Here is a 69355-nt window from a genome sequence, read left to right on the forward strand (position 1 = left end):
TATCTGTTCAGATGTATGTATGTGTGGTGGTCCACTCTGGTTGTCTTTACTGTGTGTATGTGTGTATGTGTGTCTGTGTCTATGCATGTGTGTACTTGCACATGCATGGGTGTATGCATGTCTGCATGCATGCATGAGGCTGCATGAATCTTTTTGCCTCTGACATGCTGCCCAGAGAATCCCACCCCCACAAACCTCCACTTAGGGAGCATGGGTACTTGCTTGTTTTATTATAAGCCTGACTCCTGCCAGAGTCAGGGTTGGTCCCTGTATGGAGGTGGGAAAGGGCAAGGTCTCTCATCCAGGGCCCCTTACCATAAGCCTAAGCTGAATGCATACAGGGAGGGAGAAATGGTTTCTCCAGGTGCTCACATTCCCTCTGCTACATGACTGCTCTAAATAGCCCTGGGGAAGAGGAAAATGTTCCCCTGGGCTAAGCCCAAAGGAAAAGAAAAAATTCTACTCCTTTTCCCTTCATAATTTATGTCTCCTTTTCAAAAAACAATCTGTATAATTGGAAAACTCATAACCCACCATTGCTTGAGAATTTTAGAAAAACAACCCCTGAAACAGAGAGGGGGATTGCTGCCAGAAATCACAGCCTGTACAGAACGTATTTGCCCTTCTATTTATTCAACACTGACCAAGGAGACTTTAAACAATTCTTGCTAGGTATTTTTAAAAAGGATTAAAGGAGTCTTCTAAAAAGATTTCATTTGTCACTCAGTTGGCCACAGATATTAGAAAAAAAGAAAAAATAAATGTATAAGTAGGTTTCAATTGTTGGTGGTAGCTCAAAAGGTGTTTAAAAGCAGAGAACTGATTGGGAAACAAAAGCTTTTGCATAAACCAAAACCATCACCTTCTCTGATGATGACACAGATTTATAGACACCGATGAAAATTTTGGTATATTACTCTCTGTCAGAAACCTATCTCCTAGCTGAAAGTTCTAAGATCCAATATCTCTCAGGTTGGCTGCAACGATTCCCCAGAGGTATAAGCAGAAGCCAACCCCCAAGACTGGCCCAATACTGATTTCCTATAATTAGTCAATTAATCAGTTCAGCTACATCCATCAGGTTAAACAATACCTAATGATCCTGGAGACAAAAAAGGAAATTGCAGACCATAATGCCTGCTATGTGCAGACAGGCATCCCGGTGCCATGGCAGTCACCCTGGAATCTCCTACCTGTAAGGAAACCTGGGACTCTTGATTCTCATTAGTCTGATTGACCTGTCTTGGACCTGAAAGATGTGAGCTGAGTACATTGGTGGAGGTGAGTCAACAGAGTTTGACTTTTAAATGAACAGACCAGAGAGAGGTTATAGTGGAGAACTTACATAGACCACCCCCCCCCCATTTTTTTTAATTCTCCAACACTGTTTGATAGGATACTAAATGCTGACCTCCTAACTTCTATTGGAGCCCTCCTCCCCCCCACAAAAAAAAACTGATTGTAAAAGGGACTGCTGCAAGAAAGAGTAGTAGACTTGGGCTACAGAAATTAAGAAAGCCCAACTGTTTATGAGAGAGGCGTCTATGTTGGCTACCAGCTGAGGGGAGGCAAAAGGAACCTGACTTAGCATATGATTGCTGCCATAATCCTTCAGATTCCAACTCCAAAGACTAAGAGGCAGGTTCAGAAGTTCCTAGATGTAGCTAAGTATTGCTGCCTTTGGATACCAGAGTTTGTGGAAATAGCAAGGTCTCTAAACACCAGTACAAAGGGGACACTGAACCCCTAATCTGGACTGAGAGACTAAACAAAAGGCATTTGTGTTGTTATTCTGTCTAAGCTCCACCCCCACCGCTACCTGACAACAGCCAGCTGTGCCTGACACTATATAAGGGGCTGCTTGGCCCCTCCGTGCTCTCTTTGCTCTTCTTCTTCTCTTCTCTGCTCCCTTTCCCTCTTCCCCCTTTGTCCCTTCTCTCCCTATTCCCCTCCCCCTTCCCTCCACGTGCTCGTGGCCAGCCTTTCCTCTCCTCTTCTACTCTTCTTCTCTCATTAAAGCTCTCCCTGTGGTATCATGTTGGTTTGGTGTGGTCTGTCTGGATGCGAGCCAAGATTTAAAACCCAACATTGGTGACTTTACGGGGATTTGATCACCCCATGACTACCTGGCCAGGCGCCCTGGAGCACTGTGCACCGGCCACAGCTTGCGCTGAGCTGTGGTAGGGGGGACAGACACTTGCACTGATGCTACTTGATTGCTGCAGTGTGTCCCAGTCCGCCTTGTCCCAGTCTGCCATGTCTTCTAAGCCTTAGCTGTGCCATTTGACACCACCACCTGGACCTCTGTGGGACGCAGGACTTCCACCACACTGGGATTTAGAAACTCTGCAGGTTTGCCCCGCACTGCTATCATATGGAGATCCAATGCTTGATAGCCTAAACTTCAGAGAACTGGTAAGCACCCTTCCCACAATGTTCAGAGTAAAAGTATGCATGGTCTCAGGGGAGCGTTCTTGAGCTTGGAGCTACCCTTGGGGATGGATCCTTTCACTGACCCTCATTCTAGGACCTTTTCTCTTGGGTAAGACTTTTCCTCCCCCCCCCCCTTTTTTTTTTGAGACAGTTCCTCTCTGATGAAAATGCCAGGCCGGGCCTGGATAAACTGCTCTCTGGCTCAGGAGCACCGGATCTAAGTGTAGCCCTAGCACTGGTAAGGGCAATTAATAATCCTTATTCTCACCCACAGGTCTGTCCGTCTTCACAGCTTGTCCCTATTTCCTGGGATGTTTTGGTCTAATTTACACTAAGCAGAAAACATTATCTCTATGTGGCCAATAAACTGGCACTCTCTTGCTAGCGATCCGTAGCATAGGCTTCCCCCTCCTCCCTTCCTCATTGCTGCTGCACTGCTGCAGCTTCTGGTTTGCTGCCCCATGGAAAGCAGGTCTGGCCCTGTCCCTTGCGTGTGCCAGGGACTGTCTGTGAGACCAGCTTTCCCAAGCGCATGTGACCCCTACACTTGGCACATTTTCTCATGTTCCCTGGCGGAAGACTTCTGTGTTCTGCCTGCTGCTATGTGGGTACTACAGCCCCCTGATATGCAGCAGCAAGAAAAGCGAGTCTGACCCCATCCCTTGTGTCCTGCCAGGGATTCTGCTTGCTAAGACCCACATGCAAGTGAGCTCTCTCTTTCTGTCCTGAACTTTGCTCCAGTGCTTCCGGTGCCACAGCCTCCAGAAAAACAGCTTTCACACTGTCTTTTCCAGCGTGCTCATACCACCAGCACACTCGTTACTAGGATACAGGATGGTACTTAGGGCTCACCCCACCAACACCACCATGGGCAGGTTGTGCCGTCCTGAAGCTGGAATCACTGGTCCTGGGCTTTCAGCTGCCAAAAGGAAGGTCCTTCCTACCTGACTGGGTCCCAGCGGTGCGCACCGCAGAACCACCAGCGTGCCAGTGCCTCAGCTGTGCACATGCTCGCACCTCTTCCTTGCTCTGCAGATTAGCCATTCACAAACCTTGCTGTGCTGAGTGTCACATCACAGGCTTAAATCTGCCTGGTCACAGTCTCACATGGCACAGTTGCCTCACTCCTTTTCTCTATTTACAAAACCTGTCAAAGCTATTTAAGATTTTTCATTCCTACCCTGTCTTGACATATGATCCTTACTAATAATTTACTTCCTAAGGAACACCGGTAGTTTGGGAGCAGGTGAGAATCCATGCAGACAAACATACCCAATTGGATTTGAGGCAGTGCCTGAACAAGATCCCCGATGGAATTATAATTCCACAGGTAGTATTTTAGCCAGAGATAAATTCATGATCTGTCTCCTGGCAATCTTAAAACCAGTGAATTTTGAAAAAACTACAAGAGTTCATCCAGGAAAAACAGGAAAATCTATCCCAATTTTTAAAATATCTCACCAAAGCTTTATCGCAATACACTAATTTGAACCCTGAAAACTCAGAAGGTAAGCAACTTCTGATGACCTATTTCTATTCCCAGAACTACCCCTACATAAAAGACAACTTTAAAAGCTAGAGAGGGGGCCCCTAACTCCACAGGCAGAAGTTTTGGCACTGGCCTTTAAAGTGTAGCATGGGAGAGATGAGAAGGCTTGCAGACTAAAGTGCCTTATGCTGGCAAAGGCTATCCTACAAGCCTCAGCCACTGTCCCAGACTCCTGGTCTTCTTCCTTTTTTTTTAATGCTATTTTTTCCATCTTTATTAACTTGAGTATTTCTTATTTACATTTCTTTTTTATTTATTTATTTTTTTATTTTATTTTTTTTAACTTGAGTATTTCTTATTTACATTTCGAGTGTTATTCCCTTTCCCGGTTTACGGGCCAACATCCCCCTAATCCCTCCCCCTCCCCTTCTTGATGGGTGTTCCCCTCCCCATCCTCCCCCCAATGCCGCCCTCCCCCCAACAAATCACGTTCAGTCTTAGAGGACCCAGGGCTTCCCCTTACACTGGTGCTCTTACTAGGATATTCATTGCTACCTATGAGGTCAGAGTCCAGGGTCAGTCCATGTATATTTAGGTAGTGGCTTAGTCCCTGGAAGCTCTGGTTGCTTGGCATTGTTGTTCATATGGGGTCTTGAGCCCCTTCAAGCTCTTCCAGTTCTTTCTCTGATTCCTTCAACGGGAGTCCTGTTCTCAGTTCAGTGGTTTGCTGCTGGCATTCGCCTCTGTATTTGTTGTATTCTTGCTGTGTCTCTCAGGAGACTCCTGGTCTTCTAAGGCTAAGAGATTACCAAGCTCCTGCTACAAATGTGGTCAGCAAGGTCATTGGGCAAGGGCTTGCCCTAACTTCTGCAAGCCAAGGGGCTATGTTCTAGGTGCCATCAAGAGGGACATTGGAATGTCGATTGCCCTCATGTTGTGCAGGACAGAGGGACATCACATCCAGATAACCGTCCAGTGGATCTCCTAGGTTTGGCTATGGACGACTGAAGGGGCCTGAGTTCCTTGGACCTGACCACTACCATCATCATCAGGGAGCCTGGGGTAACTATTGTGGTATGTGGGCAGCCCATCTCTATCCTTTTGGACACTGAGGCCACTTACTCAGTCCTAACGGAGTTTTGGGGACCCATTTTTCTCTCCTGTTTCCCTATTGTCAGGGTAGGTGGTAATTTTATCTTCCTCACCAAACCCCACCACTTAGTTACATTTTTAGAGATGTGTACCTCTTACTCATTCCGTTTTGGTAGTGCCAATATGCCCTGTCCTCTTATCGGGAAGGGATCTTCTAGCAACGTTGTGAGCCTCTATTTTGCTCCACCCATTTGCCTAAACCCAAGTTCGCCAGCAGTCCTTCTGCTCCTAGCCAGCCAACCTACTAACACAGACATGTTGCTTCCTTTACCAGCTTCTCAGGTAGACCTCCAGGTCTGGGAGATCCAGAAGTGCTCTGTTGCTAAACAGTCTTTTCCAAATATGATCTGGAAACTGCTTTCTCTGTCTTTTTGGCATGGCAAACTGTTTTAAGACCTCTGGTCTTACATTCATTCTGTAGGAATGCTAGGTTCCCTAGACTACAATAGAACCATAAAACTTGATACCTCATCTCTGCCTTATGGCACTCAGGTATACGTTGCTACTCCTTTTTCTTGAACTAGGAGTAGACTTTGACCCTTGGGTGAGTATTCCCTCGAAAGTGACTCACAATTCCCTCCCCCTTCTGGGCTCTTGCAGCTGTAGAAACTCCCAGGCCTGGTAGAGATGCTTTCTGGTGAGTCTGGGACTCACCATATGGCCTCTAGAGGGTCTGAGTGATGACTTAGACATCTAGCCTGGCAGAAATTTTTGGTGTTGAGATTATTCTCGGATGCTGGTAAGAATAATTCAATACCTCTCCCCATGGGTAACTCATTGTCTTCTAACTCAAATTCTCTTAGTTATGAGGTACACACCAGATTACAGTACAACCTTCGATCTAGCTAATGAACTTTCTCAGATAGTAAGCAGACTGGGTTCCTATACCTCTAACTCCTCCACCTTTAACTATAATCACAAATTCTTGTTCCTTCTACTCTACAAAAAGCTTATCCTAAAGAATGTTCATGTTGTTAACTCCTGTTGTTATCTTTTTTATAAACTTATAAGCTACAGGAAACCCATTCAAACCTACATCTCCTGGACCAAATAGACTCCACCCAGATAAGTACATCTGCCTAAAGTTCCTACTTACTACCTCTTCCAAAGGGTGGGATTCCTCTGGGTTTCAAATGTACATCTAAGAAAACAAATTTCTTTTCTTCCAAATACACTTAATCTTATTCTCTACCTATAATAAATATATATGTGTGTTCCAGCATCTTGTCAAGTCCAAGTGCTTACTACATCCGGGACAGCTCCAGAGAAGCCATCTCCAGATGTTCAATCTCCTCTCGCAGATACAGACGCTTCTATTGGACCTGTTCCTTCTGACCTATCCTCAGATGGTTCCACAGACCCTGAACAATAAGGAAACAGGCAACTCTAAGACTGGACAAACATCCCATACACATTTTTCTAGGCTCCCTAGAGACACGTTGAACCATCGCCCCAAAGCAAGCAGGAAGTAGTCAGAGATCACGAGGACCCTATTGCTGCTCCACCACTGCCTCTCATTTTTCTTTTTTAATTAAACCAAAACGGGGGAATGTTGGTATTCTGTCTAAGCTCCACCCCCCAGCTACCTGGCAACAGCCAGGTATGCTCCGCCCCACAGTTACCTGGCAACAGTCAGCTGTGCCTGACACTATATAAGGGGCTGCTTGGCCCCTCCTATCTCCTTGTTCTTTGCTCTTCTCTTCCCTGCTCTCTTGCCCTCTTCCCCTTTGTCCCTTCTCTCCCCATTCCCCTTCCCCCCTTCCCTCCAAATGCTCATGGGCCATTCTGCTCCTCTTTTACTCTTCTCTCATTAAACCTCTCCACATGGAACCATGTTGGCTTGGTGTTATCTGTCTGGACGCAAGCTGAGATTTAAACCCCAACAATTTGAGGCTTTAAAAACAGCTCTGACTCCAGCCCTAGCACTTCAGATGTCTCAAAACCTTTTCGTCCATTTATCCGTTTATCCACAATTCAAAAGACAGTACAAAGGGATTTTAACCCAAACTTTGGGGCCATGGATAGGAACTGTGACATACTTGTCCAAATAATTTGACCCTGTAGCCACGGTATGGCTCACCTGCCTAAGAGCTATGGTAGCTGCTGCTTGTCTAATAAAAATAAAAAGCAAGTTAGCACTGTGTTAGGATCTTATACTCACAGCACCCCACAACATGGCTAAGGCCCTCCTCTGAGGAATAACAGAACATTTGCTTTCTAACACCTCTGTGATCCAGTAATAGGGCCTACTCCTGGACTACCTTAGAGTCCCACTTGAGAAACCTGCCACCATCAATGCTGCTACCCTTTTGCTTGATGACAAGCAGCATGTGCTCACCCGTGACAGTCACAGGTTGAAAGATGAAACCAGGTAGGTGTGTGGGAACTGCAGTAGCTAGCTACCTTAACTGAGAGGATTTGAACCAAAGCAAGCTAATTCAGCCCAGAGAGCAGAGCTGAGCAATCTAACCCAGGCTCTAGGATGAGGAACAGGAAATTATCCACTATATATACAAAACGTTATGCATGTCCACGGTATGAACTGTAGAGGAAAAAGAGTTTCCCACCACTGGAGGAAAGGACATTAAAGCCAAAGAGAAAATCTTGGCCCTCCTCGAGGCTATTTGGCTTCTCCTATTAATCAAGTCCCCTGAGGCAGGAGGTAACTGGGCTGCTGACCTAGATGCCAGACACATAGTCCCAAGACCAATGGGGCCTATTGATATTCTGATGACATGCCCTGACTAGGTGTTGCCTGAGAAGCTGATAATAGCCAAGGGGAACCATGCTTCACTCCTTCTTTAAAAGGGGAACAAGAATACCCTTGGCAGGGAATAGGGAGGCAAAGTTTAAAACAGAGGCAGAAGGAACACCCATTCAGAGCCTGCCCCACATGTGGCCCATACATATACAGCCACCCAATTAGATAAGATGGATGAAGCAAAGAAGTGCAGGCCGACAGGAGCCGGATGTAGATCTCTCCTGAGAGACACAGCCAGATTACAGCAAATACAGAGGCGAATGCCAGCAGCAAACCACTGAACTGAGAACGGGACCCCCATTGAAGGAATCTTAGAAAGGACTAAAAGAGCTTGCAGGGGCTTGAGACCCTATATGAACAACAATGCCAACCAACCAGAGCTTCCAGGGACTAAGCCACTACCCAAAGACTATACATGGACTGACCCTGGGCTCCAACCTCATAGGTAGCAATGAATACCCTAGTAAGATCACCAGTGGAAGGGGAAGCCCTTGGTCCTGCCAAGACTGAACCCCCAGTGAATGTGATTGTTGGGGGGCAGGGTGGTAATTGGAGGAGGATGGGGAGAACACCCATACAGAAGGGGAGGGGGAGGGATTAGGGGAATGTTGGCCTGTAAACCTGGAAAGGGAATAACACTCGAAATGTAAATAAGAAATACTCAAGTTAATAAAGATGGGGGAAAAAAGAAAAAACTTGTTTCTATGTTAATTGATCAAGAGTAATTTAAAAAAAAATCTTGCCATGGTTGGGGAAAAAAACCTCAAAAAGACAGAGAGATAAAGACATTAATCAGATAATTGGTACCAGCCTCTCTTATATTGGTTCCCATGGTTAACCACTTTGCTATCAGCACTGGCTTGACCTTTAATTCTCATAATTATTACAATAACAGTCAGGCTCTGTATCTTAAACTATATGGACAATTATGTATCAATTCAGTAAAATTAATGGTCCTTACAACTAACCATTCCTCTTTAGAGTAGGATAAGTCCACAATTTGAATCATTCACTAAGACCAGTGTGGAATGTAACAGGGCCAGAGACCTGAGCACAACTGAATCCATTATGAAAGTACTATTCAGGCCATAAACAGCAAGTACATAGTGCCACCTACGTTCAAAAATGAAGACAAAGACCTAATAATCCATTAAAGCCCATAGTTCTGAGAAAGCCTCTGAATGTATTAAATTGCTTTTTGACCTCTGTAGTTCCACTTCTGGCTAACTGTTCTTGTTAACTGAAATATGTCAACCCAGAACGTAGTTTCTTGTGCTTAAAAGCCCCAAGAAAAATGCTCAGGGCTACACTGGGATTCTGAGCAGCCAACTGATAACTCTCCATTGTCTTAAACCTATGCCCAACAATATCTCACAACAATATAGGTTCAAATAGACTTAACTGGAACTAAAACAGTGGCTCTGTTTGCTCTTCCAGAGTACCTGGGTTTGATTCCCAGCACCCAAGTGGCTATATATAATCTTCTATAACCCCAGTTACAGATGCATGACGCAGGCACCAGGCAGGTACAAGATGCATACATATATATTCAGGCAAAATATCAATCAATACATATAAAATAAATTTTAAAAGTTTTTAAAGTAAAAGATGTTGCCTACATGAAAGATAATGCTCCTCATAGGATTTTACTTCTTACAATATGTAACAGGATCGAGAGTGCACAGGTTTAAACCAAGGATGGTGGTACTGGCATGAAATCTGAGCACTCAGGAAGTGGAGGCAGGAGGATCACGACTTAAGGCCAGCCTGGAAAGGAGAGGCCAAGACAGATGTTCTGAAACAAGAAATATGCCTTCCATATTTCCATATGCAAGAGAGGGAACACAATCAGAAGATATTAATCCTCACCCCAGATTCAGAGCTAGATAACTGAGAAGCAGAGGAAGCCTCACTGTCGTAAACATTTAGACTAGCACCCTTTCCCACATTTCATACCAGCTGCCTATAGTGTCTGTTTTTAGTTCCAAGGACCCCCCAAATTTACCTCAAATTTATTCCTTCAGATCAAAATCCTATGGTACAACAGCACCACCTGGAAGCAAAGCAATTAGTCAAAGATCCTTTGTTGTGAGAATTTTCCTTGGGGGTGGGTACACTAGGCAAAATGTATCTATTCATAAGTTTCAATGGCAAGCTAAGGTTTGATTCCATCTATGTTCGTGCAAGGAACCAATGAGTTTATTTAAGCTTAGTTACCCAGTACTGGTGAGGAGTTATTAACAGAGTCACTGAGCTAAAAGCATAATGGCTTCCCCTGTTGAAGCCCCTCTTAATTCACCTCCTCCATTCTCTATACTATGGCCCCTCCCCCTGACCCTGGATCTACCTGTAGTTACTTCCAGCAGAATTGTGTACACCTGTCTGGGAGTTATGGCTGGATTTAGAGGTGATGGTCCAATAACCTCCCAAGCCTATTTCCATGAAGAAATGTCAACAGTCAGCAAGCCTGGCTGTACTGAACTGTGTCAAGGAGGCACAGCTGGTCTTATGAAGATGCTTTGCTTGGAAAATAGTGATGTACAAGACCCTTAAACCCACCTTTTAGCTTACCAAATCTCCACTGTTTATTTGTTTACTTGCTTTTGAGAGTTTTCCTATGGAGCCCAGACAGGTTGTTAACCTGAAATCCTCCTGTTTCAGCTTCCCAAGTGCTGGGATCATACATGTATACCTCCACATTCTGTTTAAATCCCAATTGAGAGAGAGAGAGAGAGAGAGAGAGAGAGAGAGAGATCCTGCATAGATGCACATGAATCTAGTTCATGCATGTGGATGAAGATGTGTTCAAGAAGGACAGAGGTCAATATCCAAGTGTTTTCTTCTACCATTTTATTTTATTTTTTGAGACAGAGACTCTTCAAAGAACCTGGGGGCTTACTGATTAGGGAAACTGTCTGACCAGCAAGCTCCAGGGCTCATCCTGTGACTGTCTATTAAAGACAAATACTACCATCCTCACATTTTCATATGAGGGTACTGGGGATTAAATTCAGATTCTCATCCTTGCAAGCAAGCACTTTAGCACTTTACTAACTGAAACACCTGCTCAGCCCCTAGATCCCTACTTTTAAAAGGACTTTTGTGTGTATGTGTATTTATGTATTAAGCACATATGTACAAGTGTCCTCTGAAATCAGAAGAGGGCATCAAATCCCCTTGATTTGGAATTACAGGTGGCCATGAGCCAAACCCAGGTCCTCTGGAAGAGCAGTCAGTGATCTTAAATGACAAGCCATCTCTCCAGCCTCATGATGGAATAACATTTTGTTATTAGCAAAATAATTGACAAATATTAAAAATCTAATATCTATTAGTCACATATAAAATTTATTTTATTATTATCATATGATTTTTGTGAAAATTGTGCCACATTTTGGTAACATACAAGTTACTGTGAGGGTCTGTAAACCAAATGTTAAGTTTTCAATTCCTTACAAACATTTTCATGCTAAAGTAGAAAGCATCATTAAATTTTAGCCCATTGTTAAAGGTACTTGCTGCCTGAAGATGCGATCTGGACAAACTTAGTTAAGTCCTTGGAACCCACATAAAGGTGGAAGGAGAACTAACTTGATCCACAAAGCCCTCTGCCCTTCATCCACATGCCATGATACATTCACAGATACAATGGTATTAAGATTTTAATAAAAAACAAAAAGCTTAATTTTTAATTTAAATTAGCTTTTAATTTTAATGTGTGGTCTTGCACAACTTTAATTTCAGTACTTGTGGAGGAGACACAGGTCAATCTCTGTGAGTTCAAGACCATCCTGGTCTACACAGTGAGTACCAAGATAGCCAGAACTACAAAATGAGGCCCTGTTTCAAAAAAGTAGATTTAATCTATTGGCCTGAAACAAAAATAGTAACAAACTTAAATTATCAAAAGAGAAAAATGGGCCAGCAAGATGGCTCATTAGGTAAAGGTACTACCTATCAAGCCTGATGATCTGAGTTTAATCCCAAGATTCATGATTCATATGGTGCAAAGTAAGAGCTTTCTTACTTTTCCACAATTGTCTGTCCTCTCCATATGCAGACTGTGGTACAGACAGACAGACAGACAGACAGACACACACACACACACACACACACATAAAACAAAAATTTTAAATGTGATAAATACATTTTAAATATGAAAGAAAATTAATTATAAACTAACCATTATTGAACGCTAGATATATTTATTTGTACCTTTCTCTTTTTATATACAAGATGAGCGAATGACTGAATTAAAGTGCTAAAAGATTATTATTCAGATTTTCTGTAAAGTAATTCCATGTTAATGTTTTATAAAATAACAGCATTAACAGCAAGCAATTGTACTCTCCTTTTTATACGTCCTTAAAAGATGGGAAGGTCAGGAAACTGGCATTCTAAATTTGGGTTAATAGTTAAAATAGAAAGTACTAAAGCCTTTATAGAAATATTGAAGTTCCTCAAAACCAAAGAAATAAATCTGTCATATAATCAAGCAACCCCACCACTAGGTATATACCCAAAGGAAATGAAAGCAGAAACTGAAAGACATATGCTTATAAATATTTTTTACAGAATTATTCACAACAGCCAAATAAATGGATGAGGAAAATATGATGTATACTGGAATATTATCTGGTCATAAAAAGAACAAAATTATATTATTTGCACATGGATACAACCAGGGGACATTATGTTAAGAAAAATCAATCAGGGGCATGGCAAAAACTATTGTGTATTTTCATTTATTCGTGGAAGCTTTAATGTTGATCTCATTCAGGTAATGTGTAGTGGTTTGTAGAGCTTTAGAAAAGGAGATGGCAGGAAGGATGGTCAGTGGGATAGGAAGAATAACTGTCATGTCCCTTAGCTGTTAAGGACACATACATTTTAAAATAACTACAAAAGTAGAATTTAGAATGTTCCAACACAGAGAGAATAACTTTTTGAGGAGGTTGATATGTCAATTGTCCACTGCACACTGTATGTATGTATGTATGTATGTATGTATGTATGTATGTATGTATGTATGTATGTATATGTGTATATACATATATAGAGAGAAATATTAATTTTTACCTACAGTTATGTACATAGTGTGTCAACTAAAAGAGAATATAAAATAGTAATAGTAAAAGAAGATACCAACTTCTTTCTTGACTGGATTTCTTGCAACAAAACAGAATATGGTCTCAAGCTTCCTAAAAATTACAGAAATTTCTAGTTTGCTTAATGTGCTTACAAGTAAAAATTTAAATTTAAGATTTAAAATAAGATTTTAAAAATGTGTTTGTGATAAAATAGGTTTCAAACGAGCTATTAGAAAGTGAAAGAGGGTTTTTAAAAAATTATTATTTTACATGAATGTTTTGCATAAATATCTATGCAACATGAACATAGAGTGCCCGTGGAGACCATAAGGGGGCACTGAATCTCCTGGAACTGGAATTATAACAGCCACATGGGTGCTGGAGATCAAACCCTAGTCCTCTGAAAAGGTAGCCAGCGCTCTTTTTTTTTTTTTTAATTTTTTTTTCCGGTCCCCAGCCCCAGGGGACCAAACCCAGGACCTTGCGCTTCCTAGGTAAGCGCTCTACCACTGAGCCAAATCCCCAACCCCGGTAGCCAGCGCTCTTAAACCCTCAGCTATAGCTCAAAAGCAGTGAAGCAGGGTTTTATAGACACCACTTTCAATATTTTGTAAGCTAATATGCAATGTAATATGCTCAGGGAGGGCGCTATTATGTCGGGGTCAGGCAGTGTTTCTCAATGTGACTTGTGAATAAAGTTCAGCTAGTTGGAATTAACTTAGGAAAACGACAGATTTTTAAAATGAACACAATCCCTTGCCATCTAGCTCCAGATATCAGAACTTTTGAAAAAAACAATAATGCACCATCCTCAGAGAGTGCATACTAAAGAAAGACCTAAACAAACTAAGAATTTAGTGCCTTGGTGTGGTGGCAGCATGTCTATTATCCCAGCAGTTGAGAGGTTGAAATATGAAAATCACAAGCTCAAGCCTGGTCTGGACTACAGAGTCAGATTCTGACTCATTCAATACAAAACAATTTTCAAGTCTCCCCAAAAGGGTCCATCCTTAAGTAGTAGGAAGACTGGTCACAAGTTTTCATGGCTGAAAGAAGCGAAGAGAGTTCTAGAATGTTCTCAGGAAGCAGGAGCAGTCCCTCGGCTACCGTAACCGGATATCAATATCACAGAACGGAAGTATCAAACTCTCTGCGACCGTTATTTTTGCCTCCATTACCGTTGCCGCTAACAAAGGAGAGTCTTGTCTCCAGCGTCACGCCATGGTACTGGTGTTTCTTGGACCTTCTTAATAAGGTACTGGTGTTATTTGAACCTTGTAAATTTGTTAAAATGGCCTTATCGAAAGCAAAGCCCTTGTCTTTAGAAGACTGCCAGTGTCTCCTTTGTATGGAATTCCTCATTGAGCCCATAACTATGCCTTGCAACCATACAATGTGCAAATCATGCTTTAAAGCGCTTCTCCGAAAAACAAATTTATTCTGCCCCTTCTGCCGCTCCTGGATCTCTTCATGGGCTCGGTACCATACTCATGTGAACAGTCTTATCAATAAGGAACTGTGGGAGAGAATTCAAACTCAGTACCCAGAGGAATGCAGACGTAGGACCCCTGGGGAAGAACGGTCTTCACTGGTCTTCAGTGATCATTCACCAATTCGAGTGCTAAGTAATCCTGGAGAACTGAGGAAAGAATATGAAGAGCAGCTGATTAAGATGGAGGCCGAGCGCCAGGCCACAAAGGAAAGACAAAACAGAGCCACTGAGGAATACATAAAGCAATTACTGGCAAAGGAATTGGAGGAGGAAAAAATGTGGGCAGAAAAGCGCAGACTGGAAGAACGGGAGCAAAGAGAGGAGGAAGAGGCTAAAAAGAGCAGCACGAGTGATCCAGTCACATCGCCAAGAAAAAAAAAGAGCAAACGAAAACACTGTGACGATGTTCCGAAGTTTTCCCCTCATCAGCCTCAGCTTGAGTCAGCATTGCTGTATGAAACTGTGCAGGACAGCAAGAAAACGTCTGGCAGGAAACAAGAAGCGAAAACTGAAGAAAATATGTCAGCAGCTACTTTGTCAACAGGTCCGGAGAATCCTCAACAAGGTACTTCAAATTCACGTTATGAGGTTTTTTCTAACTATGATGCAAAAGTGGGCAGTTCAGAAGATGAGGCACCAAAAGCAAGCTGCTCCAATATCGACTGTTATGTCCCATCTAAGAACATTAAACCTGAAGCTAACATTCATACTTCTGCCCAGAGAGAGACTATGAGCAAAACAGAGGAAACTGGAAACAGCACAATTGAGGCAAAAGAAAAAATGTCCCATCCTTCGAGTGGTAAACATACTTCTAAAAGAAAGCATCAGGAATATCCATCTGAAGCTGCCGGTGAGCCTGGCATTTCTGATGAAGTATCTCCTAAATCTTCCTCGGACAAGGAATCACAAGACCTCATTACCAAAAAGCTGATAGATTTGGAGAAACTGTATTATGAGAAGCATCTACAAGAAGAACAAGATAGATTATTTGCATTGGAGCTTCAAAGAGCACTGGATGAAGAGGAAATGAGGGAATCGTGGAGTAAGAAGTCCCCACGGATCTATCCATTCCGTTATGATACCTTCAATCCAGACACCTCAGCAAAAGAGGATTCCAAAGATAAGAACATCTGAAAGGTAAAGAAATACAAAGTTTTTAAGATTTAAATTAACCATCTTTAAAAAAGATTCAGTTGAAGTATTTAGCTAATGTTAGTGGGAGAAAGATGCCAGATTTTACTACATAGATTTACAGACATAAATTTTTCATTGCTCATTGCCAAATAATTTACACAAAAGTATTTTCAAATGTTTTAAGAGGTAAAGAAAATGATACAGGTGTAGAACGGTTTAAACTCCTAATACTGCACTGTAAAATGATCTTTTCTATAATATAATTTATAAATGTATAATTATTTACTTTTTGACAATTTGTATCATTTAATAACATATTGAATATGATTATAAAATATAAATATTTAATACCATATAAGTATTTAATATTTGACATTTGATACTTAATATTTGATATTAGATTTACATATTTGAAATTATGTTATATATTAGAAATATATTATACTATTTTTATATACATTTATATGTGCATATTTTATATTTTTATTTTATATACAAATTCTAATATATAAAATATCGTATATGATATAACATTGTATATAATACATAATATATCATTATATATTACATTATATATTATATATATTAATATATGACAATATACTTTTATATATTATATTACTATGTTAATATATAACATATATGACATATAATATCTATATAGTATATATGTAAATATATTTATATAACATATATAAAATTATATGTAAATATATGTATATAGTATATAATAGAAAAGTATATATAAATATATACTATAATCTATAATATAGATATAATAAAATATAGATTATATCACATATATTTTATGTTATATAATTATATGATATATAATATTATAATTATATATTATACATCTGAATATATATTTGTATACAAATACATTGTACAATATGTTATAGTAAATATATCTAATATATTTTAATTGTGTATATTGTTTTATATTATGTAGTATACCTGAATATACTATATATGTATATAAAATAAAATATATTGTATTATATATTTAATGTTATATACATGATATATACTTCATGTTATATGTTTAATATTATGTTAATTATATATCTAATATTATTTTTATATTTAATTATTTTAAATTGTTATTTGGTATACGCTCACTGTCTTTTTTGACTTGCTGTTTTTTGAAACAGGGTCTTTTTAGAGCCTCCTGACAGCCGTCTGAGCACTGTATTTACAGGTGTACATCCCTAAGTCGGGCTTCATTTATCATTAATTTTTTTTTCTTTTTTTCTTTTTTTTTCGGAGCTGGGGACCAAACCCAGGGCCTTGCGCTTGCTAGGCAAACGCTCTACCACTGAGCTAAATCCCCAACCCCATCATTAATGTTCTTTATGACAACAGAGAATAGGAATGTGGTTCTGTAAAACTTAAATGATAAGCAAGGGTGCCTAGCCTTCATGCTATCAATAGCTGTTCTGATAGTTCTTGTATACCCAACCAATGAATTACTTGCTAGACAAACAAGCCTGTTAAAAGGTTTCTTGTTTGCTTTGTTTTGAATGGAATAAAGAGCCAGATAGATCTCTGTTGAGTTGGAGGGCAGTCTGGTCTAGAATAGTAAGTTTCAGAGGGCTATATAATGAGATCCTGTCTCAGTCAAAGCAGACAAAATAATACAACAAACTTAAAATGGAATAAAGGGCTAGAGGTATAACTTAGTAGTAAAGTGCCCTTAGTACCAATTTCCTGGTCTGGAAAACAAAACAAAGAAACAAACAAAAAAAAGCAAGAAAAAAATAGAATAGGAAGATAGGAATTTAATCCAAGAGAGTAACAGCAAAATATTTTATGGTAAGGAACCTGAAATAATTATATTATTTCCACATAGTATTCCTTATGTAGATACTAACTTTATATGTACTGAGACAAATAGTAAAATATTTAGGGGCTGTGTTTAGAGGCACATGCCTGGTAATCCCAGCACTTTGGCAATTGAGACAACAGAATCACAAGTTCAAGGCCAACCTGGGATCCATGGCAAGACCGTGTCTCAAAAAGATTTTTAAAAAGGAGTTGGGGATTTAGTTTAGAAGTAGCATACTTGACTGGGAAGCATAAGACCCTGGGGTTGGTTCCCAGTGCCAAAACATAGAATAAAATATAATGATAAAATATATATGATAATCTTGAGCTGGTGAAGTACACCTCTCAGTGTTGCCAGAGCGGGTTGCTATGTGGGACAGAGACTGAAGGAAATGGAATTCCAGATGAAAGAAAGCTGAAGAAGCCAGCAGACATTAGATTCCAGCATCCGCCTGTCAACATGAACCTGATGGCAGCAACTCTCCAGAGAACATCTAGATCTTCAGCACCTGATAGGGACTACCAGAAGCTTCCAGAAGACATCTGTCTATTGGTTTGATTTAATTAATATGAACTTTTAGCAGATAGTTCTAACATTTCTAAGAGTCAGTTATCCTTTTTGCCTTTCATCTAACATTTTAATAGATTTTAATTAGCTTATAACATTGTAGGTTTCCCTATGATATTTACATACATAGTTTTGGCTAACTGCACTCCTACCCTCTCTTCTCCCATCTCCTCAACCCCTACTCCATCCCCTCCTTTCTCCCATCTCCCTGGCATTTACTCACTGGCACACTTGCACCCTCAATCATGCCCCTTCCTCTTTCATAGCAGCTGTTCTAGTGCTCTCCCCACCTTAAAGCTTCATTTTCCTGCCTTTAATGGGCCTCTTGATAGTTTCCAGGCCTCTACATATGCAAACACTTAAATAAATTAACATACATAAAACTTAGAAGCTAGGATTCATTTATGTAATGTTTGTCAATTGTTACTGCTTATCTTAATGTGTTATTTTCCAAAATTTGTACTGTTTTTTTTTTTAATTTTTTTAAAGATTTATTTATTTGTAAGTACATTGTAGCTGTCTTCAGACCAGAAGAGGGCATCAGATCTCACTACAGATGGTTGTGAGCCACCATGTGGTTGCTGGGATTTGAACTCAGGACCTCTGGAAGAGCAGTCAGTGCTCTTAACCACTGAGCCATCTCTCCAGCCCTGTACTGTTTTTGTTTCATATAATTTACATCAGTTTTACTGTGCATACCATGCATGCGTGCGCGCGCGCGCGCGCGCGCGCACGCACACACACACACACACACACACACACACACACACACACACACACACACAAAACTTTCATTTTTTGTGTAACTGGGGATCTCACCCAGAATCCTTCAGACTACTGGGTAAGGTCTCTACCACTAAACTACCAATCTTCTAGTGCTGATTTCAATTTTGCTTTGCCTTTTCTCATTAAAAATTTTCTTATTTGAGCAATGATTGTGATGGTAATATAGAATAATTTAGAATTAGACAAACCAAATTTGTCCAAAATAAACATATCTTATCAACATCAATGTTTTTTCTAAGAGAAATATTTCAGGGTAGACACTTTTTAGAGCTCCTCAAAATAAAACATATGTAATTAAACCTTAGACTAGATTATAAGTAAAATTTTAAAAGGCTATATGTGATAAATTTATATGTTTATCTGTGAAGATGTCTCTCTCCCTAACTAAAGTTCATTTTAAGATATATTTTTCTCTATTAGTCTTTGTTCTACTATATTTGAATTTGTTAGGCTAATAAAAAGATCAGTGCCTTTTATTAGAATGCACTGCTAACTTTTCACTGTGGTAAAATACAAAAATGTCAAATTTCTTAGTGAATACTAGAGTGTCCAAATGTTAAAAATATGAATATTAAAGGAATAAAAATAAAATTAATAAAAATAAAAATGTTCTGACTTATTTTTGAGACACGGTTTCAGCCCGAACTGTATTCCAACTTAGTATGTAGTTGAGGATAACATTATTGTTATCATTATATTATTATTATTATTATTATTATTATTATTATTATTATTATTTATTTATTTATTTATTATTGAGACAAGGTTTTACTATGTATTCACAGCTGTCCTGGAATTCACTGTTTAGAACAGACTGACCTAAAGCTCAGTGATCCACCTGCCTCTGCTTCCTGAGTACTGGGATTAAAGGCATGTGCCACCGTGCTGAGGTTGACTTTAAACTGCTTCTATCTGCAGATTGGGGATACATGGGTGTTCATCTCTACACCCAGTTTATATGGTGGTGGGAATGAACGTGGGGCTCAGGCATGCTAGACAATAGCTCTACCTACTGAGCTATATCCTCAGCCCTCTCAATTCTTAAGAGAGACAAACATTAATAATCTAGAAACAACCTTATTTTTTAACATATGCTTTAATATCACCTGCTTAAAAACCTGTATTAAAAACTTTACTTTCTGTGCTTGAGGTTGAACTGGTAAATGCTAACAAATTTTATATTAAGCTGCTAATATCCAAAATTACTTGAAGAGTTAAATGAAAAAGAAAATAAGCTATTTATTTGTTTGATCTCAGCAGGATTCAAAGAAAATTAACAAATGTCATTTTACCTATGAAGTGCCAAAGAGATTTTTAAAAGACAAAAATCTGGTTAAATCTGGAGAAACTGTGGACATATAACTGAATGTGCTTGACTATTCTGTATTTCTCTATCTTCACTGTTTGCATACTGTTTTGCCAAGTGTTTCTTCATAGTTTCCCTGAGAAAGAATTTTAGAAGCCAAATGTTTTAGGTGTTTAGGATATTTCTTACAACACTGTGTTTAGAATAGAAAAAAAATTACAGAAAAAGCTTCAGTGTACACAAATGGCTAGTCATGTATACAAAGATATGTAGTCAATTTCTTAAATGAACTTCACTTAATGGAGATTGTCTCCATTTAGCCAATTAGCTAAGTCATAGGTTCCCATGTCATATGTAGATCTAGGAAACACAGGAATAAATGGACAGAAATCACCAGATGGTAATACAACTTGATCCCATTCAATTAAACTGCATGCCTCAGAGTGAACTGCTGTTCCCATAACTATTTCCCTTTTATCTTCTATGTAGCCTCTATTTTGCTCTCTCCTCTAAATTTAATCACGTTCCCCTCCTATCATGGAATAAACTGTCTTGGGTGCAAATCAATAGCACTGCCAGCTAAAGTGTAACACAATGGTACAAAACAGACAAGTCCCTGGGTTTAATCTGTGAAATCAAAAAGAAAGAAAAAAGGAATGTGTAAGGGGAGGGAGAAAAGCTTAGGAGATGAGAAGAGGGGAGGCAAGAAAAAAGAAATGTGATGTTTCCTTTTGAGTTCCCAGTGGGTGTTGACACCTCCTGCTATACTCCTGAAATGCAGTATGCTACACTTCTAAGGAAGTACCCTGCACTCAAACTGCTATCAGTCTACTTCTGAGCTGCTGAGGTTAAGCAAGGCACTTAACCTCCATGCGTTTCAATTTTCTAAGTGGCTAACCCCCCTGGGGAGTTAGCTATAGATTCTGCCTCACTGTGATTTTTTAAAGAAATAGGATCTTATACAGGTCAAATGTCTGCCTAGCATCTAGATGCTCCAGAAACATAAGTAGTTACTGTTATTCAATTAAGATGTATCCTGCCCAGTCCATAGCATGGTGTAGCTAATAAGTCCAAGGATGAACAAATGGTTCTGAGTTTCCTCATCAAGCTCATCCCTGAATACTTCTTTGGTGATATTTTCAAATTTAAACCTTCTCATAAATGTTTACAGATGCCATAGACTTTCATGAATTTCTTTATCCACTTTCCATCTACCCTCCAGCAACAATAAAACCTTAGGGAGGGAAGCAAAAAATGATCATATAGAATTCACTGGACTTTCGACAGTATAAAGGAACCAGTCAGGCTTAAAAAGAATGTACCCAACTATATGAGAAGACATTTGGCAGAAATCTATAGCAGACAGGGGTAAGAAGTAAACATGGGAAGCTCACAATCACATTACTATAAAAGGTTTTATTGTTTAATCATTCTTTCACCCCTTAGCCCCATTCAGTCACTTGTTCTGCTTTTCTGATCATTCTAAAAGTTGAATATAGTCCCCTCTATGGAAGATAAAAAAGCAATGTGAACATCAATATTTCTCAGCATGCCTTTATTAGGCACTATGTCACTGTGCCTGAAGTGCTGATTTGCAACAAGTGAGATTTTTCCTAGGGCTCCACAGTGTAGTTCTTTTTCAAGATCACTGGGGTACTCATGGACTTGAAATGCCGCTGTCCATCTAAATACAACATGGACTCTGAAACACAAGAAAGACTCTTCTGAAGAAATTTGCAGCACTTTACACAACCATACAGATAAATGACTATTTGGGAATAATAGGAAGACCAACACTGTATATGCAAAACCAGCTACAGGGGTGCATTTTAGGGCTGGAGCTTTACAAATAACCTGAGAGAAGAGCCTGACTCCATCTCATTTTGCTGGCTGACCTAGTATTTCATTATCAGTGGCTGCTTACAGTTTGCAACAGTTCTGCATACACAGCTTTGCAAAGCAATAACAGCCATTCCTGGGGGCCAAAAGGCATATTTGGCCTTCAGGGCTACAGAACTTCAAAACAACAATCTCCCGAAGACATGCTCTTGGACTAACAGGCTTGGACACGCTGGTAAGAATAATTTAAAAGAAGAGGGTAAGAGGGCTAGGAATATAAATCAGTGGTGGTGCACATGTCTAGCTCATGTGAATCCCTGGGTTTAAGGATCATTTAAAGGCAGAGAGCTGAGACAGAGAGCTCAATGACAGAGTACTTGACTAAGATATGCAATTCCCTGGGCGAAGTCCCATACCATAGGGGAGTGCTGGGGGTGGTATTGAAAATTTCTTCTTCTCATTAGAAGGAAGCAATCATCACAGCTTACCTCCATATGTTTTGGGGAAAATCAAGGGTACTTCTTTTTCTGACATGAATGTAAAATGAAAGACATTGGTGGTCATATGCTCACGACTGTCAAGAGAGGCCACTTCACTATGGACTCTGACTTGAATGTAATTGTCCTGGGTGAAGCATACCTAAAAGATTATAGATACAAGATTTTGTCAGTTGCTTTAAGAATGGGGGAAGGAAACCAGTTATAAGAGAAACACAGAAGGTAAAACCTTCTTTTCTAGACCAAAGTAACAAAAAATACGTTTACCCCTCATGACACACCTACCTGTGAAGAAAGAAAGAGCAATGAGCCAACTTCAACAGGTTTCTGAAACATGATATCATCTACTGTTACCACATATGGCCGGGAACCACTATTGAGGAAAGTACAAAATTGGAGTGAATTGCAAAACTCAGGTCTCATAATGCCAACCAACCAGAGTTTCCAGGGACTAAACCACTACCCAAAGACTATACATGGATTGACCCAGGGCTCCAACTGCATAGGTAGCAGAAAATAGCCTTGTTGGGGCACTAGTGGAAGGGAAAGCCCTTGGTCTTGCCAAGGATGGACCCCCTAGTGCAGGGGAATATGGGTGAGTAAGGGGGTTTGGATGGGGGGGGGGAACCTGTATGGAGGAGGAGGGGATAAGAAAAAAAGAATCCAATATAGTCTTACTATTTATAATTTAATAAAATGGAATTTACAAATAGGGGAAAAATCAGGTCTCAGTGTTTCCCTTAACAATTCCCTGATGTAAAATAACAATGATCAAAAAAAAATCAATGTAAAGAAAGGGGAAATTATCAATTCTAGCTACTGGGATATTCATTAAAGCAAAATTGTGGAGCTGGATATGCACTAAATACAATGTATTGATTCATAATATTATCTAGGAATATATAATGAAAGTTTTACATTAAAAAACATTATCAGAGGCATCTGGCTTTGATTTCAGAAGGTGGTTTTCCTGATTTAGCCCATTAATTAAAGGCCTACTGAAAAAAAATGTGGCATATGTAAAATGGAAAAGAAAGTGATTTTAGACCTGTAAGGTCACAGTGTCATCTCTTACATTTGTCACTAGTATGATAATCTTTCCACCCCCAAGCCCACACAGATCTTATAAAAATTAAAATCCTATAGTGTAGTTCATACACAACTGGTTTAAAATGTTTCCTTTTAGGGAAATGGAGGAAGTCACTTCTCAGAAGGTAACTTAAGTCGAACTTACCCAAAACTACAAGCTGTAGCCCATGCAAGTTCATATGCTTTTCTCATAAGAAAACCACCAAAAATCCTATTGAAAATGTTTCGCTCCTATAAAACATAAATGACTATTAATAAATGTTTGTGGTTATCCTTATATAGAAAACAAAGAAATTAACAATACTACAGAAACTGTCCATTTAAATGTGCGTCAAAGTTTAGACAATTATCATGAATGCAATTCAGGAAATTCAGAAGACTGCTCACAAAGTTCTAGTACCTGAGGGTGACAAATATCCAAGCTCTTGAGTTTTGTATCCTCCATCCACACTGCCTTAGGAGGCAAAATTCGACTCTGAAAACTTATAGTCCTGTATAAGTGGAGATGATTTAAATAAACCCTGTTACTGCCATGTTTTCACTGTCAAGAGGAAATAGGTTATAAACAAAAAGGTCAAAAAGACCTTGGACTTTTTCAACTTGGGAGTCTCATAATCTTAACTTACTTTGGATCCAGAGTGTTAAGAAACAGTTCATGTATGACATTCCTCTCCTCAGAATTAGGAGCTACTTTCAGTAATGAAGTGGTGCTAAAAGCAATCCTTCGGCTCTTGTTCACTGAAGTATAAGAAAATGAAGACATATGATCAGAAAGGTCACCCCACAGCATCTAGAGTGACTTGCAACCTACAAAGTATTTGTAAGATTCAAAATCCCACCAGAATAATTTATGCATATATCTAAGGGAAGGCCACAGTGATCATGTAAATTTTCTAGAGATGGAGCTGGGACATAGATCCATGGTAAAACACTTTTCTCACATGTACAAAGTGCTGGGTTCCAAACCCAGCAACACAAAAAAAAATCTTAATTTTTTCCACTGAGGATCTTTTTTCTTTTTCTTAAAAAGATTATCTACCACAGAACACCAATGGCTTATGCTCTAAGATCAAGAATCGACAAATGGGACCTCATAAAACTGCAAAGCTTCTGTAAGGCAAAGGACACTGTGGTTAGGACAAAACGGCAACCAACAAATTGGGAAAAGATCTTTACCAATCCTACATCCAATAGAGGGCTTATATCCAAAATATACAAAGAACTCATGAAGTTAGACTCCAGAGAGCCAAATAACCCTATTAAAAATGGGGTACAGAACTAAATAAAGAATTCTCGGGCTGGAGAGATGGCTCAGCGGTTAAGAGCACCCGACTGCTCTTCCAGAGGTCATGAGTTCAATTCCCAGCAACCACATGGTGGCTCACAACCATCTGTAAAGAGATCCGATGCCCTCTTCTGGTGTATCTGAAGACAGCTACAGTGTACTTATATATAATAAATAAAAATAATAAATCTTAAAAAAAAAAGAAATGGCAAAAAAAAAAAAAAAGAATTCTCAGCTTGGGATTATCGAATGGCTGAGAAGCACCTAAAGAAATGTCCAACATCCTTAGTCATCAGGGAAATGCAAATCAAAACAACGCTGAGTTTCAACCTCCCACCAGTCAGAATGGCTAAGATCAAAAACTCCAGCGACAGCAAATGCTGGTGAGGATGTGGAGAAAGAGGAACACTTCTCCATTGTTGGTGGGATTGCAGACTGGTACAACCTCTGTGGAAATCAGCCTGGATGTTCCTCAGAAAATTGGACATTGCACTAGCTGAGGACCCAGCTATACCTCTCCTGGGCATATACCCAAAAGATGCTCCAACATATAACAAAGACACATGCTCCACTATATTAATAGCAGCCTTATTTCTAGTAGCCAGAAGCTGGAAAGAATGCAGATGCCCTTCAACAGAGGAATGGATACAGAAAATGTGGTACATCTACTAGTGGAGTACTACTCAGCTATAAAAAACAATGACTTCATGAAATTCATAGGCAAATGGATGAACCTAGAAAATATCCTGAGTGAAGTAACCCAATCACAGAAAAACACACATGGTATACCCTCATTGATAAGTTGATATTAGTCCAAATGCTCAAATTACCCTAGATGCACAGACCATATGAAACTCAAAAAGGATGACCAAAATGCAGATGCTTCACTCCTTCTTTAAAAGGGGAACAAAAATATCCATGAGAGGGGATAGGGAGGCAAAGTTTGGAGCAGGGACTGAAGGAACAGCCATTCAGAGCCTGCCCCACATGTGGCCCACATATATACAGCCACCAAAACTAGATAAGATGGATGAAGCAAAGAAGTGCAGGCTGACAGGAACTGGATGTAGATCTCTCCTGAGAGAAGCAGCCATAACATGTCAAATACAGAGGCAAATGCCAACAGCAAACCACTGGACCAAGAATGGGACCCCCCATTGGAGGAATTAGAGAAAGGTCCGAAGGAGCTGAAGGGGCTTGAGACCCCATAAGAACAACAATGCCAGCGCTTGCCTAGCAAGCGGAAGGCCCTGGGTTCGGTCCCCAGCTCTGAAAAAAAAAAAAAGAAAAAAGAAAAAAAAGAACAACAATGCCAACCAACCAGAGCTTCCAGGAACTAAGTCACTACCCAACATATACATGGACTGACCCTGGGCTCCAACTGCATAGGTAGCAGTAAATAGACTTTTTGGGGCACCAGTGGAAGGGGAAGCCCTTGGTCCTGCCAAGGTTGGACCTCCAGTGTAGGGGATTGTTGGGGGGGTAATAAGGGGAGGATGGGGAGGGGAACACCCATATAGAAGGGGAAAGGGAGGGGTTAGAGGGCTGATGGACAGGAATCCAGGAAAGGGAATAACATTTGAAATATAAATAAGAAATACACAATTTAATAAAAGTTGAAGAAAAACAAAGATAAAAAAAGACAACTACCCATCTACCTAGCTATACACCTATCTATGTATCTATTCTTGGGTTTTGAGGCAGGGTTTCTCTGTATAGCCTTGGCTGTCCTGGAACTTGCTCTCTAGATCAGGCTTTCCTTGAACTCAGAGATCTGCTTGCCTCTGCCTCTGGCTCCCAAGTGCTATGATTATAGATTTATTTTATTTTTGTTTTATGTACATTGGTGTTTTGATTGCATGTATGTCTTTATGAGAGTCAGTAGTCCTGGAACTAGAGTTAGAGACAGTTGTGAGCTGCTATGTACTTGCTGGGAATTGAACCTGCGTCCACTAGAACAGAAGCAGTACTCTTAACTGCTGAGCCATCTGTCCAGTCTGAGGATTTTCTTTCAGTTGGAAATTCTATCAGTTTACTATGAGAACACTGGTTATCATCCTGATCTATAGCCCTAATCTGATTAGTACTTAAACCACTAAGATATACTTCCCATTTCATTAAAAAATAGCCTTGTAAAGTAAATGGCTTTGTAACCATGCACATACTAGCAGCACTAAGTGGATTAAATGAGTTTAAAATAGAGTATATGAACTTGGGAGGGAAAAGAGGGCAGTGGGTGGGGAGGGAAAGAAATGAAGGGGGATGGGGGGACTGGACCAAAACATATATATATATATATATACATGTGTAAAATTATCAAGAAAGAAATGAAAAGACAAATTGCTTCACTTAATACTGTGCCATCAATAAAATTGTTCAAAGCATGAGTTCCATTGGTAAGATACAATTAATTTTTCTATCAAAATTCACAGACAATATGATGCTCAGAAGGAAAACCAAAGAAAGGAGAACAAAATACTCGTAAGAGGTAGAGGGTGGGAGAGACTTGGGAGTAAGAGAGAAGGGGGAGGGGGAAAAGGGGAGCAGGGTCAGGTATGGGAGGAAACTGGGATGATAGACAGAGGGACAGGAATTTGAACAGAAGTGTGTAGCAATGGGGAAATGGGGAATTGGGGGTAGCCACCAGCAGGTCCCAGATGCCAGGAAAGCAAGAGGCTCCCAGGACCCAACAGGGATGAAATTAGCTGAAATGCCCAGCAAAGGGGAGCGAGAACCTGTCAAAACCATATGTAGAGGTTAGGCATGTCCCCTGGTTGGAGGATGGGGCCACCCACTCATCCAAAAATATTAGTCCAGAATTATTCCTGTCTAAAGGAAATATGGGGACAAAGTGTGGAGCAGAGATGAAGGAAAGGCCATCCAGAGACATGGTGATCCATCCCATATGCAGACACGAAACCCAGTCACTATTGCTGATGTCAAGAAGTGCTTGCTGAGAGAAGCATGACATAGATGTCTCCTGAGAGGGTCTGCCAGAGCCCTACTGATACAGATGAGGATGCTTGCAGCTAACCATCAGTCTGAGCATGGGGACCACAATGGAGGAGTTAGAGAAAGGACTGAAGCAGCTGAAGGGGTTTGCAACCCATAGGAAGAACAATATCAACCAACCAGAACCCCACAGAGCTCCCAGGGACTAAACCACCAACCAAAGAGTACACACGGACAGACCCATGGCTCCAGCTGCATAAGTAGCAGAGGATGGCCTTGTTGGACACCAATAGGAGGGGAGGCCCTTGGTCCTGTGAAGGCTGGACCCCCCCTCCCCCAGTATAGGGGAATGCCAGGATGCTGAGTTGGGACTGGGTTGGTAGAAGGGAGAGCATCCTTATAGAAAGAGGGGTAGGAAGTATGGGAGAGGGGGTAACCAGAAAAGGGGACAACATTTGAAATGTAAATACATAAAAAATCCAATTAAAAAAATCTTGGCATGGGCAATACATTTGACTATTATAAGAAATCCATATAATCTTCAATAATCCCTTCTATAGTAAAATTAATAGACTTTAATTTTTTTTATTTTACCATAAACAAATTAACATACATTCTCCTTGTGTAATAAGTTCTTCTTCTTCTTTATTTTCAGGAACAAGTGGATTTACAAATGCAGGCCTAAAGAAAACAGAAAATTTTAGTTTAAGATATTGGTTTGAATCACAGAAAAACACACATGGTATGCACTCATTGATAAGTGGATATTAGCCCAAATGCTCAAATTACCCTAGATGCATAGAACAAATGAAACTCAAGAAGGATGACCAAAATGTGGATGCTTCACTCCTTCTTTAAAAGGGGAACAAGAATACCCTTGGCAGGGAATGGGGAGGCAAAGTTTAGAACAGAGACTGAAGGAACACCCATTCAGAGCCTGCCCCACATGTGGCCCATACATATACAGCCACCCAATTAGACAAGATGGATGAAGCAAAGAAGTGCAGACCGACAGGAGCCAGATGTAGATCGCTCCTGAGAAACACAGCCAGAATACAGCAAATACAGAGGCAAATGCCAGCAGCAAACCACTGAACTGAGAATAGGACCCCCGTTGAAGGAATCAGAGAAAGAACTGGAAGAGCTTGAAGGGGCTTGAGACCCCATATGAACAACAATGCCAAGCAACCAGAGCTTCCAGGGACTAAGCCACTACCCAAAGACTATACATGAACTGACCCTGGACTCTGACCTCATAGGTAGCAATGAATATCCTAGTAAGAGCACCAGTGGAAGGGGAAGCCCTGGGTCCTGCTAAGACTGAACCCCCAGTGAACTAGACTGTTGGGGGGAGGGCGGCAATGGGGGGAGGGTGGGGAGGGGAACACCGATAAAGAAGGGGAGGGGGAGGGATTAGGGGGATGTTTGCCCGGAAACCGGGAAAGGGAATAACACTCGAAATGTAAATAAGAAATACTCAAGTTAATAAAGAGTAAAAAGAAAAAAAAAAGAATCTGAGATTATTGACTTTCCCCTCGGGTACTCCAAAAGAATGAGGTTCTGAAGATCATGCCAGGATGGAAGCAGACTCCGGCTGGCCAGCGGACCAGATTCAAGGCTTTTGTCGCTATTGGGGAATACAATGGTTACGTTTGTCTTGGTGTTAAGTGTTCCAAGAAGGTTGCCACTGCCATCCAAGAGGCCATCATCTTGGCCAATCTTTCCATCATCCCTGTGCGGAGAGGCTACTAGGAGAACAAGATTGGCAAACCCCACACTCTACTATGCAAAGTGACAGACAGCTGTGGCTCTGTGCTGGTGCATCTCATCCCTGCCTCCAGAGGCACTGGCATTGTCTTTGTTCCTGTGCCCAAAAAGCTACTGTTGATGGCCGGTATAGATGACTGTTACACTTCAGCCAGGGGCTGCACTGCCACCCTGGGCAACTTTGCCAAGGCCACCTTTGATGCCATCTCCAAGACCTACAGCTACCTGACCCCTGACTTCTAGAAAGAGACTGTGTTCACCAAATCACCTTATCAGGAATTCACTGACCGTCTTGTGAAAACCCACACCAGAGTGTCTGTTCAGAGGACCCACGCTCCAGCAAAACTAAGTGAATTAAGTCTCTTTAAAAGAAATGGGCAAATGATCTCAATAACTCTCAACAAAAGAAATAGAAGTGGCTAACAAGTAAATGAAAAAGTCTTTAATATATTTAGCTATCAGAGTCAGCAAGTCAAATAATGTAACAATTCACTCCAAGTGGCTATTTTTAATTAAAAAATAATGCTAACAACAATCAATCATATGGAGGAAAACAAACTGCAGATATTCTTGGAAGGAATGTAAATTAGTACAGCCATCATAAAGAACTTTTTTTAGAAATAGATATGCCATACGGCCTATTTATCTCTCATATATATATATATATATATATGTATATATATGTATGTATATATATATATATGAAAGGAAAGGAAATTATATTAGCTGTACTAATAAATTAGCATACCAGAGATAACTATACACCTCTACATATGTAGCATTATTAACAACCACTAAGATAATTGAGCCAGGTTAGGAGGTTAGGTATCCATCAGCTAATAAATGCAAAAGTTAAATGGCATACACATATACAATTCAGCTGTTAGGGATAAAGTTCTGTTATCTGCAGCAAAATGCATTGAACTAAAAGTGCATTATGTTAAGGCAAATGAACCAAATACAGCAAAACATGTAACACTAGTTCTCTCTTCTATGCAGAAGCTTAAAACACGTCAGTCTGAAAGTAAAGCAGTGACTCCTACAGCCTGGGAAATATGAAAGTGGGTTTACTCAGGGCATAGTGTATGTAGTTAATAAATAAAATATCTACATTTAAAAAAAATGCCTATACTGAAGTTTTCTGAGGTAAAATGTCACCATATATGAAATTTGTTTTAAAATATTTATGTTCTTTAAAAAGAAAATATGGGGGGCTGGAGAGATGGCTCAGCAGTTAAGAGCACCGACTGCTCTTCCAGAGGTTCTGAGTTCAATTCCCAGCAACCACATGGTGGCTCACAACCATCTGTAAAGAGATCCGATGCCCTCTTCTGGTGTATCTGAAGACAGCTACAGTGTACTTATGTATAATAAATAAATAAATCTTTAAAATAAATAAAAAGAAAATATGAATTTTTCTAACATGTTGCAATTAAATCTGTTAAATTCAGGTCGTAGGCATATAAAAACTAGTTTTCCCTTCAGTCTTATGTTCCTTTGAAGTTTTTCAAATTATGGAATTATTTTTTTAAAAAAGCAGCAATTACCCTTTATTTTCAGAATCTCGAGCCACCATTACAAAGGTTGCATCCAAAACAGGCCAAAATTTATCATCACTGTGCATCTAAAGAACAAAGAAAAGAAAAACAAAGTTGTAAGGAATGAACTTATCAGGAAGACATACCATCATCATCATCATACTGTATCATCATCATCATCATCATTTTAAATTACTATATAGTATAGTCAACACTATATGTGTGAATATGGCTTCAAAGGTCAGATCCCTAAGAAGTAAAAGCACTCCAAGTCCAAGTCTAAGCTTTATTTGGCTGTTATACCAATGTCAAAATTAAAACTTACTACTACCTCTTAAAAAACTGAAACAACTGGCTAGGTGTATTGGCATATGTCTGTAATCCTAGCAACTTGCAATATTGAAGCAGAACAGTGCCTGTGAGTGTGGGGCTAGCTTAGTGGCTTCCAGGGTAGCTTGTGTGATTATAGTCCTGGTACCTGTGGTCCTGCCTCTATTTAAAAGAAGAAAGGAAGGAAGGAAGGAAGGAAGGAAGGAAGGAAGGAAGGAAGGAAGGAGGGAGGGAGGGAGGGAGGGAGGGAGGGAGGGAGGTAAGGAAGGAAAGAAAGAAGACGGAGGGGGAAAGGGAAGGGGAGGGGGAGGAGGAGGGAAAGGGGAAGGGGAAGGGGAAGGAGAAGGGGAAGGAAAGGAAAGTGGAAAAATTTCCAGGATGTCAAATGACCAATGCTTTGAGAGGAAATCCAAAGTTAAAAAAAAAGAAAGAAAAGAAAGAAGGAAAAGGGCCTGGTCAGGTGGGCACTCCTGAGGCTGCAGAGCAGAAGAGACCACCAACACTGCTCACCCCTGCCCACATCCCTGGCCCAAGAGGAAACTGTATAAGGCCTCTGGGCTCCCGTGGGGGAGGGCCCAGGAGCGGCAGGACCCCTGCGCCTGAGACACCGCCGGAACCTGAAGGAAACAGACCGGATAAACAGTTCTCTGCACCCAAATCCCGTGGGAGGGAGAGCTAAACCTTCAGAGAGGCAGACAAGCCTGGGAAACCAGAAGAGACTGCTCCCTGCACACACATCTCGGACGCCAGAGGAAAAAGCCAAAGACCATCTGGAACTCTGGTGCACTGAAGCTCCCGGAAGGGGCGGCACAGGTCTTCCTGGTTGCTGCCGCTGCAGAGAGCCCCTGGGCAGCACCCCACGAGCGAACTTGAGCCTCGGGACCACAGGTAAGACCAAATTTTCTGATGCAAGAAAGCTGCCTGGTGAACTCAAGACACAGGCCCACAGGAACAGCTGAAGACCTGTAGAGAGGAAAAACTACACGCCCGAAAGCAGAACACTCTGTCCCCATAACTGACTGAAAGAGAGGAAAACAGGTCTACAGCACTCCTGACACACAGGCTTATAGGACAGTCTAGCCACTGTCAGAAATAGCAGAACAAAGTAACACTAGAGATAATCTGATGGCGAGAGGCAAGCGCAGGAACCCAAGCAACAGAAACCAAGACTACATGCCATCATCGGAGCCCAATTCTCCCACCAAAACAAACATGGAATATCCAAACACACCAGAAAAGCAAGATCTAGTTTCAAAATCATATTTGATCATGATGCTGGAGGACTTCAAGAAAGACATGAACACACTTAGGGAAACACAGGAAAACATTAATAAACAAGTAGAAGCCTACAGAGAGGAATCGCAAAAATCCCTGAAAGAATTCCAGGAAAACACAATCAAAAAGTTGAAGGAATTAAAAATGGAAATAGAAGCAATCAAGAAAGAACACATGGAAACAACCCTGGATATAGAAAACCAAAAGAAGAGACAAGGAGCTGTAGATACAAGCTTCACCAACAGAATACAAGAGATGGAAGAGAGAATCTCAGGAGCAGAAGATTCCATAGAAATCATTGACTCAACTGTCAAAGATAATGTAAAGCGGAAAAAGCTACTGGTCCAAAACATACAGGAAATCCAGGACACAATGAGAAGACAAAACGGCAACCAACAGATTGGGAAAAGATCTTTACCAATCCTACAACAGATAGAGGCCTTATATCCAAAATATACAAAGAACTCAAGAAGTTAGACCGCAGGGAAACAAATAACCCTATTAAAAAATGGGGTTCAGAGCTAAACAAAGAATTCACAGCTGAGGAATGCCGAATGGCTGAGAAACACCTAAAGAAATGTTCAACATCTTTAGTCATAAGGGAAATGCAAATCAAAACAACCCTGAGATTTCACCTCACACCAGTGCGATTGGCTAAGATCAAAAACTCAGGTGACAGCAGATGCTGGCGAGGATGTGGAGAAAGAGGAACACTCCTCCATTGTTGGTGGGATTGCAGACTGGTAAAACCATTCTGGAAATCAGTCTGGAGGTTCCTCAGAAAATTGGACATTGAACTGCCTGAGGATCCAGCTATACCTCTCTTGGGCATATACCCAAAAGATGCCTCAACATATAAAAGAGACACGTGCTCCACTATGTTCATCGCAGCCTTATTTATAATAGCCAGAAAATGGAAAGAACCCAGATGCCCTTCAACAGAGGAATGGATACAGAAAATGTGGTACATCTACACAATGGAATATTACTCAGCTATCAAAAACAACCAGTTTATGAAATTCGTAGGCAAATGGTTGGAACTGGAAAATATCATCCTGAGTGAGCTAACCCAATCACAGAAAGACATACATGGTATGCACTCATTGATAAGTGGCTATTAGCCCAAATGCTTGAATTACCCTAGATCCCTAGAACAAACGAAACTCAAGACGGATGATCAAAATGTGAATGCTTCACTCCTTCTTTAAATGAGGAAAAAGAATACCCTTGGCAGGGAAGGGAGAGGCAAAGATTAAATCAGAGACTTAAGGAACACCCATTCAGAGCCTGCCCCACATGTGGCCCATACATATACAGCCACCCAATTAGACAAGATGGATGAAGCAAAGAAGTGCAGACCGACAGGAGCCGGATGTAGATCGCTCCTGAGAGACACAGCCAGAATACAGCAAATACAGAGGCGAATGCCAGCAGCAAACCACTGAACTGAGAATAGGTCCCCTATTGAAGGAATCAGAGAAAGAACTGGAAGAGCTTGAAGGGGCTCGAGACCCCAAAAGTACAACAATGCCAAGCAACCAGAGCTTCCAGGGACTAAGCCACTACCTAAAGACTATACATGGACTGACCCTGGACTCTGACCCCATAGGTAGCAATGAATATCCTAGTAAGAGCACCAGTGGAAGGGGAAGCCCTGGGTCCTGCTAAGACTGAACCCCCAGTGAACTAGTCTATGGGGGGAGGGCGGCAATGGGGGGAGGGTTGGGAGGGGAACACCCATAAGGAAGGGGAGGGGGGAGGGGGATGTTTGCCCGGAAACCGGGAAAGGGAATAACACTCGAAATGTATATAAGAAATACTCAAGTTAATTAAAAAAAAAAAAAGAAGGAAAAGGAGAAGGAGGAGGAAGAAGAGGAGGGGGAAGGGGGGAGGAGGAGGAGGAGGAGGGGAGGGAGGGAGGAAGAGGAGGGGGAGGAGGAGAAGAATATAAGAGGATAGTTAATGCTTTGACTCTAACCAATGCATATCTTGAAGAATAAAGAGACACTGGAGAGTAAAACTATAACTAAAGTGTAGAAACACTGATAATGTTAAACTGGATTAGACAGAAACAAAGACTCTTGAGTAATATGCCAGTTAGCAGGGTCTATTCAAATGGATGCCATTAAACAGGCGGGAAAACTGACCAAGTCTAGTAGTCTCTAGCCAAGTATTTCATTTTTATTTTTGTCTAATTAATTAATTAAGTTTACATTATGTGTATGGCGTTCTGCCTGCATGAATATCTGTGCTGTATGTGCATGCAATGCCGGCAGAATCCAGAAGAAGGCATCAGAACACTTGGAATTGGAGTTGGGAGCTGAACCAGGGTTCTACATAAGAACCACCAATGCTCTTTACCAGGAAGCCATCTATCCTGCCCCAATCTGTGGTGTTCATTCAGCCATAAAAAGTAAAGGTTCTCTGTCCCACTAGCTCTTCAGCTCTTATTAATGTTACCATTAAATTGTCTTCATAAATAGCCAAATAATGGCTACTTCTATGTATGACATAGGTTCCGGGCCCTCCTGTCTTGATCTTAAAATTTTCTTATTGATGCCCTCTACACATCCTATTTTAATTACTACCAGTATACTTCTTCAGAAAGTCTAGAGGGCACACCAAAATCATCTAGCGCAAGTACAGAACTCAGTCTCGTTAATTTAAAAACAAAAATTAGCCTTCTTCAATTATATTTTACAGAAACAAAAGATGAAATGGTCTGATATTTTATTCAGATACTTACATAATTACATCAGAACCCAAAGGGACAAGGAACTTAAAAAACTTGTGCTGAAGGAAACAAAGGGGACCCCTTAAAGGCTACTACACTAGGGAGAATCCTAAGCCTGAAGCAAGAGAGGTCATTATATGACAAGACAATGTAAGGAAAAACTAGCTGGTGGTCGTCCATGCCTTTAATTACACAACTTGAGGGGGCAGAACCAGACATATCTATGTGAATTTGAGGCAAGTCTGGTCTACAGATCAGGCTACAAGGAGAAACATTGCCTTGAGAAAAAAAAAAAGAAAAGAATGAAAGGATGAAGAATGGGAGGGAGGGAGGGAAAAACACAAGAAGGCAGCAATGTGGAAGAAGGGGCCAGAGGGAGGAAAATAAAACCCAAATTTTGATTGAAAATACCATAATGGGACTAGCAAGATAGCTCAGCAGTAAGGGGCTTGTGTGCTAGCCTGACAATTTGAGCTTGATACTCAGAACCCACATAAAGATGTAAACAAAACACGAACTTCACAAAATTGTCCACTGATCTCCACATACATAAAGAAAAGAAAAATGACATGCCACAATGAAAACTAATTCTTTGTGTGCTAGTGTGTAAAACAGAACCCTAAAGAGGACAGTGCTTCCTACTGTGTCGGGAATCAGGTCATATATGGTACTTAGTGAAGTTTTAAATATCAGAGCTTTGCTTTCTGTAAATGGGGAAAGTACTTAAAACAAAAATGCCCTCCCAGGAGAAGCTCTTGGTCCTGCCAAGGCTGGACCCCCCCAGTGTAGGGGAATGTCTGGGTCAGAAGGGGGGTGGATAGGGAGAGGGATACCCTCATAGAGGAAGGGGCATGGGGATGGGATAGGGGGCTTAGGGATGGGAAACTGGGAAAGGGAATAAAATTTGAAATGTAAATAAAAAATATCCAATAAAAAAATGCCCTCCTGAAGCTGCTTATATTTTCCAGGTTCAGCCTCAAGCAATTAGAGAAGATATTTATATAGCTTAGATAACTCTTATAACAGATAAAAATTTTGATTTGAGGCATATACATACATACATACATACACACACACACACACACACACACACACACACACACACACACACACACAGTCTAGGTAAATAAAAGTTCACTAAAGGGGGTTCATGAGTTTTAGCATTTGGAGGAGGATGCTACTGATCAATTTGTTTTACATTTGAGACCCGGTGTTACATAGCCTAGGCTGGCTTTCTAGAACTTGTTGCAAAGGGAATGACTATCCTGAACTCATGATCCTTCTGTTTTGGCCTCACAAGTTTTGGTATCAATACCTTCAGCTGCTTAATCAATTAATTAAAAAATTACAAGCAGACCTAAATGGGACATCTATATCACCCTGTCTAAGTTTCAGGGAACATCATGGAAAAAGGATGAAAAAAATCTAAGAGTCAGAAGATAGAAATGATGGCTGTGGAATTCCATCCTTTGGACTTGGCATGGCTGCTGTACTTATGAACTTAAGAGCTGGTGAACCTGCATATGACTGTACCCTTCAACCTCTCACCATGAAGAAGGGAGGGTGCTATGAGGCCTCACTTCTCCCTGAGGAGCTATTGGCAGTTAATGGTTGCTGTGAAAGGGATAGTCACATTTCTCCATGGCATAGCCACTGGCTACGTTTTTCATGTTCCAGTAAATAACCCTCCACCCCACTCAGGCTTATGGATGTAAACCTAATTAAACCCAGTGGGTCACCAAAATACTCACATGAAAGGAGTAGGAAGACTTGCGAGAAGAAAGGAGGTGGTGGGAGGGAAACAAGATGATTATGTGGGTGTGAATATGTTCAAAGTATATGATTGTATATGAAACTGCAAAATAAATGTAAGTATATACTTATTTAAAACAAAATTCTATCAGCTCCTAAACAAGATGCTTACTCTATCCATAATTGATAAAGACACCTGATGCTCCTAAACAATTAAAAAAGATAGTCATCTAGAAGAGACTTCAGCCCATTTAAAAGGGTACACACCAACAGCTGCCAGACTCCAAAGAATTACTGTGAAGAATAAAGTCCAATTTTCTAGTAAGTACTTAAGGTGAGACACAATGGCCCTACTGAAACACTGAAGCACCACCAATCAAGAACTAGTATTTCTCTTCAAAATGGTTAAACATCTCACCATACACTGGTAGGTCTTCAGAACTAAGAAGTTTCCTGGATAAAATGCCAAAATACCTTGTCTGAGAAGTACTGCATAATATATTATAATCATTTCTTTATGTGGATGTCTGCTTATGATATGGTGAGGTCCTTGTAGACATGTATACTACAAACCCTATGTACAAATACTAGCAGATAAATATGCCATTAATATTTCCAAATTATTAAAATAATATTTCCAAATTATTAAATGGGAGTTCATGAATGGGCCCTTGTAGAATTCAAGCTTTAAGAGAAAGGAACTTTGTGCACCTTGCTCACTGTTGTATGCACAGAGCAGAAAAGATGCTCAATAAGTGACTGGCAAATTGATTTCATGAACAGATATTAGGAAGTGGGCTGGGTGATTCAAACGCAGGTACTGCTGCTGTTAAGAAGTATATGTAGCTAGCAGAAGAAAGTAAGTTTGTACACAGTTCTAGAGGACAAAAAGCAGCAGGTGCTAGGAAGAAGAGACAGAGAATGGGTCTTGAAGAAGGAACAATCATTCCAGCTGCAAGAGTCAAAGAAGAGGTAGAACAAGATGTAACCCAAAAGCGCAGTTCAAACACACAGAATCAGAGCAGGAGACATTTCAGGTAAAGAAAGAGGCATTAACAGAGACTTGCTTGCTAAATATTTACATTATGGTTTAATATAACTAATACTTGCCCATAGCCATATGTTTAACGTTCAGCAGAGCAGGGATCGGACCCAGGATCCCCTCTGCTACCTCTCTAGCACAGAAATATTGCAAAAGTCATGAATTATCAGTCAAATAGCCCACAAGGAAGGCAGATTTATAACAAAGTTTTTGAGCTAAGTAGAATAGTTCAGTTGGTACAGTGCTTGAAAGAAGACCTGGGCTCAATTCCTAGTATGACATAAATCAAGCAAGCTGGCATAGATTTGTAATCCCAACACTCAGTAGGAAGAGACCAGAGGATCTAAAGTTCAAAGTCATCCTCAATTCTAGGCCTGGCATACATAAAACTAAAAAAAGAAAAAAAGTTTTACTTGTCTGACATTGACTTGACTTTGACTTTTCACCAACACATACATATTCCCCCTTCTCTCCCTCCCTCCCTCCCTCCCCCACTCTCTCCCTCCCACTCTCTTCCTTTCCCTCCCCTTCTCCTTCTCTCAATTCTATATATATATATATGTATGTATGTTTATATATATGTGTGTGTATATATATATATATGTGTATATATGTATATATATTCTAATCTAGTTATACAAGATTCAAATAGCCTTGATTCCTAGGAATGCAGGCCCTAGGCCAAGAATTTACTGTACACAGCTGTGGGCAGGGTAGAAATTTGGTTAAGTGTCTATAAATCATAGAAGCATCCACAGCAACTTTAAGTTTTATTATTTTTAAAAGAACAAATAACCTAGCATTACTATTAACTTCATAAATATGGGGATATAATTCGATCGCTTTGATACAATATTTAAGTTTTAAAAATGTATGGGTAGTTAATGCAGACATGTCTAATGGGTCAAAGTGCTGAGAATTAAGTGGTTCTTGAACATGCAGCCCAATATATGTCCATCTATATCACCCTATCTAAGGCTTGAGGGACACCCCAGGAAACAGGGCAGAAAATCCATTAAGATTCAGAAAATGGGAAGAAGTACTGTACAATGCTGTTTCCTGTTTAGAATCTGGCCACTGCACTCATAAAGTCACAGTAGCTCTCCTTACCCGCACAAGACCTACAAAACATCGGCCCTTAAACGTTCCATCCGGGATACATGAAGGGATTAGGAAGCCCCACCTCTTGTTGAGAAGCCACTGGCAGCTACCAATGGGTAAGGAGTCATTTTTTTCAGTGGTGTAGTCACTGTTTCAATAAATAACCCCCACCCATGGTCAAGCAAGCAGACCTAGCTAAACTCAGTGAGTCACAAAAAAATGACATAAAAGTATGAAGGGTATTAGTTGGCAAGAAAGATAGAAGTGATTCAGTGGGACTCAAAGGAGGCTAAGACAGGGTAATGGGGGTACATATGTTCAAAATTCCTTATATGCCTGCTTAAAATTATGAAAGAATAAATTTTAAAATTTCTTAAGGCAAATTCACTTATTTTGACAACTACTATACATAGCAAGCTTTGGACTTTTCTGAAGTCTGATTTTTTTTATCCAAGAGGTGAAATGCTTTAGAATTCTACAGTAGAAAAGAATGCATCTGGCAGCCCACTGACTACCACATCATATTTAAATAAATCACCCTTAAGTTTTCCACAGTGAAATACTGTGCATGCTCCGAATTATTTGTTACTATATTGATTAGCCTCTGAGTTCTGCTCATTTAGAAGAGCTGCTATAACTGCTACCCAAATGACTAGTAAGGACTGATGGCTTCGGATGTAGCTCAACACTTAAGAGCATTTGCCTAGTATGTGAAAGAATGTGTGTCTAATCCCTAGTACCAAAAGAAAGCATAGAATTGAAGGGGGTCTTTCATCCCTGAAAAGGTATGAGGAAGTTCTACTCTCCAGACCTACAGGTGGAAATATTTGAGAACAGGGACACTACAGACATAATTAGATTAAATGAAAGCCAAGTATAGCAACTAATGAATATATTCCCAGCATTTGTGAGGCTAAGGCAGAAGGATTACTATGAGTTCCAGGACAGCCTGTGTTACACAGTGAGGTTCTGTCTCAACAACAACAACAACAACAACAAACACGAAAGAGAGAGAGAGAGAGAGAGAGAGAGAGAGAGAGAGAGAGAGAGAGAGAGAAATTAACCCAGACATTGTGGCACATGCTTATTATCCCAACCCTAAAGAAGTGGAGGCAAAATTAGGAATCTGAAGACAGCCTAGACTACAGAAGATGAACCTGTCTCAGAAAAACAAAACCCCAAAACAACAAAAGCCACCAACTGCTTCCGTAAGGTTGCCGCATCAGTTGTGCCAATGGCAAAGCAACCAATAGCTATTTTACCATCGGGTACTAATACATTCTTGAGGGCCAGTTGAAGGCCAGCGTGAGGTACTTAAAACCCTCTCTCCAAAAAGAGCAATAAACAATGAGTTCATATTGGAGCAGAGTGGGCCTTCAATCCAATATGATTATCATATTAATAAGAGAAAATACACAGAAATATAGATGTATGAAAACCATGCAATGACAAAAGCATAAAAGTCCCGTGAAACCAAGAAGAGATAAGCAAAGAAAAGCTCCTTCAGGTTTCAGAGGGAATGTGACTCTGCAGCTGACACCGTGGTTTGGGAATCAGTGTCTCCAAAACAATAAATTGCTGAGATTTTTTAAGCCACCTGTTGTGGCTTAAAAAAATGTTGTTGTTCTTGTGGCAACTCCAGAGAAGTAATGTGATAATTGATTCAATTAATATCTAATATAACTCAGACTTTTGCGAAATCCTCCAGAGCAAAACCAGAAACAAGCACCTTAATGTATAGTTGTATGATTACAAAGTCATACATATGTATGTAACAGATGAGGTGTCAGTCTTTGTGCAACAGGAAGATGCTAACTCCCCTTCAACTGTCAATTGTTGAGGCTGTGGACTGCACATCTGTCCATGAATATAATTTTTCTTCAAGTGAGACTAGCTGATTATATATGAATAGTGAGCAATCTTAAGGTGTATACACACCTGAAACATTTTCATCTTCACTTCCATGGAAGTCTTTCCAACCCAGCTAACATGGCCAGTGAACTTAATGTCCTGTTCAGGGCTTAAGCTGTATTTACACATATCTGCAAAACAGAAATTCAAGATCCACCCAAACCATATCAAGAAAGTCTATAGGATAAGGGAACAATATCAAGTGAAAAGCTGCAATTGCACTATATTTCTTATCTTTAAAACTAAAATAAAATTTAGCATAAAAAACAAATTTAAATGTCTTTCTGAAAACTGGAGACCATGCAAAGACTAAAAAAAGCTAGAATCAAGTAAAATTCTTCCAACTAACTATATAAATATCATGTTATACTCTACTTTCATATATACATTAAAATCCCCTATAAGGGAAACAATTTTCCCCAATCTCAATAACACTTTGCAACTACTGAAAATCCTAAGCATGCAGAGAAGCTGGTCTTACTTACCAATCTTGTCCACCAGGACTGTAACGATTGATAATGGAGACATCTTGGTAGAATGATTTTGGTTGTGCATGTAGCAAACAAGAACTGTAGGGAACCAAAGAGTTTAAAATAAAGAAAAGCAGAATTATTTCTTCCATTTACAATTCTCTTTTTGAAATTTGCAAAGGGTCTTATTAACAATAAAATCTTCTAATACTCCAGTAATGGTCTTATCTTAGAACCAAAGATTTTTTTTCCTTTGGGTTACTTAAGTCAGGGTCTCATTCCATTGCCCTGACTGGCCTGGAATTCACTGTTTCCCAGGATGCTTTCAAACTTGTGATTCTTCTAACTCATCCTCCTAAGTACTTGAATTATACATGTGAGCCTCCAGGCCTGTCAAAAACCTTTTTCCCTCTTTTGAGAAATGCTCTTTTATTTAATGTGCTTACGGGTGTGCCTGATTGTATGTATATGTACCACATTTATGCAAGAAGCTGTAGAAGTGTGTCCTAGTTAGGGTTACTACTGCTATGATGAAACACCATGATGTGGAGGAAAGGCTTTGTTTGGCTTACACTTCCACATCATTATTCATCATTAAAGGAATTCAAGACAGAAACTCAAACAGGGCAGAAACCTGGAGGCAGGAAATGATGCAGAGGCTAATGGAGGGGTGCTTGCTGTCTTGCTTTCCATGGTTTGCTCAGCCTTCTTTCTTATAGAATCCCGGGACCACCAGCCTAGGAATGGCACCACCCACAATGAGCTATGTCCTCCCCTGTCAATCACTATTTAAGAAAATGTCCCACAGGCCTACCTACAGACCAATCTTATAGTGGCATTTTCTCAACTGGGGCTCCCTCCTCTCTGATTTCTCTAGCTTGTGTCAACTTGACATAAAACCAACCAGCACTAGGTCAGAAGAGGGCAATGAATTCCCTGGATCTAGAGTTACATATAGTCAGTTGTAACCTGCCATGTAAATTTTGAAATTAAATCTGGCAGCTAGATCTCTTAACTGCTGATCTATCTCTCTGGCCCCTGCCTCATCTCTTAGGTGGTTGGCATTACCAGCATCTCTACCACATCTGGCCTTCAAGAGTTTTATAAACTTAGTCTGGAGAGCCTTTACTTTTTCTATTTGTAGATTTAGTAAGGAAATCGAATTCCACCCCCCCCCCCACCAAGTAGTTTTTCAGAACACCAAGGAAACAATGCCAAATCAGAGTAAAAACCTAGGATATATCTGACATTATGAATCAAACACCCCCAGAAAAGTGGAAGTAAGCACAGGACTCAGCTACCTGTTTCACCCCAATTCTTTCATAATCATGACTGTGATTTTACTCAGTTATCCCTCTTTCCCAACCACACTGTTGGCTCCCACACTGTCCTGCAGGCCTTGGGATACTCTCTGTATCTTAACATGCATTATATATTTGCCAAGTATAGTTCTCTGTGCCTTATGAATATGAACTTGTTTAAATTTGTATTACAGTTATGCATTGATTGGGGTTCCTGCTTTTGCCACCATGATCTCCTTAAATGGGTCTCGCCACTCTCAGGACAAAGTCTGATCAATAATACATGCTAAACAACAGCTAACTATTCCATCTAGTGTACCCATCTTAAAGGATACACTGGGGCCTGAAGTGTTAAAGACAAAAAACTCCATTTAAAAGCTAGTCAGCTTCCTAAAAATCTTTGTAAGTATGATTGTGGTCACAGTAGTAGAATGGGAGAGAAAAAGATTCAAGAGATAAAAATATAGATCTAACAAGGCATGAATAAATGCAAAGCTTCTAGCTTAGATAGTAAGGAAAAAATACTGCAAGAGGAAAATGGGCCAACTGCACTGAAATATTTGTTTCTTTTTTCAGAGTTGGGAATTGAAGCCACACATGTTTAACTAGCATTCTGTTACTGAGCTATAACTTCAAGCCCAAGATGTTGAATTTGAGAAGCCTAATAGGACATCCAAAGAGAGATATCCAGTAGACAGGAAGCCAACCTGGAACTCAGAGGAAGCCAGCAAATTTAATTTCACAGGTATTCAAAATATTCAGAGCAAGTGAAGGGCTGAAAATAGATGAGATTATTTATATCAAATGAGAAAAGATAGCCTTCAAAAGTGCAGAAGATAAAATCCTGGGACTTAATGGATCAACAGAGAAAGAGGATCCTATAAAGATTGGAAAAGGGAAGCCAAAGAGGCAAGAAAAAATGTCACCAGAGACCAAGAATGAGTGGAACATTATCAGAAACCACAAGAGATAACAGGTAAGCATGAGGAAGTTCTGTGTAATAACAGTGAGCGTGGCAAGAACATTTTCAATTACACGGAAGAGAAACCAGAGCATAGCAGTCTGACAAGTAACAGATCTCAATAAAGGGCAACAAAACAAAATGACTTTTCTAATTCTTTCCAGGAAATCAGCAATGAAGGAAAGGGAAAGAAAGTCTGAGAGTGTTCATAAGAAAGGGAGTTTATTAACTTTTCGTTTTAAGATGGAGAACCTTGATGTTTATAACATTGGGGAAAAGTAAAGTTGGGAAAAGGCTTGGAACACAAAGCAAAAGGCATATATGATAAGGGAAGTTTCTTGAAGGAAGAAGTAAAAGTATTAAGAGAACAGGTGGAAGGGATTGGCCGTCCACAGGAGGTAATGAGAGAGAACACAAGATTAAGGTCAGCAAGATGACTCAGCTGCTAAAGGCAGTTGTGGCTAAGCCTGATGACCTCCGGTCCATCTCCAGAATCTACAAGGCAGAAAGGGAGAACCAACTCACAGCAGTCTTTGATTGCCTGGGCACACATAAAAAAGAACTGGAAGAACTTGAAAAAGAAAACTGAGGTTCCTATCAAAGATACATATCCTGACACTAATCACAAGAAAGCATCAGACGAGGCCAAAAAGAGGGACAATCTATAAGAAAAGCAGGTTGCAACTCTCAAACATGTCAAGCTTACAGAAACCAATGAAAGACTTGGGATCTGCTCCTCACACAACTAACCAATACAACCTATGCTAGAGAAGCGAACCCTTCTTTAATAAATGACCACTAGTGAATACTAAATAGGCTCTGAGGATTAAAGAGTGTTAATTTTCTGATCTTGATGGTAGTATTACAGTGATGTAGAAAATGTTTTTCTTTATATAAACTATACACTAAAATATATGACATGGTCTGCAATTTACTTTCTCACAAATGATTCAAGGAAAATAATTTTTTATGTGGTATCTGTATCTTGTCTTTAAAACTCTTTTGGAGTGCTTACATGGATATAAGTCAAGGATTATTTATATGAACATAGCAGAGTGTGCCAGTGACTATACCAGTGAATAAAATGTCTCAAGCCAAGAGTGGGGGGATGGGGAGTAGTGATGGTAGTGAAACACACCTTTAATCCCAGAACTTGGGAACCAGAAGCAGGTGGATCTCTGTGAGTTCAAGACTAGGCTGGTGGACAGAGCTAGTTCCATGATGGCTGTGATGGTCTGGGTATGCCTAGCCCAGACAGTGGCACTATATGGAGGTGTAGCCTTGTTGGAGTAGGTGTGACCTTTTTGGAGTTGGTGTGCCACTGTGGGCTTTGGGTTTAAAACTCTCTGGCTACCTAGAAGCCAGTCTTCTGCTAGCTGCCTTAGGAATAAGAGGTGGGATTCTCAGCTTCTCCAGCCTCATATCTGCCTGGATGCTTCCGTGCTTCCTCCTTAATGGTAATGGACTGAACCTTTGATCCTGTAAGCCAGCCCCAGTTAAATGTTGTCCTCATAAGAGTTGCCTTGGTCATGGTGTCTATTCACAGCAGTAAAATCCTAACTAAGAGGTTGATACCAGGAGTGAGATATTGATAGGTTTGACCTTGTTTTTGTTTAGAAGAATGTGGATTTGGGTACTTTGGATCTGGAAAACAGTGGAATGCTTTAAGTGGGATTTAATGGGCTATCTTAGTAGGAATATGGAAGACTTTGTTACAGAGAGTGATTTGAACTTGAAGATCTGGCCCAAGTAATACCAGTAGAGAAGAATTTCAGTATGTGGCCTAGAGACTGTTTTTGTAGTATTTGGTAAAGATTATGGCTGCTTTTTGCCCTTGTCCGAAGAGTCTACCTGAGGCTAAGTTAAAGAGATTTATATTAATGGCATTAACAAAGGAAGTCTCAAAAAAGTCTAGCAGAGACTTAATTCTCTGGTTAAAGTCTCATGAAGAGCATTTTGAACAAGGGTGGCACACTTAGAAAGGAAAAATATAAAATATATGGTTCAAGTATTAAGTGGTGATTAAGAAGAGACCAGCATCACTAAGCTGTAATCTTCTGGGGAGTATTTTCTGAAAGCACAAAGAAGCTGTGTTGCAGAGGTAGTCAAGGTTGTAACTCCTGCTGCAGCTATAGTTGGTAGTGTGCCAGAGTCACCCAGGTGGTACTGGTTTTGAAGACATGAAGAGGTCATGCAAAGAAGTTGAGCCTTGCGACCATGAAGAGAGACTATGAGAGGCTATTGGTAAAGCCTAGTGGCAGTAGAAGACCCCAGCATATTGGAGATGCCAGTATCATATAATGACCCCCCACACACACACCCAAGAACAGCAGCAGCAGAGCAGAATCAAGGAGTGCTTCAGGGGCCAGTGCTTGAGAAGTGATGCCAGACCATGTGTGGATCCCAGACATTGAAACAAGAAGCTGTAACATTGGAGTTGCCTTGGAGACTCCAAGATATTTGAGATACCAGAGCCATGGGCTACCTGCCAAGGAAAGCTGCTAACAGGGAGTGGAATCAGCTGGAGAAAGAAGTTTGTTTGCAGTCAACAAAGATGAAAGAGGAGTGGAGATCTAAAGACCACTTTGTCATCAGACATGGAGAAGGCAGAGTTTGAAGTCTGCCCAGCTGGTTTCCTGTCTTAATTTGGGGATTATAGTTAAGTGATTGGGTGAATCTAAGAAGAGACCTTGAACTCTGGACTTTTAACATTGTTGAAACTGCCGTAGATTATGGGGGCTTTTGAAGTTGGACTAATGTATTTTTCATTACACTGTGTTTAGAAATGGCTCCCATAGCCTTATATGTTTGAACAAGTCTGGGTGTGGAATGTGATGGTTTGACTATGCCTAGCCCAGGGAGTGACACTATTTGGAGGTATGGCTTTGACGGAATAGATGTGGCCTTGTTGAAGTAGGTATCACTATAGACTTGGGCTTTAAAATGTTCGTCCTAGTTGCCTGGATGCTAGTCTTCTACTAGCTGCCTTAGGAACAAGAAGTGGAACTCTCAGCACCTCTCGTCTAACATCTGCCTGGATGTTGCCATGCTCCTGCCTAGATGATAATGGACTGAACCTGTAAACCAGCCCCAATTAAATGTCACTCTTATAAGGTCATGGTGTCTGTTCACAGCAGTAAAACCCTAAGACAGTAGCCATAGCTACAGAGAAACCCTATCTCAAAAAAAAAAAAAAAAAAGAAAGAAAAAGAAAAGAAAAAAGGAAGGAAGGAAGGAAGGAAGAAAGGAAGGAAGGAAGGAAGGAAGGAAGAAAATACTTCTTCGTTCCCCAGCAACCAACTGTCTCTAGATCCTCAGGGAGGGGAGAAACCTCCTAAGCCTCTCCTGCCTAGCAACAGTTAACTGCACATAGAGCTTCCAGGAGAGGCAGTGCTTCTTTACCCTTCTATGATGGAATACCCAAGGGCCTAATCTTACATAGTTCTTGTACAGTCAATAACTTGCTGAAAGCTCAAGAATGCAATGACCATGTCATACCTAGATAATAGTGTTCCCTGACACTGCAGATAAAACTACATCTAGAGTAAGCGCTTAGCATGGTTGAGGCCCTGGGTTTAATCTCTAGCAGCTAAACTAAATTTTACAACTAAAAATCATCATAAATAAGGCTCATTTGAATGGTAACTCTATTGAAGAGAACTCTTTGTTTAGAATAAAAACAATATGACAATGAAAAATATTGTTTGTCCTTTTATGTCCTCCTATGTCCAGATTAAAAAGGTAAAATAAAATGGCCCTTTCTGTCATGGAATCACAGTCTACCCATAACTGTTATTAGGAATACAAATACCAGTACCTCCTAAGCTATCAAGGTCCTCAAGAATCCTGCCAAATCTGTGAAACAAAGCAAAATATGAATTAAATAAAAATCACAATGATTTCCCCTTAAAATCCCATAATACACTTTAAAATAATAAAAGGACTATAAAAATGACTTTAGTGATATTTACACAACTCTTTCACTATACTGAAACACTCATATACAGTCACAACTCTTTCACTATACTGAAACACTCATATACAGTCATACACTTTAAAATAGATGAATTACAAAGTTTATGAATTGTATCTCACTATAGTTGTTTTAAAAGAAAAAATTAAAACAAATGACAATGATGAATATAATACAGTGTTACCTCACTGTATTTTGAACAGTCAAATATTTGTCTCGTAGATCAGGGTCAGAACCCAAAGGCAGGAGGACTTCAATGTAACTGTCCTTCATTTTCCTCGGTGGTAGGGCTTTCTGTGATGTAGCCAAAAAATTATGAAGTAACTTCCTTTCCTCCATTGCTTTTACATGGTCTCTGAGAAGAAAAGGCAAGGCTTCATAAAACAAGAATAGTGCTGACCCACAATTCCAGTACCCATCCCTCAAACAGGATAGTCAGACATAAAAAATGGAAGCAAGGGAGATCTATGCCTGCCTTATCTTCAATCCCTTCACTCCTCTCTCATGACCCACCTGGAGAAACTGAGCATTTCTTTTTTTTTTAATTAACTTGAGTATTTCGTATTTACATTTCGAATGTTATTCCCTTTCCCGGTTTCCGGGCAAACATCCCCCTCCCCTCTCCCCTTCCTTATGGGTGTTCCCCTCCCCATCCTCCCCCCATTGTCGCCCTCCCCCCAACAATCTAGTTCACTGGGGGTTCAGTCTTAGCAGGACCCAGGGCTTCCCCTTCCACTGGTGCTCTTACTAGGATATTCAATGCTACCTATGAGGTCAGAGTCCAGGGTCAGTCCATGTATAGTCTTTAGGCAGTGGCTTAGTCCCTGGAAGCTCTGGTTGCTTGGCATTGTTGTTCATATGGGGTCTCGAGCCCATTCAAGCTCTTCCAGTTCTTTCTCTGATTCCTTCAAACGGGGTCCTATTCTCAGTTCAGTGGTTTGCTGCTGGCATTTGCCTCTGTATTTGCTGTATTCTGGCTGTGTCTCTCAGGAGCGATCTACATCCGGCTCCTGTCGGTCTGCACTTCTTTGCTTCATCCATCTTGTCTAATTGGGTGGCTGTATATGTATGGGCCACATGTGGGGCAGGCTCTGAATGGGTGTTCCTTCTGTCTCTGTTTTAATCTTTGCTTCTCTATTCCCTGCCAAGGGTATTCTTGTTCCCCCTTTTAAAGAAGGAGTGAAGCATTCACATTTTGATCATCCATCTTGAGTTTCATTTGTTCTAGGCATCTAGGGTAATTCAAGCATTTGGGCTAATGTCCACTTATCAATGAGTGCATACCATGTGTGAAACTGAGCATTTCTAATGACATTTTTAAACTTGTACATAAGAGTCTCATGCTCTACCAACTGTGAGAGCTGGGGGCTAGCCATATATATAAAAATGCATATTTACTGATATAGGTACATCTAATTGGGACACTGACCAAAAAGTTTCTTCAGAAATCAAGTTATCATTCAGTGTTTAAGAGCAGTGGCTTCTTGTTTAGAGGACTCTGATTGGCTTCCCAGCACTCACAACCATCTGTAACTATATTTCCAGAGGATCTGATGCCACCTCCTAGCCTCCTCAGACACTGAACACACATGATACCCATGCATAGAAAACACATAAAAAGTTTTATCTTTTAGAAGGCTTATTCATACTAGCAACATAGCTTGGGAGTAGAATACTTGCCTAGCATGTGTAAAATCCTGAATTCAACACTAAGCCAGAAAGGGGAAGAGAGATGAGGCAGGGTTATAACACTACTTCAGAGTCTCATTATCCTGTCAGATTCATATTTGTTCTCATAGTCTCTCTCCTCTCTTCCCCTCTCCCTCTCCCTCCCCTTTCCTTTAGTTTTAGAAAAGAGACAAATGAGAAAAAAATGAATGATATCCAAACAATGTATGCAAAGCAGAATAAAAGGTAAAAGGGAAGAAAATGTTTTTAAAAGACAAAAGCGGAAAACAGAAAACTAAAGTAGAACACAAAAGAGAAAGCAGCAGGAAACGAAAAATTTAGCAGCACTATTATATACAAAGTGCTTCTAAATTTAAATGATTAACTATTATTGCCAGAGTTTGCAAAATAGTAAAATCAAAGAAATGAGTTAAAGAACGTGCATTACTCTCAACACAAATAGCTCAGCCCTGTGAAAGTCAAATTAATGGGAAAAAGGGAGATGTCAAAACCCACCAGATACCACTTTGAAAACTATTGCTCCACCTTGGTGTTGTTTTAAAAACTTCAGTTCTAGTCTGACCACCTTCTCCTACCCCCCAGGAAATGTCTAGACTTTCACCAGGACTACCTGAATCTACCCACAGCTCCACTTGCTCCACCTTTACTACACAGATGTCAGAAGTCCTCCACTAGGGTCTAGCCTGGTGAGCACCTCCTATAACCTAATCCTTACTTTTCTGCAACCTACCAAATCTAGCCTGGGTCTCACATGCAGTGCCTTGGGTTGGTCTGGACACTAATACTGTACCTCAGTCAAGCTCTAGACGTCCTCCACGAAGCATTCTATCTCCAAGCCCCCTCTGGGGAATAGCCTGATGAATAATACCCCTAACCTATCGATCCAAGCCTTTCCTCAACCTCCCAGATTGAGCCTAAGTCCCATAAACAGTGCACCACCCTCGTCTGGCCTTCCCTGCCTTCTCGGCAAAAGATCTCTAGGATTGGGTCAATATCTGCTCTACTCATTGCCCAAAACACAGAACTCTCCCAGGATATATGCCATTCAAAAAAGGATCGAGTTAAATGAAATAGTAAGACCAGAAAACTTGAAGTCAAGTCCCAATTCTGAATTTAAGTTTTATTGTATGTAAAAATATAGATTAGAAAAAATGTCATAAGCATGTCATAAATTTTCTTCTGAAAATCAGTGAATACACCTAAACAGGTTTTGAAAATACACAATATACATAAATCACATTCTTTCATGGCAATGAGGTATCAGCTGATTACTACATTAACATATTGCTCTTTTCCTTCTCACAGAAAAACCCCATCTCCACACAGGGCTCTCCCCTAGAAGGGGATCAGCACCTAAGCCTAAATATCACTTAGCATGATCCCTTGGGGATGAAACACAGAAGTACATACCTCCAGATTGTGGATACGCCTACGATCTCCCGCAGCTTATTTCGAACTGAAACAAAGACAAAGACTTTACTCCATGAAACTAAGAAATAGGAAAGGTGGGTTAACGCAAAATGCTCAGGAACTAAGTGAAGCTTCTCATGCACTCGAAAGGTCTCAAAAGATTCAGGAATTCCCATTCAGTGTCAGTAGAAACAGCACAAGGAAGGAATCAGGCTTCTCTTCTCTCAATTATGCAGCTTCCTTAGTGCAAATAAACACACTTTTTTGCCAATTACTGGGGTTTATTTAAATAAGTCAGAAAGGAATTTTTCAGTCTTTTACCCCAAAGGGCTTTATCAAAATAAAAAAATCGAGTCTCTGGGCTGGAGAGATGGCTCAGCAGTTAAGAGCACTGACTGCTCTTCCAGTGGTCATGAGTTCAAATCCCAGCAACCAGATGGTGGCTCACAACCATCTGTAAAGAGATCCAATGCCCTCTTCTGGTGTGTCTGAAGACAGTGACAGTGTACTCGTCATATATAAAAATAAATAAATAAAATCTTTTAAAAAAAAGAAAGAAAAAAAATTGAGTCTCTTTAGGATCAAACTCTTTTCTTCATGTACACACACATGTAGAGGCCAGAGATCAATGTTAGGTATCATTACATGGTCTGTTGCTGGTCTGAAGCTTGCTAAGTAAGCTAGGCTAACTGACCAGCGAGTCCTCGGTATCCACATATCTCCATGTCTTTACTGCTGGGATTACAAGTGTACACCATCACATATGGCTTTTTGACATGGTACTAGGGATCAAGCTCAGGTCTCAGGCCTGCATGGCAAGTACTTTACCAACTGAGCTCTTTTCCTAGTCAGGGAACAAAGACATTTATAAATAGAATCTCTACCCATCGTCTTGTAGACAGCATTAGATCAAATTAATTATTTCAGCTACTAATACTAATATCTAAAACCAAGTTTTATTGCAATTTATTTTTTTACATATTTACACTGTTCTAATTAAAGCAGTTTATACCAGGGAAATAAAGCAAGACTTAAATCCAGGTAAAGCAAAGAGTGTGATTTAATTTTAATCAATGGCCATTGAGTAAGAGTAAATTAGTTTAAAACAAAACCTAAGTGCTAAAGAGAAAAATTGCTATTACCATACCATGATTCACATGGATAGTGGAAAAGGCAGAAATAATAAGATAGCAGTAATTTGGAATTAGAAAATAAACATACAATAATTCAAATAATTGTTTTTTCTATATTTCATTTTTTCTATATTTCATTTTTTCTATATTTCAAAATATACATTTCAATCTTAGAAAACTAAATGTTGCTAAACTTGGTACTTCAGTAACTAAATGACCAAATTACTCATTCCAGTCATGGGAAATTCAATGTAGCTATACTTGTTCCTTCAATAACTACATGATTAAAACAAAATTATCCTTAGAATAACATGCAGTCTCATGAAAGTGGTGGAATTTCTATCAGACTGCTGCGTATATATCACAACATCAGTGCATACACTAATTATAGTTAAATCACAAAGAACTGTAAAACACAGCCAGCTGTTAGTAAAATTTTAATTTCCTCCTGAGTTAAAAAATATATACAAAATATCTCAATGAGTGTACACGTTACTGACACAAAATAGTTCTCACTAGTTTGATCTATGTGAAGAGTGGTAGGTGCTGATCAAGAATTCTGAATTTTACACATATTCATATTCTCTGTCTCCCTCCCTCCCTGTCTCTCTTACGTAGAGCCTTTAAAGTTATTGCAATTTTAATTTTAATGGACTCCTAATGTCTAAGGCTTTCTATAATCTGCATATAACAGCAGTGAGTGAAACTAACTGCCATTAAGCAGACATTGACAAGATCCCTCTATCATAACTACCTACAGGGGTTTAGGTTGGTACAAATGGTAGGCTCATTTCTTATTCATCTGACTTCACTAGATCTGTGTTTGAGTCATCTGGACCTCTATTCAGGAAGTGGAAATAAGAAACAACTCAGTCCCCAAGGTTACTAGGAACAACTCAGATTCTCACTCTGTTTCTACCTAAAGCATTTATGCAACCATCTTCTTTACGTTTATGAAATATAGACACTTAACAAGTATGTCTCAGGGATGGAGACATGACACAGTGGTTAAGAGCAGGTATCGCTCTTGCAAAAGACCCAAATTCAGTTCCCAGCACCTAACTCAGGTGCCTCAGAACTACCTGTTAACTCCAAAGAAAACTGATGTTTCTACATGCACATGTATTTATGTACACACATCCAACCACCCACCCCCACATACAGTAATTAAATATAAATCTTTAACAGCAATGTTTCATTATTGCTAAACTATCATTCTGTGCACCTCCCCCCAAAAAATGGGCTTTTTTCATCGTGTAGGCACAAAAGAATAAAAACACCCTGCTTACCTTCCTGTATGTGTAAAGGTTTACATATTTTGTTTTCAGATCCGTAAGCCAGTCCTCTGCCATGTGTAAGAAGCCCCTTGTTCAAGGTCCAAAGACTTTAAAACAAGAGAAAGTATACTTAAAATAGTTTCCAGAGCTGCTTCTTCAGGAATCTTACAGTAACACTTCACTTATTCCAGAGTATCTAGCCACACATCAGCTTTAGGATATATCTTATAGGAGTTTTCAGGTGACAAGGATGTGGTTTAAGGGTACTCCTTAAATCAGCTCTATCACTCCAACTATTTATTCTATCATTTCTTTTGTGTGCTCGTGTGATGTGGCAGTGGTCAGATTGAGGCAGTATGGGGTTTGAATATGCTTGTCCCAGGAAGTGGCACTATTTGGAGTTGTGGCCCTGTTGTTGGAAGAAGTGTGGTGTCACTGTGGGCATAGACTTTGTAAGGCCCTCATCCTAGCTGCCTGGAAGCCAGTCTTCTGCTAGCTGCCTTCAGAACAAGACAGAACTCTTGGCTCCTTCAGCCCCATGTCTGCCTGGATGCTGCCATGCTTCTGCCTTGTTGATAATGAACTGAACCTCTGATCCTGTAAGCCAGCCCCAATTAAATGCTTGCCTTATAAGAATTGCCTTGGTCATGGTGTCTCTTCACAGCAGCAAAACCGTAAGACAGGCAGTCTTGTTTCTGGGATGCTACAAACTCCTGACTAGCTGGCCCCTAAGATTCCTTGTGATTTTCCTATCTCTGTCTCTTATCCTGCCGTAAGAATGTTGGGATTAAAGAACATTCAGCTTCTTTTTTTAAATTATTACTATTTACATGGGTTCCAGGGATATAACTCAGGTTTTCAGGAAAGTATTTTTACTTGCTGATCTACCTTGACTTTTGAGTTTTGTGACATGGTCCATGAGCCCTGTGCCTGAAGACTGAACCTAGTGATGTGCAAGCTAAACCACTGTGCCACATCCTCAAAGCCTTAGCCCCTGTAACTACTTATGTTTCAAAGTAGAGTTTATTAGGAACACATTTTAAGACAGAATTAAACATGGAAATTAATAGAAAGAGAGGTGCCCAGGGAAAGGACACCTTAAGAAAGTATGTGGATTTCTCAAAAAAAGAGGTACCTTTTTTTAAAGGTTTTTGAGACAGGATCTCATGGTCTTGGTATGTAGCTGAAGAAAAATAAACTTGAGCTTGTGATCCTCCTGCCTCTACCTTCTAAGTGCTGCAATAATAGGTATGCCTTACCATGCCTGACACACACATTGGAAGTTGGCACTTTGTTGTTGTTTTGTTTTTGTAATAATAGGGATTTAATCCAGGACCCTAAAATGCTAGGCGAGTGCTCTCCCTCTGAGCTATAGATCCTTAGCCCAACTACTCCTTGAGATGAAAGATAAACTATAATTATCTGCAAAATAAACAAAAGATGTGAACCAGGTTTAATGGATTCCAACTTACCCTTTAGATTTTATTGGCTTCAGAAGCCCAGAACTAATTTGATAAACAAACGAGCACATTAATTATGAACATTTACTTTGTTCTTTATTATCACACCATATTTCCTCAATAAGTAAGATCAACTCAATTACAAACTAATCATCTTTGAACTTTGAATCAGGCCTTTGCACTCAAAGTACTTATTTGACTTGTCTAGAAATTTCTTAGGTAGCTAATGAAATTTAAAAAAAAAAAGCTATGTATTCAAAAGGGACTTATCAATCTTCTCAAAAATAAACTAGGTAAGTTGATTTTAGCTTACTCTTGCTTAAATATTAACTCTTAACCACACACTACTATATTAGTAATTACACACACACACACACACACACACACACACACACACACACACACATCGCCCTGTATGGTGACAGATTCCTGTGAGTGCAAGGCCAACCTGGTCTACAAAATGAATTCCAGTGCAGTGAAAGCTAAATGGTGAGGCTGTTTTGTCTAACAACACACACACAAACACACAAACACACAAACACACACACACACACACACACACACACACACACACACACACACCAGAAATTAACAAATTGATCTGTGAAATCATAGTTGAAAATTTATGGAAGGAATCCAGAATATCAAAAACTGGAAGTCATTATACCTCAAGTTAACAGCAAATTTTTACTACATAATGTGAGGATAATAACTAAGCAAAAAAATATATTTTTACCTTTCCTTAGAGCCCAAGTTACTGAATTACAGCATTCAGTGAAAGTCCCTCAGTAAAAATATTTTGTTAAAACTACTACCTACATGTAGTTTTGACAATTATGTGTTGCTAGAATGAATCTTTGACCTTTCACCAAGCCAATTAATTTAGTTGCAAAAGAACACATAATTATGCATACTTGGTCACTGGAAATTTTAACTCCTTAACTACCTGGTTATTTTATTTAGCTGTGACACAATCTCTGCTGGCCCACTAAAACAGAAATGCTTGCTGGAGGACTTTAGCCTTTATGTTCTCTTTATTCACCATTGATAACTTTTCCCTTGTCTGTACTTTTCTACACAGATTAATATTTTGGTTAGATCTTCTTGATCTTAACCTTCAAATTTGAATTTTCTCAGAATGTCATTCAGATTTTACTATTTTTCACCATTGTATACATTTTATGTAAGTTCAAATCTGTTATTCGTGGAAGTAGGTTATATATTCTTCTATCCTGCCACCCACAAACCAGGGTTCTGAAATAGAACATACCTAGTTTGAAAGAATATAACAGGATGTAGAAGGTGACAAAGTTATGATTCTGGCAAGCTGTGTTCAATCTACAGGACCCACAAAAAGGTAAAAGGAAAAACCCAACTCCACAAAGCTGTCCTTTGACTTCCACATGCACACCACGGCATGCACACATGCACACACATGGGCATGCCCATGCGCACATACATACACACACACACACAGAGAGAGAGAGAGAGAGAGAGAGAGAGAGAGAGAGAGAGAGAGAGAGAGAGAGAGAGAGGAAGATTTGGGAGATGCTCACTGGGTAGAAATGCTTGCAGTGACCTAGATTTAGATACTGGCAACCACATACAAGCTCAGATGTGGCTGCATGTGTGCCTATAAACCCAGAGATGGGAAGATCACCAGGGCTTACTGGCCAGCCAGTCTAGCCTAAATGATAATCTCTAGTCTCAGTGAGAGTTCCTGTCTTATGGGAATTATGCAAGTGATGGAGCAGGATGCATGATGACCTCTTGTTTCTACATGCAAACACGAACAAACACACTTTCGAATATATATGTGCATACAGAACTTCACATCACATGCACACAGACATGAAGAACATGCAGCAGAAAGAACAGTTAACCATTTCTGTTGCTAACATTAACTGAAAGACAAAATGGCCATGAGTTCAAACCCCAGTAACATAAAAAAGGAGAACTGAATACAGAAAAAAACAAAAAACAAACAAAAAAAAAACCCCACCAGGTCAACATATTAGTCTTAAGGCCCTAATTTCTGTATGCAGCCTTAAAACTTAAAAATATGTTCAAAGGAAATGTAAACACTTCTTTTTTGAAAAAAATGGTTTTGTATGAACTGAGAATATAGCTGAGTTGGATGAGTGCTTGCCCAGCATGCTTGAAATTTCTAGCACACATAAAAAGCACATGCTTGAAATCAGAGCACTTGAGAGGCTGGGGTATGTGTGCATCTGTATGTGGGTATATACACATGCATGTGCGTCTGTGGGTACCTGTGGGGCAATGACTCTCCTGAGCTGGCTTTACAGGTGGCTGCAGGGTATTTGAAAAAGGTAGTGAGATCCAAACTCAGGTCCTCTGGGAGAGTAGCAATGGTTCTTAGCCACACAGCCATCTCTCTAATCCCTGAACTATCTATTTTAAACCTTGAACACTTATAAAACAGTAATTTGAAGTATAGATTTGTAACAGCTGTACAATATATTTGGGTTTTAAACTGACTCATCTAGAACAACTTCTAGTCCTGTAAGCTCTGTTAATGGTAAAGAAATACAGCCTTCTTTATTTTATAGCATAATACTACTCTTTTTGTTTTAGACATAGAACTAACTTACCATTGTGTTACAATAGCAAACACTTTTCAATATAGTTCTATGTTCTACGTCTCCAGCATAAATTTTATCATTTGGTCTAGGCTATGTCATCTGACTTTGTGTAAGTCCACTCTGATGTTGCATAATGACCAAACTTCCTACCAGCACTGTGCTCAGAGCACTGGTAGGTGATGAAGCACTGAAGTAGAAATGGCTTAATCAACACCCAGCACCTCAGTGCCTCAAAACTATTTTACTAGCTCCGTTATCTCCAATAAGCTCACAGAGCAGCTTACCATAATTCCTAGGATTTTAGTGGAAACTCCCATGGGCCCTTGAGGATTCTCAGGTCTCAGAACCCCAGGATTGAACCTTTCTAATGAAAGAAGCCCAAGAATCTGAACCTTTCCATGGCCTGCCTAGGGAGCCACAGAGTCACCTGAGTTGTGAAAAGAAAAAGCTTGGCTCCATCTTAGGTTCGAAAAAATGGAGAAAATGGCAAAACAATTGTTACCCCATTATCAGAGAGTACAAGGTTGGGAGTATCAGCTTGGTAGAGGACTTGCTTAGGTTGAGTGAGGCCCTGCAGCTGGGACAGCACCAGCAAGGTTAATCTTACCCCCGCCACTCACAGGAAATACCTCAACATGCAGACAAAATCAAGTGGGATGACTCGTCCATCTGAGAAAAAGCTGCACAAGCAAATGCCAACTATCCAGATCACCCTGACACTCTATACTTACATAGGGATTGCTTCTCTTATTTAATAGGTTCAATAGGTTCAAGAAGACTAACACGAAAGGAACACAAAAGTACAAAGTACAAGGAAAGACTTCCAGGGAGAGAGGAGCTCAAGAAAGATACTGTTGGGGCTGAGGGGATAGCTCAATGATTAAGACTTTATTAAAAAAATAACTTTTTGAAATTTTCTTTTTGTATGTCTCAGTGTTCTGCCTACATGCATGTTTGTGTCCAAAGAGGGGGTCAGATCTCTTACAACTGGAGTCCTTGAACCCGGATCCTCTGGAAAAGCAGCCATTACCCTAAACCACTAAGCCAACTGTCTAGCCCAGTTAAGAGTACTTCTTGCTCTTGTAAAGAGCCTAGGTTTGGTTCCTAGCACTCACATCATGGCTCAGAAACCTCTGCTACTTCAGTTCCAGAGGATGTGATGCCCTGTTCTGGCCCCCACTGGCACCAGCCATGCTGATGGAACAGATACATACATACAAGTGCAACACTCACACATATAAAAATAAAAATCTACATTATTTAAAAGGTCTTGTGGAAGAAGACACAAAGGCAAGGTGACAAAAGTGTTGAACCCTTTTGTATTATGTCAAAAGGTAACCATGCCCTTCTTCAAATGACTTTCAACTTGTCTTCAAATAGTGTGACAAAGCATAGGTGGCGGTGGGTAGGGAGATAACACACCTTGTTCAACTGATAGCAAGGGTCCTAGAAAGAGTAAAGGCAGGATCAAGGACAGAATTAGTGAGACCATGTCAAGGTCAGGCTCACCAACAGTGGGGTGGCTTCTGAACCCAAAGCAAGTGTCATTTTCTTGGAACCAGTCAAGCTGAAAAAAAAAAAAAAAGCTTGCATGCTGTGGGACAGCCAGACATGACATGACTAGCAGTCTAAAGACCATGTTCTTTACCTGTGCCAGTTGGAAATTAGATCTACCAAAACTGCCTATGTGGTCTAAGGGTGCACTTTGATTACAGGCCTTGCTTGCTGCTTTATCAAACACATGTTTTAAACTGGGCAGGATAAAATACATCTGTAAATCCCAGCACTAGAAAAGTTGAAACCTAACAGATTCCCACAGGTCCCAGGCCTGCTAGTACTACTTGGCTGTTTCTTTCAAAACAATAAATAAATATATAGATGAGAGGTAGAAGTGATGGCCCAAACTCTTAAAGTCAGCATTAGAGAAGCATAGGAAGGTAGATATATGTGAGTTCAGGGCTAGTCTGGTGTGTGTGTGTGTGTGTGTGTGTGTGTGTGTGTGTGTGTGTAGCCAATTTTAGGCCAGCCAAGATTACATAGTGAAATCCTGTTTAAAAAATAAACAGGGTGTTAATGGTGCATTTTTTTTTCAGAGCTGGGGACGGAACCCAGGGCCTTGCCCTTGCTAGGCAAGTGCTCTACCACTGAGCTAAATCCCCAACCCAGTGCATGCTTTTAATCCCAAAGCTCAGGAGGCAGAGGCAGGCAGATCTCTGAGTTTGAGGCCAGTTGGGTCTATGAAGTGAGTTCCAGATCAGCTAAAGATACACAGAGAAACCCTGTCTCGAAAAAATTTAAGTTAAATACGTAAATTAACTAGCAAGGGTTTGGAGAGTTGGCTCAGTGATTAAGAGCTCTTGTTGCAAAAAGACCTGATTCCCTGGACCCATATTGAGGCTCACCAAGCATGTATGTGGAACACAGACACACATGCAAGAGAAACACTCATACATAAAATAATAAAAATCTAAAAAAAAAAAAATCAAACTAAACAGATGAGTCAGTTTAAGAGAGCCAAAGAGTACTCTACCATCTTTACAGATGTGATAACATACTTTAAGTCAGATTCCAAGTGTGTCAAGAATATAACCCCCGAAATGTTTTTTTAAAGAGAAAAGTGCGGGCAAGGCAAGGCGGAACTGAAAGCACTGGCTTTTGGAAAAAGGGGCTACACCAATATTCCAGCCACAACCCTGGTGAGCAAAAGGATAGGAATTTCAAGGGAACACCCAATGTCTTCCCTTTTAAGTGTCAGATGTCGCTAAAATAGGGTGGCATTTTTCCAGGGCAGGCCGGTGGGCCTGGGTCTGAGCAGCCGGTGCCTTTTCCTCCCAAGCCAAACATCCACTGCCTCCACCCCGCCCGTGGCTTCTTCCGCCTCGTAAGCCCCGCGCGGCATAGGAAGGCGTGGGCACCCCCGGACAGCGCCCTTCCACGCCCTGCCACCTACCGCATCGCTGCCCGCTTCATGGCACTCCACTGCCTACCCACGGGAGGACAACCAACGTCCTCCCGTATAGAGAGACAAACGGGAGACAGAAGAGCGTGAGCGTGAGCCCACCTCCAAATCCGGCAACCGCGCCGGATGGAATTTTGCTCCCCCACCTTCTAGGTGACGCCACAAGAGCACCCGGGGAGAGGGAGGGCCTCACCGCAGGAAGGGAGGGGCTGCGCCTCCTGGGGCGGGGCTACGCTGCCTGGGGAGGGGACTACCGCGTAGAGAAAGGCAGGTCCTGCTGTTTGATTGGCGGGCAGCTGTGAGACAATGGAACTTCCCACTCAATCAGCTAGGTCGGGTTGGAGACTATTTTATAACAGGATCTTCCCTCTGTTGTTAAGTAAATGAACCACTCCTCACAGTGCTGTGACGTTGGGACCGGCCGGGTGCTCCTCTGCCTATGTGGAACTCTAACTTTTGATGGTGGAACTTATACAACCAGTCCGTATTTCTTGCCCTTATGCATCATATGAGCAGCTTTCCAAAATATGGGTACCTCACTTATTTTCTCGGGAGCAGGGAGACTGAGGCAGGAGAATTGCTACCACTTAGAGGTAAACCTGGGCTGAAGTGAGGTTTAGGCCATATGAAATATTGTTCCTGTTTTTATTTGACGTTTTGGTTTTTAAAGATGAGGCTTAGCAAGAAAAATTAAGTTGAAGAGAATTTCAAGAGAAGGTCATGCCTGTTATCCAAGCAATCTAGGAGGCTGAGGCTGGGAATCACAAATTCAAGATCTTCCTGATTACATAGTAAGTTTGCGGCCAGCCTGTGCAGTTTACTGAGTTTACTGAGCTCCAATCTCAAAATGAAAGGCTAAAAAAAAAAGATTGAGGGATAGAGCTAAGTGGCAGAGTATAAGTCTAGCATACCAGAGTCCTTAGGTTCCATCCCCAATACCGAAAAAAAAAAAAAAAGGAGTAAAAAAGACAGAACAAAGGAAGTTTTCAGAATTAGGCATGATGGCACATTCCTAGACTAGTCAATTATGAGAAAGTCTTATTTACCTACCAGGAATTCCCTCACTCAAACACATGGCCAGGTGCTGAGTCACAATCCACTAATATAGAAGTTCCCTTAAGTGACCCTTTATGAGACTACAAAGCATTTTCTTAGAAAATAAGTCCTGAGCAATGAACCCCATAGACTTCACTACAGATAATATCTAAGGTGGGAAATGTCTCCTTAATTAGCTAATCTATCTTAGTTCTAAACTCATGAAAGCCCGACTAAAACCGGTCACCTAGCATTCAAGTGTGTCTCTAGCTCAGGCTTTTAACCAGGCTGGAAAGATTAGTTAAGAACCCTTGCTGCTCTTGCAGGGAAGCAGAGTTCCATTTCTAGTACCCATGTGGCAGCTCCAACCACTTCCAGGGGAATCTGTCAGCCTCTTCTGGTCTCTCCAGGTACCAGGCCATACACATTATATACATACATACGTACATACATACATACATTCATACATACATACATACATACATACAAGCAAAGACTCATACACATAAAAATAAAAGGTTTTTGTTATTCTTTTAATGTCTTAGCAGCCCTGAAGTCCCATCGATGTTCTTGTTGCCATTGTAAGGCATTTAAGATGTATCACAGTTTAGAAAACACAGATGGAAGGCAAAGTAAGTCACAAAGCCAGACAGGAAACATGTAACTGTGTAGAAAACACTCAACAATTATGTAATGATGAAAATCACTGTCCTTACACAACTGATCTGGCAACTCACCATTTTCTTACTTGTATCCCACATAGAATGAGAAATGCAAAATGCCTAATGATAGCTTGACAGATACATTCTCAGTATCTTCAGTACAAGTAGAACAATGAGCTAACAAAATCTTACACTATGTTATTTATAGTTCAGCCATGTAGTATGAATGAACGGTATTAAGAAACATTAATTCCTTTGGCTAAAAAAGATTCTGGGCATCTGGTTCAAGTAAAGAATTTTCCTGGGAATCTATGGCATCAGTTTTCAAGCTAATTTATGCTGTGGTTTCATAGAATAGAAAAACTGTTTCTAAAATTGGCTCATTTCCTGTATCATATAGCTAACTCAAAAGTATCTAGATCAGCTTGATGTGATGGCACATGCCTGAAATACAAGCTACTTAGGGCCTGAGGAAGGAGATTCACAAGTTCTAAGGCTAGCCTGGACTTTGTAATGAGTTCAAAGCCAGCCTCCACAAAACAGTGAGACTCTTTTTCAAAATCAACTTGTGGGGTGGGGGGCATGTTTCTGAGATGTTAACACAGTGGTGGTATTTGCCTAACATGTGTAAGGTCCTGTTTTGAGTCCTAATGCCAAAGAGTAGGGAAAAAATCCAGAATAAGTTAGGAGACTAAGTTAGTTCTCTATTGCTCCTGGGAAGAGCCATGTGAATGAATCATTTTAGAAGTAGGTCTGGGGGCTGGGGATTTAGCTCAGTGGTAGAGCGCTTACCTAGGAAGCGCAAGGCCCTGGGTTCGGTCCCCAGCTCCGAAAAAAAGAACCAAAAAAAAAAAAAAAAAAGAAGTAGGTCTGAAGGTCCTTCTTAAATGCATCATCTTTCTCATACTTCATTAGTTTACTTTTTCAGAGAAAAAGATTTTGCAGTTTTCATTTTGTGTATCTGAGTGTATGTATGTGCATGTGAGGGCAGGGGCCTGTGGAGTCCAGAAATAGAGGTATAGGTGGTTTTGAGTCATTCTGAGCAATAATACATTTGAGTGCTGAGAAATGAACTTGGCTCCTTTACAAGAAAAGTGCATGCCTGTCGTACTCAATGTAGTATTGTAAAGAGACACCATGACTGTGATGGCTTGCATATGTTTGGCCCAGGGAGTGGCACTATTAGGAGGTGTGGCCTCGTTAGAGTAGATGTGCCACTGTGGGCATACTGTGGGCATGGGATTTAATACCCTTATCTAGCTACCTAGAAGTCAGTCTTCTGCTTGCTGCCTTAGGAACAAGAGGCAGAACTCTCAGCTCCTCCAGCCCAGCGTCTTCCTGGACACTTTCATGATCCCTCCTTGGTGATAATGGACTGAACCTCTGAACTGGTAAGCCAGCCCCAATTAAATGTTGTCCTTATAAGAGGTGCCTTGGTCATGGTGTCTGTTCACAGCAGTAAAACCCTAAGACAATGACCAAGGCAACTCCTATAAAAGAAAGCATTAATTAGGGCTAGCATATAGTGTCAGAAGCTTAGTCCATTATCATCTGTTACTGCTCTACTTACTGGTGTGAACCTGGAAGAATGGGTCCTAAAAATGAGGCAGACTATAGTTTCCTGCAAATGCCAACTTTATTTGGACTATCAGACAATTTAGATTCTGAGGGTTAAGCAAACTCATACATATGAGCAAAGTGAACCATGAGTTCAAGCTGTATACAGTTTCATGAACAACTCTATGCTTGGAGACATCATCTGAATAATAGTAAGATAATGGGTAATTGGAAGTAAACCCTCTCCTATTTACTATACCTGGGAGGGCAGGAAAGCACATTCCAAGAACAATCCTGTGCTTTGGAGGACTGAGGTGACAGGATTCAACCCGTTTTCTGAAGTTCTCTCACAAGAAATCAGAATTGTCACCCAGCTTCATTCATGGACTGTGTTCTCTACAATCATCATGGTAGGGGGCATGGTGGCATGCAGGGAGAAGTGCTGGAGAAGCAGTTGAAAATTTTACATCCTGATCCATAGGCAGAGGGAGAGGGGAGAGGGAAGGGGAGAGAGAGGAGAAGGGGGAGAGGGAGAATGAGAGAGAGAACCTGGGCCTCAGTGACAATGCTTCTTCCAGCAAGGTCACACCTCCTTATTTTTCTAATCCTTCAAATAGTACCACTGCCTGATGACTACACATTCAAGTATATGAGCCTATGGGGAGCATTCTTATTCAAACCACCACAACGCCATTAACTTCTAAGCCATTTCTTTCTCCAGTCCTCTCATTCTTTTATTTTATTTTGATTTTGTTAAAATATAATGAATTACATTATTTCCCCCTTTTATTTTCATTGCTTTAATTTTTCCATGAACCCTCCAAAAAATTCTGGACCTTCTTCATTGTATTACTTTGTTATACATGCAAATAAATATATAAATATAACCTGCTGAGTATAAATTTAGTGTTGTTTGTATGTGTATGACATTATGGCTGAACAATTAAAAGGCTCACCGGTTGTGGAGCATCACCACTCCATGCTGGGCCCCTGATACTCTCGGACCTGGGCAGTCACTCCCTGGTGTTAGTTCTGGCCCATAGGGCCATATAGAACTAACCTCAATTTAACTCAGCTGTGGCTGGCTTCAGTGAGACACCGCACCACACCATGTTAGCCTAGCTATCTTATGGTCCTAGTGGTCTCTCCATTCCCACTGCTAGTCACCCTGATCAGACCTGGCCAGCCAGGAACCCTGGTCCCAGCTACCCAGTAAAATCAAGACACAACAAACTGTAACCCAACAACCAGATTTATATGTTAAATACTCAATCTACAATACATCCACACAATTAACTTACAACCAATTGATAAGGATATAAACTGCCCACCTAGATAAGATAAATTTGTCTACAAAAATCCATCCCAGCTACCTTGGCAATTCAGGACCACCCAGATCTGGGTCATACTTCTCAGTCTCCATTTTGATTCTCCCTCCTTCTCCTTCTCTCCCTCCTTACAAAAACTTTGTCCCCACCTTATTCTTTTACTGTCCAATCATGGCCTTGATCTAACTTGTGCCAGCCCTCACCTGCATAATGACATCAACCTACACTCATCCATGCGAAAGACTAATTTACCCTTTCTCAACAACCATTAGTTGCCTATAGTTATTTGTCTAGAGATGGTACTCCTTAAAATTTCGCCCTTCTGAGGCCTCAACCCTCTCAAAGAAAGGGATGAGGGAATGAAAGAGGGATTGGGGGGCATAACTGAGAAAGGGGGCAGTGATCAGGATATAAAGTGAATTAATTAAATGTCCTCTTTATACATTAGTTTGTCTATTAGTGGTCTCACTGTTTAGGCAGCCATGTTATTGTAGTATGTGGTATACCTTCCCTGTCATTTTTAGGAGAAACAACCTCACATCAGACTTCCTGGTCTTAACATTCAAGCCAGTGTTCTAACTCAGAGGAATCACATTCCAAAGCTCATAACTAATGCCTTGGAGCTATGACTGTCCTTAAAATCAAATGGTAAATATAACCTGCTTAACTGCCCTACAAGGTTTGCTGGTTGTACTGTGCTTGAGGGCCAATATCAAGCACAACATGCAAACTGTTAGTTCAGAGAAAGAATAAGAAGTGAGCAATTAATCTGACAAGAACCCTGGATTAAATATTATTGTAAAAACAGTTTCACCAAAGTGATACAGAGATGATTAGCTTGTCCACTTAAATGTCATTTGCTGAGATTCCATATGATCCTAACTGATTTTCTAATCCATGCCATCAATCACTGTTGTATTATAGGTGGACATGAACCGGAAGTGAAATCAAGAAATGAGTGAGTTCTGCTTGACTCAGCTCAGCAATTGTGCATACATTAAATTTAGGAGCTATAAAGAAAATCTTCACATTGCAATCTTCTATTCCATATTCAACTTAAATCCTCACTACCCATGTTCTTGTTGTTAGAAGCCCAGGATAGAGCTGATCTCACCATTTACTTCATCCCTTTCTTACTTTTTACCATTAATACCAATATGTCAATATATATTATAACAATTTTTACAAAGAAAATGGCTTAGAGAACTTAGAAGCTTTGCCTAAGGCAATAGTGGCAGAACCAGAACTTTAGTTGAAGACTCCTAAGACCAAAACAAGACGTTTACCTATCCTATCTCACACTTTCATATGAGTGAGGCTTTTAGAAATGAAGGATACATAGTACAAAAACAGAGAAAAGTTATTTAAACCATTTTTGTGAATCAGGATATCAAATTTCATTTGTAATTTGGGACAAAGACAAATGGAACAATTCCACCTTTACTTTCCCTCTGTCTAGAGGCTAAACTTTATAGAATTAATCTAAGACACATATGAATAATAGACAGCCAAGTATTTTCTGGTAATTGATCTAGGAGAAAAAATATAAAATGTTGGAGTTGGCAAGATTTCTAAAACACAGGTTCTATTACATTTTTCCATAAAGCTATACTGCCATTCTGTGACCTTTCCCCCAGAAGGTCCCCCATTTTAAGGCAGTTATTTGTGGCATATATTTTTTTCACAAATTGTGTGTGTGTGTGTGTGTGTGTGTTATGTGTTATGTGTGTGTGTGTGTGTGTGTGTGTGTGCGTGTGTGTGTGTGAATGTGCTCTTGTAGGAAGGTGCCCATAAATGCCAGATGAGAGCACCAGTACCATATCTCCTGGAGCTGGAGTTAGAGGTGGTTGTAAGCCACACTGTATGGGTGCCGGAAACTCAGTTCAGGTGTTCTACAAAAGCAGCCAGCACTCTTATCCACAGAGTCACCTCTCCAGAGAGCCCTTTTGTTATTAAATGAAATGTTGAACTAATAGCTTCTTCCTAGAAGCTAGCCTTGATACAATGCAGAACAAGTGTAGTTCCATTTTTGTGTGTAGACATAATGTGCTTTACACACTTACCATGTTACTACTTTCTCTTCATAATCTCTACTTCAAGGTGAATTCAATTACACAGTGCAGTTTCAAGTGCTACAACAGGATAATACCTGCAAGGAATGTTCTAGAAACCGATACCATACAAACAGATGCAAGACTCTATTCCATATGCCTTATGAACAATGTACCTGTTATTGTAATAATAACAGAAGCATTGCCTCTTAGTTCAGATATTGGGTAAATATTTCTGGAAGCAGATAACAGGGATAGATGGTCTCCCAATCCAAACTTCTATACCAGGTTACCTTAACTTCTTACTTCATGTGTCACTTGGACATATGAAGTTCATCCCTGATTTTTCCTGATGTCTGAATCCCAACTGATAATCTACCAATATCCTCATCATTCATTCCCTTTGTTGCTAAGGAAAGCAATATGCCAAGTATTGTTGGGTGTAGGGTTAGGTGAGTGAGGCATATGCCTTGATTGTAAATTTTGATTGTAAAAAAAAAAATCACATTAACGTATTTCTATCTTCCTTATCTTGTTTGTGCCTACTAAACTTTTGCAACCAAAGAGAACAACACATTCTTCTTACCTTAATTTTAGCAACAATTCACAAGTTAAAATGATGGCAAGAACTTATATTAGTCAAGAAGCCTCAGCTCATTCCCAGACAGATTATATTTCATGTCAGGATTTCGGCTCCAAATCCTCTGGTCTTAGCTTCCTGAGTAGCTGGGATTACAGGTTTATCACTTTGTACTCTTATTTACAACTCAGCTTGAATCATAGACTTCTAATTCTATTAGAAGATTTATCTAACTCCCCTCAACATCCTACCCTCACATACAAAGGATTTGTTGAATCTCATCAAGGTAGAGACTTTCACTTCGAATCCAAGTCTTAAACTTTAATGACCAATTTCTGCCTTGTTCTAGAACATACATAGCTAATCACTAGACAAAAATAGATCAGGAAATGGTGCCAAAGCTTACAAGTGAAGGAAACATAGCTGGAATCTTCTATTGCTGGCTAGCGCATTAGTCCCAAGGCACTAGGGGCTAAAGTCTTTTAATTAAAAATAATTGGTTTTCCATTCTAAAGTTGTGGACCTTGAAAAGCTGGCTTCAGAAAAGTCATTTTTAAAAAAGTCAACAACCAGAAGCAATTCTTAAAAGTTTATAATTGGGCTGGGATGTAGCTCAGTTGGTAGAATGTTTTACTAGTATGCAAAAAGCCCTGGCTTTGTTCCCCAGAGGAGCTGTAATTCTGGAGCTCAGTAGGTAGAAGCAGGAGGGCAAGAAGTTCAAGGTCACCCACTCTCAGCTAGTATTAGGTTTGTAGTCTTAGGCCAGCCTAGGATAGCATGAGTCTTTTTTTTTAAGTCTATCCTTAAAGAGGCCCCTATTGGATTTTTGCATTCCTACATTTCAATGAATGGCTAACAATTGTTTTTTTTTTTTTCAAGTACAAGACTTTGCATTTGTAAGTGAAATGGCAAGTGTATTCAGGGATCCATCTGCTGTCTTCATTTCGCAGATGAGAAGACATAGAGACAGAGAAATCCCCTGCATGTCTAACATTGAACATTTCATGGATGGGAGAATATTGAGAGAAAACAAGAGTTTTACATTATCTACTAAGCAGAGAAAAAGAAACTATTGGGGGTTTGGGAGTTAGCTCAGATCTGGGTTAAGCCCCCAGAAACCATGCCTTTTGGGGGCTTGTGCCTTTGTATTTTAGAACCAGATGTTATAGCACTCTTGCAATCACTGTGTTGCGGTTGCAAAGCAGGCAGATTTCAAGGGCTCAGTGCTCAGTCTACTCTGCAAGCTAGTGAGAAACTCTGTGTCAAAATAACAAGGTGGACAGTGCCTAAGAAAAGACTCAAGGTTGATTTCTGAACTCCACCCTAATGCACACTCAAAAAGGCAATACTGGACCACCATACATGCAACAAAGTCAAAAGCAATCATTATGTGGCAAAAAGTCTTTGTGTATAAGGGTTTATGATTTTTGGAAATGGTTCCCTCCTTCTATCATGAATTATGAGAATTTAACTTGGGTTGCCAGGCTTGCCCCATAAGTGCTTTTACCCACTGAGCCATCTCATCAGCTCCCACTTCTCCTTTGGGGCTACTGTGAATTATGCTGTGATCAATCATGTACAATTTTTGAATCACTTTTTATCTATAATTTGAAGCTCTCACTGAAAGACCCCCCAGAGTGGGGAGACCCTCACTCAAGTCTCGGGATGACTCGACCCCCCAAGAACACACGTAAGACCATCCTTGCTGTAATTTACATGAGGCTTATTGATAGGAACCAGTGCACTGGGGTCG

At 40.3% G+C, this 69355-nt stretch overlaps 2 protein-coding genes across 4 annotated transcripts; one reads left to right on the forward strand and one right to left on the reverse strand.

Moving 5' to 3' along the window:
- The first annotated feature begins 13967 nt into the window (after window positions 1-13967).
- On the forward strand, window positions 13968-17270 carry LOC102557137 (E3 ubiquitin-protein ligase RNF168-like). The gene is made up of 2 exons (XM_087600970.1): window positions 13968-15554; window positions 16706-17270. Exon 1 carries the CDS (start codon window positions 13968-13970, stop codon window positions 15549-15551), a length of 1584 nt encoding a protein of 527 aa, XP_087457096.1. The 3' UTR covers window positions 15552-15554; window positions 16706-17270.
- A 4164-nt stretch (window positions 17271-21434) lies between these two features.
- Acot9 (acyl-CoA thioesterase 9) lies at window positions 21435-60558 on the reverse strand. Of its 3 annotated transcripts, none has more exons than XM_087599584.1 (16): window positions 60381-60558; window positions 58940-58997; window positions 53377-53471; window positions 50955-51000; window positions 48040-48210; window positions 47700-47737; window positions 41636-41719; window positions 41178-41281; window positions 31015-31091; window positions 28314-28381; window positions 24090-24201; window positions 23864-23954; window positions 23609-23694; window positions 22660-22747; window positions 22366-22516; window positions 21435-21740 (listed from the first exon to the last, which is right to left on the reverse strand). In XM_087599584.1, exons 5-16 carry the CDS (start codon window positions 48192-48194, stop codon window positions 21652-21654), a joined length of 1143 nt encoding a protein of 380 aa, XP_087455710.1. In that variant the 5' UTR covers window positions 48195-48210; window positions 50955-51000; window positions 53377-53471; window positions 58940-58997; window positions 60381-60558; the 3' UTR covers window positions 21435-21651.
- Window positions 60559-69355: the final 8797 nt, after the last annotated feature.

Source organism: Rattus norvegicus, chromosome X (assembly GCF_021556685.1).
Source record: "Rattus norvegicus strain SHRSP/BbbUtx chromosome X, alternate assembly SHRSP_T2T, whole genome shotgun sequence".
In the NCBI taxonomy this organism is placed as follows: Eukaryota; Metazoa; Chordata; class Mammalia; order Rodentia; family Muridae; genus Rattus; species Rattus norvegicus.

Excerpts from the sequence above, each read along its gene's own strand:
- LOC102557137 (XM_087600970.1), top strand. The coding sequence starts at position 13,968 with ATGGCTGAAAGAAGCGAAGAGAGTTCTAGAATGTTCTCAGGAAGCAGG.
- Acot9 (XM_087599584.1), bottom strand. The coding sequence starts at position 48,194 with ATGGAGGAAAGGAAGTTACTTCATAATTTTTTGGCTACATCACAGAAA. Across the intron at positions 47,738-48,039 it reads ACTGTTCAAAATACAGTGAG|ATTTGGCAGGATTCTTGAGG; the intron begins GTAACACTGTAT and ends TTTGTTTCACAG. Across the intron at positions 31,092-41,177 it reads TGAAGATGAAAATGTTTCAG|ATGCACAGTGATGATAAATT; the intron begins GTGTGTATACAC and ends TTTGTTCTTTAG.